The 71,306-nt window shown below is 42.7% G+C and overlaps 3 protein-coding genes and 3 non-coding genes across 6 annotated transcripts; 3 read left to right on the forward strand and 3 right to left on the reverse strand.

Moving 5' to 3' along the window:
* Positions 1-10,570: 10,570 nt before the first annotated feature.
* Positions 10,571-17,888, forward strand: LOC130039928 (mammaglobin-A-like). The gene is made up of 3 exons (XM_056131909.1): positions 10,571-10,703; positions 15,897-16,084; positions 17,748-17,888. Exons 1-3 carry the CDS (start codon positions 10,649-10,651, stop codon positions 17,784-17,786), a joined length of 282 nt encoding a protein of 93 aa, XP_055987884.1. The 5' UTR covers positions 10,571-10,648; the 3' UTR covers positions 17,787-17,888.
* Positions 17,889-22,631: 4,743 nt separating this feature from the next.
* On the reverse strand, positions 22,632-22,738 carry LOC130040070 (U6 spliceosomal RNA). The gene has a single exon (XR_008794969.1). It is a non-coding gene; the product is annotated as a U6 spliceosomal RNA (small nuclear RNA).
* A 15,058-nt stretch (positions 22,739-37,796) lies between these two features.
* On the forward strand, positions 37,797-39,581 carry LOC130039932 (secretoglobin family 1D member 2-like). Its single transcript, XM_056131913.1, has 3 exons — positions 37,797-37,931; positions 38,207-38,397; positions 39,441-39,581. Exons 1-3 carry the CDS (start codon positions 37,877-37,879, stop codon positions 39,468-39,470), a joined length of 276 nt encoding a protein of 91 aa, XP_055987888.1. The 5' UTR covers positions 37,797-37,876; the 3' UTR covers positions 39,471-39,581.
* Positions 39,582-42,555: 2,974 nt separating this feature from the next.
* LOC130040068 (U6 spliceosomal RNA) lies at positions 42,556-42,662 on the reverse strand. Its single transcript, XR_008794967.1, has one exon. It is a non-coding gene; the product is annotated as a U6 spliceosomal RNA (small nuclear RNA).
* A 12,636-nt stretch (positions 42,663-55,298) lies between these two features.
* On the forward strand, positions 55,299-62,612 carry LOC130039930 (mammaglobin-A-like). Its single transcript, XM_056131911.1, has 3 exons — positions 55,299-55,430; positions 60,622-60,809; positions 62,472-62,612. Exons 1-3 carry the CDS (start codon positions 55,376-55,378, stop codon positions 62,508-62,510), a joined length of 282 nt encoding a protein of 93 aa, XP_055987886.1. The 5' UTR covers positions 55,299-55,375; the 3' UTR covers positions 62,511-62,612.
* A 4,054-nt stretch (positions 62,613-66,666) lies between these two features.
* Positions 66,667-66,773, reverse strand: LOC130040067 (U6 spliceosomal RNA). Its single transcript, XR_008794966.1, has one exon. It is a non-coding gene; the product is annotated as a U6 spliceosomal RNA (small nuclear RNA).
* Positions 66,774-71,306: the final 4,533 nt, after the last annotated feature.

Raw genomic sequence — 71,306 nt, forward strand, 5'->3', positions numbered from 1 at the left:
GATTCCATCTAGGCTCTATTGCTTTCTCCTTTCCTCCAGCAAGTCATCCTTTTAAACAATCATAGTAAATTTACTTTTTTTTATTGAATAACCGTGAGAAGAATGGCAAGGTTTTCAGATTTAAGTCACTGTCATGCAATGACCAAATACCCAGCCTTTCACCAGTGCACATTTTTCACCACCAAGAATCCCAGTAAACACCCCATCCCACCCCTCCCCTTGCCTGTGAGGCAGATGATTTTCACTTAACTCTCTCTCTCTACTTTGATTACATTCATTATTTCTAGAAAAGACACAACATTATTATTTGGAATTTTCCTCCAACAATCAGACCTGCTGAAAAGGGATCGTTAGATAATTTGTTTTCTATTGCAGATTATGAAGAGCATATGATTTTGAATTTCTGATATTTTATTAATTAAGTCTGGAGGCGATAGCACAGCGGTAGGGTGTTTGCCTTGCACGCAGCCAACACGGCCGACCCGAGTTTGATTGCTCTGCCCCTCTCGGAGAGCCCGGCAAGCTACCGAGAGTATCTCGCGCTCACGGCAGAGCCTAGCAAGCTCCCCGTGACGTATTCGATATGCCAGACACAGTAACAACAAAGTCTCCAGTGGAGATGTTATTGGGCCCGCTCGAGCAAATCGATGATCAACGGGAGGGCCTTTTACCTTTTTACCTTTAAGTCTGGAGGGATTTCTGTCCAAAGCCCTGTCACTGCTGACTCATACATGGCTGTCCAATAGTCTCTGAGGTGGTGACAACTGTGCCGCCGGGGGAGGGGGAAGGCAGAAGGGAGAAACACCCTTTCCCACCCGGCATGGGGGGGGGGACACGGAGCCGTAGCTTAACATGTAGTCCACACACACACTTCTGCCAATAGCCGTTGGGTTCCCAGATTGGTTTGTATGCTTCTGGGATCATGGCCGTTCCAGAGCCAGAGAGCCGTTCATGGGGGGCAACTTGTGGTCTCAGTGGGGTGGGAAGGACCGGCTGGTTCTACCCCCCCCCCCATCCCATGGGGCCACTGGTGCCCCGACACCTCTGGCTCATACCTGGCTGTCCAATAGTCTCTGAGGTAGCAGCCACCATGCTGCGGGGGCGGGGGTGGGGAGGCGGAAGGGACAAACACCCTTTCTCACTCGGGGGGAGGGACAAGGGTAAATTTAATTCTTATCATATTTCGGCAACGTTATTTTGTATGAACAGAGTAAGAAATATATTAAACTTAAAGGTTGGCTCTTCTGGGGGACTTCTAACTATATTCCAGATCACAGTCCTCAGGCCAGGATAGTCTTTCTTAATTAACCCCAGAAGGGTCCTTATCAGTTACTTCTTTTTGGGTTATGACAGAGTTTGTTCCATGACCCTGCTCTTAACATTCTATTTACTGTGCTTAGCTTGTGTTCTTTCGATGCCAGGATATCTTACAGCTTTCCCCTGGGTCCATCCAGTCCCTTCACTGGGACTGTGCTTTTGAAGTGCTAGGAACTAAGGGCAACTCAGACTTACGTCAAGTGGAAAACGATGCCCAGGAGTAAGTATTATTTTGGAGTCAATTAACTCCCATGTTACAAAGCATAACATGAACTTTCTTCCTATGTCTACAGAAAAAGGACATTGGTAAATAAACCATGCAAATTGCGTAAAGCAAAGAGAAAAGCAGTATTATTAGGATTATTAGTGGTGGATGGAATTGGTGTGCCTCAGGGACATGGTTGTGGGAGAGGCTTAATAAACCTACGTTCCCTGCTGGGGGAGAGGGGGAAGCTAGGACAACCCAATGTTATCCGACAGGTTGTCTTTTCAGATTGTTTATACGTCTTGAAATAAATGTGCAGGGATTCTTTTTTTTTTCTTTTTTTATTTATATTTTTACAGTTGTAGATTTACAATTTTTTGTGCTTGGGTTTCAATTATACAATGATCAGATACCCATCCCTCCACCAGTGCCCGTTTTTCACCACCATGGATAATATCCCTCCCACCCCCATCCCCCCATCCCCCCCGTCTCTGTGTGTGCAGGGATTCTTAATCAAATCCCTTGCATATTATCAATCCCAGAATATAGCTACCACTTCACTGTTTCTGACCCTAAACTTCCCATTGCTTACCAAAATGCCTTCCTACCTACATATTAAAAGTGTGGTTGGCACACACACATGCACAAACTGTACAGCAAGAAATACTATGCAACTGAAAGAAATGATAAGAATGATGCAAATAACCACAATTTGTATGCTACTGGATGATGGAGGTTTGCTGCACAGTTTCCAAACAATTTGGGCTTCAGGGCCTATTAGAAAGCTCTGTGTTTCGAGCTCTTTGGGAGTCAGATTGACACGGTCAGATCTGGAATCCTTAAGGGATTAATGTCGAATGTTGGCTTAGCTTGAAACATGGGAAATTGACACCTATGGTATCTTTAAGACGTGCAAATTTAGATCATAGAAACTCCATACATTCTGTCCCCAGAGCCATAAATCTGACCTTCGTCTTCCCACTAGCAAAGTACTCTTGTTCTATATGTCCTGTATTGACTGAATTCATTCTGTTCCTTTATAATCGTTATTTGTCCTGGCTAAACTTATCAGAAGACCCCTAGAAATTGACCAGCATTTACTGTTTCCCATCATCCATTAGATGATGGACACATCCATGAGCCATCAATTGTAGACTGTGAAAGAATTATTTCCCTCCTCTTGATCTTCCCATGGATGCAGGATGGCTACACTGAGAATATAATATTAAGTGAATTGAGTGATAAGAAGTAGGACAAATAGTAGATGATCGCACTAGTCTGGAATATATAGAAGAAAAACAGGAAGAGGGTATGCCATGTATCAAAGGGAGAGGCCTAGAGTAGCCTTGGCCCCAGATATTAGAAATGAGGTGATTTCGAAGGGGAACGAGGCTACAATGAATATAGGCATTCAAATGCCTTTTGTAAATACAGTTTTGGGGCTATTTAGGGATTGGATCTCATTGACTAGCAATCGTTTATTTTTGCAGAAGTTTCCATGTTGTTTTCCAGAGAGTCTATAGCATAATGATGCAAATAGATCACATTTCCATCAAGAGTGGGCGAGGGTTCCTTTACACCCTCATTCCTGCCAGCATTGATTATTCTGCTCTTGATGATATGCTCTGGTCTCATTGACATGAGTTATTATCTCATTGAGGGCATTGACATTAGAATTACCAATAAGGGATGGAACAGTGAGGCAATGCCATGATTAAGCAAAGAGAAGCAAAACAACCTAACCAAATAGAACGATGTCAATTAAGAAGAGTCTGAAACCTGCACTGTTTACAATAGCTAGAGTCTGGAAAAAACCTGAGTACCCGAGAACAGATGACTGGTTAAAGAAACGTTGGTACATCTACACAATGGAGTACCATGTAGCTGTTCGAAAAGATGAAGTCATGAAATTTACATATGAGTGGTACTTCATAGAAAGTATCATTCTAGGTAAAATGAGTCAGAAAGAGAGGGCCAGACATAGAAAGATTGCATTCATCTGGGAAACATAAAGTAACAAAATAGATGAATAACACCTAAGAATAGCCGAAATAAGTACCAGGAGGATTACGCCATTGCTCTGAGGCCAGCCGCACACGCTAGGGGAAAAAGCAACTCAGATACAGAAGAGAGCACCAAACAAAGGGCGTTGGGAGGATCCTCCCAGGATGGAGACGCATGCTGAACGTAGTCTATAGACAGAACATGGTTGCCGCTCAATGCATCTTTTGCAAACAACAGCACCCAAAAGGAGAGAGAGAGAGAGAGAGAGAGAGAGAGAGAGAGAGAGAGAGAGAGAGAGAGAGAGAGAGCAAAAGGGAATGCCCAGCCACAGAGGCCGGGTGGGATGGGAAGGATGATGGAGTGAGAGGGCTTCTCGGATTAGTGGTGGTAGAGAATGGCCACTGGTGGAGGGATGGGTACTTGATTATTGTATAACTGAAACCCAAGCACAAAAATTGTAAGTCTACACTCATAGTGTTTCACTAATAAAAATTAATAAAAAAGAGAAGAGTCTGCAACCCAATGAAATGATGATTAGAATGAAAAGACAAAGATTAGGAGAAAATATACACTGTTCATAATCTGAAAAAGGTTTGACATCAAAGAAATGGAAAGCCCTTGCAAAGTTGACAGCAGTAAAAATTAACAACCTCCATTATTAATAGGGATAAGACATGAATAGACAGTCTTTCAAAGAATCAATGTGTGAAGAAGTGCTGTTCACCACTTACTCCAGGAATGGAAAGTCAAACAACAATGATTTTTTTTTTTGTTTTTTAATTTTGTAGATGGTGGATAACTTACTTTCTATTGTTTATTATGAATATCATGAGAGGCCTTGTGGTTGCAAAAGTGACAGACAGTTCTGGAATTCTAAAATTATAAATGTAAAATGTTCATATTGTTTCGCACTTCAAGGTAGGATTCAGTGAGAAAGTCACGTCATCGCCATGTGATGGGGGTTTTCTATTAACAATGTTGTGCTTTTTTTCTCTTCACTCCAAGAGAGACTGTTCCCTTGATTAGTTTAGATGCCAGTACCAACTTCTCACATGATATCTTCCTAGCTATTTTTCATCATGCTATTTGGGTATTAACACTCAGATCATGTTCTGTTTATCATGATCTCCACCCCCCTATACTTAAAGATCTTTTCATCTGTAAAAACCAAGGAACTCTTCCGCTTTTATTTATTTTAATTTTGATTTTGGGCCAAATCTGGCAACACTACTCTTACTCCTGGCTCTGCAGTCAGCGATTGCCCCTGGTCGGCTCAAGGAACTATATGAGGTGCTGGGGAATGAACCCTGTGGTGTATGTGCAAGACAAGTGCCCTACCTGCATTATGATGGCTCTTCCCCTTCTTTGATTTTTTTTTTTTTGCACTTTGGGTCACACCAGGCAATGCACAGGGGTTACTCCTGGCTCTCCACTGAGGAATTACTCCTGGTGGTGCTCAGGGGATCATATGGGATGCTGGGAATCAAACCCGGGTCGGTTGCGTTCAAGGCAAACACCCTCCCTGCTGTGCTATGGCTCCAGCCTCCTCTTTGAATTTTGAAAATACAGTTTTCTCCTTACTTATTTGAAGCGCCATGATTTACACTTCTTTTCATGAAGGAATTTCATGCACACAGTGTTTCAATACCAACTCTGTCCTCTTGAGCTTCTGTTTCCATCAACTCTTCTCTGAGGGTTGCAGTTCACCTCCCCTCACAATCTATCTCCCATTACCCATCCTTGGTAGACTCAGTTCTATAAACAAGTTTTCAGGCTCCAGTGTCATGACCTTTTGTTATTCCCTTATTGAGTTTTTTTTCATTTTAGTTATTTTTTTGTCCTTTGATTTTGGGACCATACCTGGTGGTATTCAGATCTTATAGCTGCCTCTGTACTTAGGGATTTCTTCTGCAGTCTCATTGAACCAAATGTAGCCCCAGGGATCAAACCTAGAGCAGATGTCTTCAAAGCAAACACACTACCTGCTGTACCATTGCTTTGTCATCACCTCTTTCTGTAATTAAATATCCCACATATGAGAGAAAACATATTTTCTTAGTCTCTCCCTTTCTGGAGGGCTTCACTTAGCAGATCCTTCAAGTTGTGGAAAGTTGCATGATTTCATTTCCCCCTTATTGTCAAATAGTATTTTATTGTGAATATATAGCACATTGCTACATGCAATTCAGTCATTTGTTTTAGGACAAGGGACTTTTCCCAGGACTTTGCTATTGTCAATAGTGTTGCAATGAGCATGGGAGATTAATAGTGTCTCTGGTGTAGGGTTTTGGATTCTTTGGGTACATTGACCTGTGAGAGTTTTCCGAAGTTCTGGTTTGCTTATTCTTTGAGCAATCACTTTGAGATAACTTTATTTGCATTTGGGACTGTTTTATCCCCTTGTAATTTGAGGTCATCCATAGAAGACAGTGTCCTTTTCATAGGTAGTGTCAAGAGCTGAATTCGGAACACAGTACATTAATTATAGGGTCAGATTATGGTTATTCTTGGAGAGTGTATGAATAGGTACTTGAATGAAAGGAAGGATGGAGGGTGAAATGATGAGACTTCTCATTTATGTATGATTACCTTTCTTGTTCCTGTTATGATCCTTGACATGTTTTATTTGCCTATAGTAAAAAAGAGTCATATGATCTTTTATAATGATTTCAAAATTGTTAAAAAGAAATATAAAAGCAAGCTCACTTAAACTACATTAGCAATTTTTTTCTTTTTTGTTTTTTTCTTTTTTTTTTGGGTCACACCAGGCGATGCATAGGGGACCATATGGGATGCTGAGACTCGAACCCGGGTAGGTCACCTGCTAGGCAAATGCCCTTCCCGCTGTGCTATTGCTCCAGTCCCCATCTAGCACATTTTATGATCATCTTTTCATCCATTATTCATTTCACCCATCCATGATCTCCAAGTTCATTTCTATTACATTACTTTCAGAGTCACTACTATGGTTCTACCTCTTGACACCAACCTTTATACATTCTCTCTTTTCAATGCCACCTTTAAATTAAACAGCTTGCTACTGAACAACCAGTGGCTTAGAGAGGAATTCAAAAGATTCTTGTGAATAGATGAGAATGAAGACATGAGCTACCAGAACTAGTGGGATAGATGAAAAACAGTGTTAGGGGTCCGGAACGATGGTACAGCAGGAAGGGTTTTGGCATTGCACGCAGGTGGCCCAGGTTGAATGCCTGGCATCCCTGGTCTCCAAGCACCGCCAGGAGTAATTCCTGAGTGCAGAGCTAGGAGGAACCCCTAAGCACCGCTGGGAGTGACCCCCAAAGAAGGAAAAACAAAAGAAACAAGCCAAAAACCTTTGGCGGGGACTCCTCATGTCTTCCCACGCACATACAAGCTCTCTGGGACTGGAGAGTTAGCACTGTAGGTAGGGAGTTTGCCTTGACGCGGCAGAACCGGGTTCGATTCCCACCATCCCATTTATTTTCTGGAGTACCGTCAGGAGTAATTCCTGAGTGCATGAGCCAGTAATAAGCCCTGTGTATCGCTGGGTATGGCCCTCTCCAAAAGAATAACAGTGTTCAGAGGAAAGTTTATAGCTCTGAAAGCATTAATCAGGAAAAAATGAGCCCACATAAATAACCTAACTTAATTACATAAGGTTTTGGAAAATGACCAACAGAAGGAGCCCAACTCAGGCAATATGTGTGAAATAATAAAACTTAGAGCAGAAATAAATGCATCCTAAAACGATCATAAAGACCAACGAAACCAAGAGCTGGCTTGAGAAAATAAATCACTTAATCACTTAAATCACTTAACTTCCCGTTAGTCTTCGATTTGCTCGAGCGGGCGCCAGTAACGTCTCCATTGTCCCTGTCGCGTGCTAGTGTTGCCCAATGGCATCTGTTCGCTCTGGGAACATGAAGAGCCTCAAACCGATCGTTCATGATCTTGATGAAGAAGTCTGACCATCTGGTAGGTGGGCGGCCACGCGGTCTTTTGACATCCCGTGGAATCCAGTTGGTAACAGCTCTAGTCCAGCGCTCGTTTCTAAATCTCATTACGTGACCAGCCCATCTGATTTTTGACACCTTGGCAAATGAGACAGCGTCCCTGATTCTTGATCGTTGACGGATGTCAGAACTCCGGATTCTTTCTCTCATTTGAGTGAAACGTGATATTCCAAGCATAGCTCTTTCAATTCCTCTTTGGGAGACCCGAATCGCGTTCTCATCCTGTTTGCATAGGGCCCAGGTCTCTGAGGCATATGTTAATGCAGGAAGAACAGTGGAATCAAAGAGATGTGCCCGGAGCCGGAGGTTCTTTGTCCTCTTAGCTATTTCTTCGACGTTCTTGAAGGCGTTCCAAGCTGCTCTCTTCCTCCTGCGCAGCTCGGGTGCCAGGTCATTTGTCATGTTGTCATTTACCTTGAGAAAATAAATAAGATCGATAAATCACTAGCAAGTTTTACAAAGAAAGAGAGAGAGAGAACCCTAATAAATCAAATCAGAATTGACAGGGAGGGACATCACAACAAAACCTACAAAAATTCAAAGGATCATCAGAGATTACTTTGAAAAATACACGCCATAAAAGAAGGAAGCCTTGAAGAAACAAATTCCTTGTATCACGTGAATCACTTCGTGGCTTTCAAAGAGATCCGACTTGAAGTCGTGGATAAAATTATCCATTGCCCTTCTGGATGATATGATAGATCCATCAGGACGTAGGAGGCCAGTCATGTTAGTCTTAGAGTTGGTGAAGGACAGGCGGGCATTGCGAATAGTTTTCCCCAATTCTGCTTCATCAGCTAACACTGCTGCTCTTCTCTGAGGTCTTCCTTTATTGCTTCTCTGCACTGGTTTGCGAGCTGGGACGTCAGCTTTTGATTGCCTGAGGCTCGTGCAGAACCACATTGGTGAATGAGCTGGAGAGTTTTCAAAGACAGGGGCGTCTGTTGTGGCTTTACTACCCTGGGAATTCGTTGCGCAGTCATGGAGGTGCTAAACCAGTCCATCATACTCCTTGTCGATGTTGTCAATGACAGCATCTTCCCATGTTGTCACAATAGTGCCCAAGAGCTCCCATTTGGTTGTCCTTCTAGGAGTTCTCTTCTTAAACTTTGCAGCCCTTTCCCCCTTATCCGTAAAGTAGAATTTTTCACGAAGGAGACGGCAGTCTGATCCTGTTTGGAATTTCGGGACAACAACAACATCGGCCAGGCAAAGCTGTCGATTGAATATGTGTGGTTAATTTTGTTGTGGTACTGTCCACCGGGACACTTCCATGTCCAATATTTAGATTCGGCCTTCTGGAGCTGTGAGTTACCATGGATGTTCTTGGTTGACATGATGAATTCAGACAGTCTCTCACCCAGTTTGTTCTATTCTAGGACAGTGGTCCTGATGTGGAGTTTTTCAGGACACCTTCTTTGTCCTATCTTGGCATTAAAATCAGGGACAATTATCTTGTAGAAGGTGGGATCTCCTTTATAGAAATTTTCCAGCTCCATGTAGAACTTCTCAATTTCTTCTTCATCGTAGTTGGATGTTGGTGCATAGACGATGAAGATAGAAACTGCCGGAGATGAGCCACATCTATTCAAGTCTAATCATCTGAATTATGTTGTTAGGCATTCGAATGAATCAATGCTCATGGCCAAGTTTGTGTTGACAAGGACACCAACACCACCAACACCTCTATTGTCGCATGTTCCGAGGAACAGTTCTTCTCCAGTGTCAAAAATGGCTTGATGTGATCTATGCTTTCTTGTCTTGGTCAGACCAATGATGTCATACTTGATCTTCTGCTCTTGCACCATCAGGTCCTCGATGGATGCTTCTGATGTTAATGTATGTGCGTTGGAAATATAGTCATTTCAGTCCTTCCTTTTGGCATCCTAGTTCGGCCCTTAGATTTTATCAACCTCTCCTTGTTCATCCTTCTTAACGCTGCCATATTGGGGGCTCTTTCAGGGTCAGGGGAATGAGGCCCACTGTTTTTATTGTTTTTGGCATATCAAATAGGCCACGAATAGTTTACCAGGTTCTGCCGTGAAGGCGGGATACTCTTGATAGCTTGCTGGGCTCTTCGAGAGGGATGGAGGCTTTTAGGGCGGCCTCTAATCACCCTTACAGATGTTCCCATGGTTCACCCCATATTTGAACCCCGTCAAATATGGTGAGGTGATTATGGGGAGGAAGTGTCTTATGATGTGTTGCGATACCACAAAGTGCAAAGCGGTTGCATGATATGGAAAGCAGCCTGGAGCCATGGCGGTGGTTGTGTAGTGGAGGTCAGCCGATAAGGAATTTATCTGGCACCAGCAGGGAGTGTCTTATGGATGTGATCCCTGGGTTGCTGGAGTTTGGGGGAAGCGGGCAGAGGATCTCTGATTCCGGGTCCCATAGCGCATGGAGTCCAAGGTCACAAAGTTCCACATTACCTGATTCTCTGGGACTTCACGCATGCGTGAGGCTCGGCCCAAGCATCCGGAAAGCGGCCTGGAGCATGGCAGCTTCATTCCTAGGAGGGGTTAAAGACCACTTTTTTGTTCTGTTTTTTGCATTTATTTTTATTGAATCACTAGGAGTTACAGTTACAATACTTTCAGGTTTGTGTTTCAGTCATGTAATGATCGAAAAGCATTCCCTCCACCAGTGTGCATTTTCCACCAAAAAGGTCCCCTGTATCCCTCCCCCCAAACCCGTCCCACTCCTCCCCCTGCCTCTATGGCTGACAATTTCCCTCTTACTCTCTCTTTATGGGCATTATGGTTTGCAATACAGATAAGAAAGACCATCATGTTTGATCATTTACCTACTTTCAGCAAACATCTCCCATACCGAGAGATCCATTCAACCATCATTGACTTAGTCATCCCTTCTGTACCCCAGCTGCCTTCTCCCTCAGGTCATCAGGCAGGCTTCCAACTGTGAAGCAATATTCCTGGATCACTTTCTTCTTGATTGCTCAAGTCATTCCTGATCCACAGTCAGATTGACTTTCATGTGATTGGTTTACTTATTGCTTCACTTAAGGCAGGGACCTGGAGCTTAAAAGGGGGAGACCTGTGAGCTCTCCCCAAAAGGAATCTGTTGTCTCCACTGTTGGACGAAACAAATAATTGCCACCTCCACCATGAAGCTACTGATGTTCCTTATGCTCACTGCCCTCCCCCTCTACTGCTATGCAGGTGAGTCCAGCCAGCAAAGGTAGGCTTCAAGCTCAGTTTTTTAAATATAATTTTATTAGTGAAACATCATGAGTTACAGTTGTAGACTTACAAGTATTTGTGCTTGGGTTTCAGTTATACAATGATCGATATCCATCCCTCCACCAGTGCCCATTCTCCACTAATACTGATTCCAGTATCCCTCCCACACCCCCATCCCCCACAATCCATACCCACCCCTGTGGCAGGGCATTCCCTTTTGTTCTCTCTCTCCTTTTGGGTGCTGTGGTTTGAAAAAGAGGTATCGAGTGGCAATCAAGTTCAGTCTATATTCTACTTTCTGCATGCATCTCTCATCCTGGGCTGATCTTCCCAACATCCTTTCCTTTGTGCTCCCTTCTCTATCTGAGCTGCCTTTTCCCCTAGCATGTGTGGCTAGTCTCCAAGCCATGGAGTGAACTTCCTGGTACTTAGTTCGGCTGTTTTTGGGTGCTAGTCTCCTATTTTTTACTTTATATTCCCCAGATGAATGCAATCTTTCTATGTCTATCCCTCTCTGTCTGACTCATTTCACTTAGCATGATAATTTCCATGTAGTACCATTTGTATTTAAATTTCATGACTTCATCTTTTCTAACAGCTGCATAGTACTCCATTGTGTAGAGGTACTAAAGTTTCTTTAACCAGTCATCTGTTCTCGGGTACTCAGGTTTTTAAAAAATTTTTATAGTGAATCATCATGAGGTAGAGTAGACTTACAAATTTTTTTTGGTTGTGTTTCAGTTATACAATGATCGAGTACTCATCCCTCCACCATCGGACACTCGGGTTTTTTCCAGATTCTGCCCATTGTAAACAGTGCAGTAATGAACAAACAAGATGTCACTTCAACTATATTCTTTTGCCTCTCAGGGATACATTCCCTGGAGTGGTCTTGCTGGGTCATATGGGAGCTCAGTTTCTAATTTTTTGAGAATTGTCCATACTGTTTTCCGAAAGGGCTGAACCAGTCGGCATTCCGACCAGCAGTGAGGGGAGGGTCCTTTTCTCACCACATCAGAGTCATCACCAGTTCTCTTTGTTCTTTTGAATGTGGACCGGTCTCTGTGGTGTGAGATGATATCTCATTTTGTTTTAATCTGCATCTCCCTGGGGTCAGGTTGGTGTTTGAGGTACACTTGTAGACTTACAAAGTGTAAGGAGGAGAATTTTCTAATGCCTGAACATCTGGTTAAGGAATCTTCAATACAGCATTTTGGGTATTCCAGACCTAGAATTCAATACTTTTAGAGTGTCCCCAAAGTGTTCCCATTTCGACATTGTCCCTTAGTTAGGGCTTCGTTTAAGACCTCTTGGCTTCTGTGACAGAGCAGCATATAAATTGCCTGGACAGTTGGAATAGAAAAGGGACCATAAAGTCAATGATCACCTCTCAGTATTTGTAATGCATACCATAATGCCCTAAAGTAGAGAAGGAGTAAGATGGAATGTGTCTGGTCTGCCACAGAAGCGGGGGGGAGGGGGAGTGCGGGAGTGGGAAAGCGGGTGTTTGGAGGCTTACTGCGGACATTGATGGTCGGAAATGTACACTCGTGGAGGGATGGGTGTTCAATCATTATATGACTGAAACTCAATCATGAAAGCTTTGTAACTGTATCTCCTGGTGAATCAATAATTTTTTTGAAAGAAAGATGTTTGGTAAATGGGGTGAATCCTGGGAATAAAAACTGAAATGACATTGTTCATGCGGGAAAGAGATTCAGTCAGATGTGCTTCTAGGTGTTTTTCCTAAAAGAGGGTCAAATACAGTCTCCATCTGCAGGGCTGGAAACAAGAAATCCCTAGGAGAAAGGGTTCAGGCAGCACTGGATGTCCCACTGTCCCACACTATGAAGATCTACTCTGCTTACATTGATTGTTGAAAAGTTCAAACTAGAAACCAATATAAGCAGAGCTCTCCTCTTCTTCAAAATCAGTGTCTCTTGAGGAGAAATATACATGCCACCAGGCAGTCTACTTCTAGGAATGTTTATGTGGCTTCCAGTAATTTCCCTAGAGCAACTGATGTGGTCTCCAATCACGATCCATCCTTGTGGAGTGTCTTATGCCATATCTTTTCCACATCCCATTCACTGGTTTTTGACATGGTATAAATACCTTGACATGAGATGCTCAATGCCAACTCTACAGAAAACTCTGATTTAGGAGTGAACTCTGGAGCTCTGGTCCCTAAATCACAGGGATTGTCCCTGAGCCACCAGATCACTTTATGAGCAATTTTTTTAATCATTCCTTGGTACAGCAGAAAATAAGCGATTGAGGAAACTTCTTCGTAAAATCCCGGAGTCAAAACTACAACCTTAGTAGGATATGCTGCCTGGTGTTCAAAATGGAGAGATAACATCACAAGACTCCAGACAATAAAGGAGCAGAAATTGCTTGATTGATTTCAGCACAGTTCAAGCATCTGCTTCCTGGAGAGTCTTACGTTCTGGTTACCTACTTTGGCTTCTCAAGGATGGGAGAAGGAAGGATTTTTTAAAAATTTTGTTTTATTTATTTAATTATTTATTTATTTTTATTAGTGAAACACCATGAGGTAGAGTTGTAGACTTACAAGTTGCTGTGCTTGGGTTTCAGTTATACAATGATCGAGTACCCATCCCTCCACCAGTACCCATTCTCCACCCCCACCAATCCCAGTAACCCTTGCACCCCCTCATCCCCAATCCCATCCTACCTCTGTGGCAGGGCACTCCCTTTTGTTCTATCTCTCCTTTTGGGTGCTGTGGTCTTCAGAAGAGACATTGGGTGGCAACCATGTTCGGTCCATAGACTACTTTCAGCAGGCATCTCCCATCCTGGGCAGATCTTCCCAGCACCCTTTATTTGGTGCTCCCTTCTCTATCTGAGCTGCTTTTACCCCTAGAGTGTGCGGCTGGCATCTAAGCCATGGAGCGAACAACCTGGTATTTATCACAGCTGTTCTCGGGTGTTAGTCTCTTATTTTGTTACTTTATGACCCAGATGAATGCAATCTTTCTATGTCTATTCCTCTCTGTTGGAGTACACGGAGCTTAGATTCATCAGATTGTACCCATCACAGTGCTCCCGAGTCACTCCCATTACTTTGTCAGTCTGTAACCACTTCTATGCTCTCTTCCCCAACCAATTTGTAAGGTCTCATCCTTCTTAGCCACTGAAGCTGTACTGTAAGTTAATATTGCCTTTCTCCTCTCCTTATGTCTTTTGAGCAGTTTACTTTAATGCAATGTCCTTTTGTATAGATACAGGAAGACAATTAATTAATATTATGCTTTATAGCTTAGGAATTAATTGGCTTTGGATATTATTCACTCCTGGGCATCTGCCTTCTCAACTTAAGCCTCAGTTGCCCTCACTTCCTAGCACCCCAAGGGCAGGGTCCCGACGTGGGACTGGATGGAACCAGGGCAAGCCGGTAAGTTATGTGCTACCCTGGCATCGCGATGGGCCAGGCCAAGGTGCCACGATTCTTAACTATAAGTTAAGAGGTTGGTCATAGGCAAATGATGTCATGATCCAATAGTAACGACGAGACTAGAGCCCTGCTGCTAGGAATAGGAAAGATATCTGGCCTGAGCACTGCAGTCTGAGATCGAGATGGCCCTAGGAGAACAATTCTATAAGCTCAAAGTATTTCTTACTGTGTCCATACAAAATGATTAATATTATGTATGCTTATATGTTGGTTGGACAAGGAGAGGAGAAACACGTCCTAGAAGCAGTTTTCCTGTGTGTCCTGACTAGCTTGGATGAGACTGCTTTCTCCCCTTCAAATTGTCTTCAGTAAATGATTTCAGTATATTGAGACAGTTTCCCCTTTCTCTCAGAACCCTGGCTGGTCTTAGATATGCAGATCTCAGGTGGTAGCCAGGCTGGTCTTTGGGATGCAAATCAAGGTGCTTGCAGCTTTTGAAAGTGATTGTGAGAGGTTTCAGCTTGGCTTTGTATCTTCTTTCCAAGGCCAGCAGATGTAAGGAAACAAAGTGGATGTAAGGAAACAATGTATGGTTTGCCACCTCAATGTTCTTTCTGTAACTCCTTTTGATGACATCACTATGTTGCGCCCTTTAGAGGTACTATGATCTATATAAGGGAGATTTCTGGGCTCTCTGGGGGGACACGTTCATCAGAGAGCCTGGGAAGATGGGGCTGAGGACAGAAGCTGAGAGAACAGAGGTGCACGTGCTTGAGGATTCCTGAGGCCTCCATGACATACAGCTCTTCCATGTAATAAACGGCTGCTAAAACCACCCAGCTTGGCCTCGTTTCCTTCCTTCGCCTGACCATCGCCATCGACCTCCCTGGAGTGGGGAAGCGGCCTAACCGCCGGCCTTTTATTTTTGTGTGTTTACACGCTCTCTTTCTGACTCATTTCGCTTAGCATAATATTTTCCATGTAGTACCACTTGTATGTAAATTTCATGACTTCATTTTTTCTAACTGCTACGTAGTACTCCATTGTGTAGATGTACCAGAGTTTCTTTAACCAGTCATCTGTTCTCGGCACTCAGGTCTTTTCCAAATTCTAGCTATTGTAAACAGTGCTGCAATGAACAAACAAGCGCAGATGTCCCTTCGACTATACCTTTTTGCCTCTCCGGGGTATATTCCCAGGATTAGTATTGCTGGGTCAAATGGCAGCTCAATTTCTAATTTTTTGAGAGTCGTCCATACTGTTTTCCAAAAGGATTGAACAAGTTGGCATTCCCACCAGCAGTGAAGGGGGGTCCCTTTCTAGCCACATCCGCACCAACACAGGTTGCTTTTGTTCTTTTGAATGTGGGCCAGTCTCTGTGGTGTGAAATGATATCTCATTGTTGTCTTGATCTGCATCTCCCTGATGATTAATGATGTAGAGCATTTTCTCATGTGCCTTTTAGCCATTCGGATTTCTTCTTTGAGAAAGTCTCTGTTCATGTCGTTGCCCCACCTTTTGATGGGGTTGGATGTTTTCTTCTTGTGGAGTTCAACCAGTACTTTGTATATCCTTGATATCAACCCCTTGTTGGATGTGTATTTGAATCAAGAATTCAAAACAAAGACATTTCAGTGAAATCTTTGTGTTGTGATACCTTGATTAGAATGTTCAGAGATGAAAAATATCACCCAGGGCAAAAGGTGCTGATCAGTCCTTTGGATTCACACCCAATTTCCCATGATTTTCCCTAGGTTGTGGATGCAATCTTCTGGAAGATTTACTTACCAAGGCACTGGATTCTTCTATGACCCCTGAAGAATATTTGTCGCATTTTCACGAATTCAGAGAGCATGAGGACACTCTGAGGGCTTTACATACCCTGAAGCAATGTTTAAATCATCAGAGTGAAGATGTTCTGGAGAGCAATAGAATATTCATGGTAATATCACTTTCTTCTTATGTGCTTTTACAAGTATTGGTAAGGATAAGGAGATTTACATTTGTCAAAGTTATGATAAACAAGTCAGGACCACTTGGATTTCATAGCATAGTCACGCTGACGAGTTTTACTTAAGGATGAGCAGCCAATATTTCAGCTATTACGTTCTCTTCATTTTGTAGTTTCAATAGTCAAAAATCAATAAAAAGGAAAGAAATGGAGAAAGGTTACTCATGTTTCTTATTACCAACCTCTTGCTTACCCACATGTCGAGTACTCAGTTTATGAACATAAACGTGCATATCCCCCTGCCCTCCCACACACATTGTTCCATCAAAGATAATAAGACACCGATTCTGCAAAAGTCTTAAGTTGAAAGAGTCTCAATGATGTTTATTATTGTTTTACCCCAAAAAGAAAGTAGTAATATTTTCTGAGGTCTTTTTCACTACAGTCCAGGAAAACACCAAATTGGTAAATTATATATATCTTAAACTGAATGAACACACAACATAATTTCAAGTATAATAATCTGCTTTTAATTTTTTCTGTGTATTTGTCCTTTAATTGGATATGCTACGAAAGATAAGTGCTCAGTGGAACAGACTCCAGTATGGGAGGTAGTATTGTTTTAAACATAACAAAACAAATACGATGAATCAATATTTTGGACATGATGATGAACAGGATCTGGGTGGAGGATCCTGTTCCTGGAGCATCCTCCACCCAGATCCTCCAAATTCCAGTAGGCGGGGGTCACACCCACCACCTGGCCCCCTGGCGCCGTGTAATCCCATCAATGGCCAAGACTCAGAGACTATAAAATCCAGTTCCCGGACGAGAAAAATGCAGTCTTCTGCCCCCGCGCCTGGCTGTTCCTCGCCTGGGCCCCTTGGAGGGGAGCGGGTTGAGCTTTCCTCCCTGCCCTGACATCATATCAGGACATCTTTTTATGACATCTTATTATCTCATTCCTACTTTGGACAAACTTGCAGGCTATCGAATGTAGCCTGCCCACAGGGCAGAGTCTGGCAAACTCCCCGTGGCCTACCAAATATGCCAAATACCAGTAACAATGACGGGTCTCATTCTCCTAAACAGCCTTGAATATAATCTCAGGGCTAGGATGAAAGAGACGTTACTGGGGCCTGCTCGAGGCAATCGACGAATAACAGGATGATGAAACGAAAATGAAATGAAATGATGATAAACAGAACGAAATAATCATAAAAGGACAAATATTGAATGATTTTTCATATCTGGTTTCTAGAGAACAGAAGTCAAATGAATAAGCGATAGAGCAGTCATTTTCAAGAGTCAAATGTTTGAGGCACTTGAACATTATTCAATTTACAGAAGAATTTCACACTTGCTAAGAATTTTGATAAGTTTCTCATCCAGGAATAAGTAATATCGAGAAAAAAGATTATTTGGATCCCTAGAGGCAAAAAGATTTGGAGGGTTAGCATTACTTGGGCTTCCATACATTCCTGAAACAGGAGATGAAATAAAAAGTGTTTCTGATTTGTCTTCCAATGGTAACTTTTATGGATATCAGATGTTGTAGATAAGTACAAGCATAAATTGAGAAGAAATATTTGTCAAGATCTTTCTTTAAATGTAGGATTGAATCAAAGTGCCAGCTCTATTTTTTGTTTTACAGAAAACAATATATAATTCTGCATCGTGTTCTGCTTTTTAACTTTCCACAAGATCTTCGACTCAAAGGACAGCACAAATGCCCAAGAAGCAGTCTCATTGGGACTCAGCACACCTTTCAGTCTTTCTTTGAATTTGACCTAAATTGAGTTTTGGTTGTAAAAAATTGTTGAAATCTCAAATACATTTTCATTTCAATAAACTATTTACAACCCTAAACTTGCTTTCATTATCTGACTATTATAGAGGATTTAGTGGAAATAGTTCATTTATTTATTTTTTATAAAAAAAATTTTTATTAGTGAAACTCCATGAGGTACAGTTGTAGTGTGTAAACTCACTCAGTTGTAGTGTGTAAAAGGAGTGCAGCCTCAGTGGCTCTATCTTTCCCGCCGCCCACGGTCCGCAGTCTCATGCTGGTTTTGGGCAGGCAAAGCAAGCAACGAGGGCCAGGCTGGTTGGTCTTAGTTGCAGTTTATTCCATTCCCATTTCCATTCTCCTCTAATTCTCCTCCTGCTTTTTCCTCCCCCATTCTACTTCATTATCCTTCTCGATCCCCCTTCACCCTCCTTCTGACTGTGGAATCTGGATACTGATCTCGATTCCCTTTCTCCTCTTGCACTGGAGTCTGGATTCTGATCCCCCATCCCACGTTTACAGTACAGTTAAATCCCAAAGCATGAGGGGTTGGGGTAACAATTACACATAAGTGTGGTCACAATCAATAGGGGTAGAATTCTTTCCCTCGGGGAAAGCTGGTTCTAGGACAGGTACTCTCTCAGCAGGAAGACCCACCCTAGAGTGGAATCCCAGGGGTGTGTTTCTCCTCTCCTTGTCAAACAAATATATAAGCATTCATGATATCAATAATTTTGTATGGATACAGTAAGTAATATCTTAAACTTATAGAATAGCTCTGCTAGGGCCATCTCTATGTCAGACTCTAGTGCTCAGGCCAGATAGTCGTTCCTATCCCTAGCAGGGTCCTAGTCTCGTCATTACTTTTGGATCATGACACCATTTGTCTATGATCAAGCTCTTAACTTATAGTTAAGAATTGTGGCACTTTGGCTCAGCCCATTTTGTTGCCAGGGTAGCTCACCACTTGCCCTGGGTCCATTCAGTCCTTCGTTGGGACCCTGCTTTTGGAGTGTTAGGAACCAAGGGCAACTGAGACTTAAGTCGAGAAAGCAGATGCCAGGGAGTGAATAATATTCAGAGCCAAATCAATCCTAACTTACAAAGCATAATATTAACGGTCTTCCTGTATCTATACAAAAAGGACATTACTTTATTTTTTAAAAATTTTTATTGGTGAGACACTATGAGGTACAGTTGTAGACTTACAAATTTTTGTGCTTGGGTTTCAATTACACAATGATCAAATACCCATCCCACCACCAGTTCCCATTTCCCACCAGCACGGATCCCAGTATCCCTCCCACTACCCATCCCCCCCATCCCACCCTGCCTTTGTGACAGGGCATTCCCTTTTGTTCTCTCTCTCCTTTTGGGTGTTGTGGTTTGCAAAAGGGCACTGAGTGACAATCATGTTCGTCTATAATCTATTTTCAGCATGCTTCTCCCATTCTTGGAGGATCCTCCCAACACCCTTTATTTGGTGCTCCTTCTCTATCTGAGCTCCCTTTTCCCCTAGCATGTGTGGCTGGCCTCCAAGCCATGGAGCAAAATTCCTGGTACTAATCTCAACCATTCTTGGGTGTTAGTGTCCTATTTTGTTACTTTATTTTCCCAGATGAATGCAATCTTTCTATGTCTATCCGTGTCTTTCTGAGTCATTTCGCTTAACATGATACTTTCCATGTAGTACCACTTGTACGTAAATTTCATGACTTTGTCTTTTCTAACACCTACATAGTACTCCGTTGTGTAAATTTACCAAAGTTTCTTACACCAGTCATCTGTTCTCTGGCACTCAGGTTTTTTCCAGAGTCTGTCTATTGTAAAGAGTGCTTCAATGAACAAACAAGTTCAGATGTCACTTCGACTATACTATTTTGCCTCTGTGGGATGTATTTCCAGGAGTGGTATTGCTGGATCAAATGGGAGCTCAATTTCTAATTTTTTGCGAATTGTCCAAACTGTTTTCCAAAAGGGCTGAACCCTTTTGTTGGCATTTCCACCAGCAGTGAGGGAGGGTCCCTTTCTCACCACATCTGTGCTAGCACCGGTTGCTTTTCTTCTTTTGGATGTGGGCCTGTCTCTGTGGTGTGAAATGATATCTTATTGTGGTTTTTTTGATCTGCATCTCCCTGATGATTAATGTTGTGGAGCATTTTCTCATGTGCCTTTTAGCGATTCGGATATCTTCTTTGAGCAAGTTTCTATTTATTTCATTGCCCCATTTTTTGATGAGTTTGAATTTTTCTTCTTGTGGATTTTAACCAGTACTTTGTATATCCTTGATATCAACCACTTGTCGGATGTGTATTCAGCGAATATCCTTTCCCATTCTGTGGACTGTCTTTGTATTTTGGTCACTGTTTCTTTGGAGGTGCAGAAGCTTCTTAGTTTAAGATAGTCCCATTTGTCTACCTCTGTTTTCACTTGCTTGGCCAGTGGCGTGACATCTTTGAAGATACCATTAGCTTCAATGTCATGGAGCGTTTTGCCAACTTTTTTTCAATGTACCTTATGGATTTCGGTCTGATGTTGAGGTCTTTAATCCACTTTGATCCTACTTTTGTACATGGCGTTAGGCAGAGATTTGAGCCCACTTTTTGCATGTAGCCGAAAGTCATTACTTTAAAGTAAACGATTCAAAAGACATAAGGAGAGGAGAAAGGCAACATTAACTTACAATACAACTTCAGTGTCCTAGAAAGATCTGAACTTACAAATGAACAGAGTCTGATTAGGGGAAAATGCTGATTAACTGGTGGAAGAAGAGACCATACAGAAGTGGTTACAGATAAATGAAGAAATGGGAGTGAGTGACTTGGGAGCACTGTGATAGGTGTAACCTGATAAACCTAAGCTCCTTGTGGAGAAAGGGAGAAAGGACAAAGCAATATTATTCTACATTGTAGACTTACAAACTTTTATGTTTGGGTTTCAGTTATACAATGATCGAATACTCATCCCTCCACCAGTGCCCATTCTTCACCACCACTGATCCCAGTATCCCTCCCAGCCCCCATACCCCACATTGCACCCTGCCTTCATGGCAGGGCATTCCCTTTGTTCTCTCTCTCCTCTTTGGGTGCTGTGGTTTTCAAAAGAGGCATTGAGTGGCAACGATGTTCGGTCTATAGTCTACTTTCAGCATGCATCTCCCATCCTGGGAGGATCCTCCCAACACCCTTTATTTGGTGCTCCCTTCTCTATCTGAGCTGGCTTTTTCCCTAGCGTGTGCGGCTGGCCCCCAAGCCATGGAGTAAAACTCCTGGTACCTATCTCGTTTATTCTTGGGTGTTAGTTTCCTATTTTGTTACTTTATGTTCCCTGGATGAATGCAATCTTTCTATGTCTATTCCTTTCTTTCTGACTTGTTTCGCTTAGCATGATACTTTCCATGTGGTACCACTTGTATGTAAATTTCATGACTTCTTCTTTTCTGAGAGCTACATAGTACTCCATTGTGTAGATGCACTAAACTTTTTTTTTTCCTTCAATTTCTTTTTTTTTCCCTTTATTTTATTTTATTTTTTTTAAAGTTGTAGATTTACAATTTTTTGTGCTTTGGTTTCAATTATACAATGATCAGATACCCATCCCTCCACCAGTGCCCATTTTCCACCACCATGGATAATATCCCTCCCACCCCCATCCCCCCATCTCCCCTGTCTCTGTGGCAGGGCAATCCCCTGTGTTCTCTCTCTCCTTTTGGGTGTTGTGGTCTGCAAAAGAGGCATTGAGTGGCAAACATGTTCAGTCCATAGTCTACTTTCGACATGCATCTCCCCTCCTGGGAGGATCCTCCAAACATCCTTTATTTGGTGCTCCCTTCTCTATCTGAACAGCCCTTTCCTCTAGGATACCCGGCTGGCCTCTAAGTTATGGAGTAATCCTCCTGGTGCTGATCTCAGCTATTCTTGGGTATTAATCTCATACTTTGTTACTTTATATCCCCCAGATGAATGCAATCTTTCTATGTCTATCCCTCTCTTTCTGACTCATTTCGCTTAGCATGATACTTTCCATATTGTACCACTTGTATGTAAATTTCATGACTTCATCTTTTCTAAGAGCTACATAGTACTCCATTGTGTAGATGTACCAAAGTTTCTTTAACCAGTCATCTGTTCTTGGACATTCAGGTTTCTTCCAGTTTCTGGCACTAAACTTTTTTTAACCAGTCATCGATTCTTTGGCACTCAGGTTTTTTTCCACATTCTGTCTATTGTAAAGAGTGCTGCAATGAACAAACAAGTGCAGATGTCACTTCGACTATACTTTTTTGCCTCTCTGGGATATATTCCCAGAAGTGGTATTGCTGGGTCAAATGGGAGCTCAATTTCTAATGTTTTGTGAGTCGTCCATACTGTTTTCCAAAAGGGCTGAACCATTCGGCATTCCCACCAGCAATGAAGGAGGGTCCCTTTCTCATCACATCAGCACCAACAGCGGTTGCTTTTGTTCTTTTGGATGTGGCCAGTCTCTGTGGTGTGAAATGATATCTCATTGTTGTTTTGATCTGCGTCTCCCTGATGATTAATGATGTAGAACATTTTCTCATGTGCCTTTTAGCCATTCGGATCTCTTCTTTGAGAAAGTTTCTGTTCATTTTGTTGCCCCAGTTTTTGATGGGGTTTGATGTTTTCTTCTTGTGGAGTTCAATCTGTACTTTGTATATCCTTGATATCAACCCCGTTGTCAGATGTGTATTGGGCGAATATCTTTTTCCACTCTGTAGACTGTTTTTGTAAAATTATGGAATGTTTCACAAATATGTGTGGTATCCTTGCGCAGGAGCCGTGCTTATCTTCTGTGTATCATTCAAATTTTAGTATATATGCTGCCAAAGCGAGCACTGTTATGTTGTTTTATACTCCACAAATGACTGCAGTCCTTCAATGTCTGTCCCTCTGTTTCTGAATCATTTCACTTAGCATGATACTGTCCATGTCTATCCATTTATAAGCAAATTTCATGACTTTTTCTCTCCTAACTTTTTCATAGTATTCCATTCTGCAGATGTACCAAAGTTTCTTTTTCCAGTCATCTATTCTAGAGTACTTGAGTTTTTTCCAGATATTGGCTATTGTGAACAGTGCTGTAATGAACATACATGTACAGATGTCATTTCTACTTGCTTTTTTGTATCCTCTGAACATATTCCCAGAAGTGGTATTGCGGGGTCATAGAGCAGCTCAATTTCTAGTTTTTTTTCATTTTTTCTCATTTTATTTATTGAATCACCGTGAGTGCAGTTACAAAGCTTTCGGTTCTAAGTCTCAGTCATACAATGAAACACTCATACTTTCACCAATGCCCATTTTCCACCCCCAACAACCCCAGTATACCCGATCACAAACCCTCCACCTATCTGTGGGGCAGATGATTTCCACATTATTCTCTCTTTAATTTGATCACTTTCAATATTTTGACACCAGATCCACCACTATTATTTGATATATTACCCCAACACTCAGAGCAGGTGAATAGGCAATGGTATTCCGTTTGTTTTCTATTTCTGTTTATAAATAACATGACGTCTCGTGGCTGCAGTAGTGGCCGCTCTATTTTGAAATTCTGAATTTTTTTTGTTTATTTATTTATTTATTTATTTATTGAATTGCTGTGGGAAAAATTACAGAGCTTTCAAGTTTAGGTCTCAGTCATGCAAATATCAATCACAATTCCCTTTACCAATACTTATTTTTTACCACGAAGAACCCCAATAAACCCCCACCCCCCAACCCCCCCCCAATGTCTGTGGGGTAGATGAATTCTAGTTAACACTCTGTCTACTTTGACTAGCTTCATCGTTTTGATAAAAGTTGCACCATTATTATTTAGACTTTACCGCCCCCCCCCCCCCCCAAACTCAGCCATGCTGAAAGAGCATTGTGAAATGATCTGCTTTCTACAGCTGGGTTCAAGAATTAAAAGATGTTGCGCGGCTGCTATTGCGGCCTCACGGTTTTGGATTTCTGCTATTTTATTTATTATCCCTGCAAGTATTTCTACTGAGAGTCAGATAATTAAGAGATTGGTCTATGTGCTTCTGGGGCCGTGGCCGTGCCGGAGAGCCGCTCGTGGGGGGCAACTGGTCAGGCGTGAAGGACCGGCCGGAGTACCCCCTCCCCCCGTCCCATGAGGTATCCATCGCGCCCCCACCGCCGGCTCAGACCTGCTCTCCACCAGGCTCCCATGCGACTGTCATCGTTCTTTCCAGAGAGGAGAGGGCGGAAGGGAGCAACACCCTTTTCCCTCCAGGCAGGCAAGATGGCGCGGATTAATGCATAGTCCGTTCGCTTTTCTGCTCCAAGCTGCTGGATTTCTGTATTAAGTCCTTGTGCTTCTGGGGTCGTGGCTGTGCTGGAGAGCCGCTCGTCGGGGGCAACTGGTGACCTTGGTCGGGCGTGAAGGACGGGCTGGAGCACCCCCCCATCCCATGAGGTATCCATCGCGCCCCCACTCCTGGCTCAGACCTGCTCTCCACCAGGCTCCCATGCGGCCGCCATCTTTCTTTCCAGAGAGGAGAGGGCGGAAGGGAGCCAAAATTCTGAAATTTTTACACTTAAATCTGGAGGGATTTCTGCCAAAACCTGCTGGGTTCCAAGATTTGCTCCTGAGTCTCTGGATCATGGCCATTAAGCAGCTTGATCAGGAGCCAGAGAGGCTGTTCGTGGGCGATGACATGAGGTCTTGTTGGGATAGAGAGGACAGGATCAGCTCCACCCACATCCTGTGAGCCCCAACAAGTTTCGTCAATGCTGGCCCAGTCCTGACTGTCCAATGGCCTCTGGAGAATGATGGCCACCGAGCCTCAAGTGGGAAGCAGGAGGAGGGAACACACCCTTCCCCCCCTGCTGTGGCCCAGTGACAGTAACCTACTGTGGGGTCCAGATGCATTTTGCCAAAAGCCACTGGGTTTCGAGATTTGTTTCTGAGTCTCTGGGATCATGTTCATTAAATAGCTTGATCAGTAGCCAGAGAGGCCATATGTGGGCGATGACTTGGGGTCTCATTGGGTTGGGGAGGACAGGACTGACTCCACCCCCATCCCGTGAGGCCCCAGATGTCTCGGTACTGCGGTCCAGTGGCTTCTGGAGGATGGCGGCCACGGGGCCACCAGGGGGAACATACTAAGGCACGAAACCTATTCCCACCTCGGTTGGCCCAGCACCTGTAACCTACTGCAGGGAATGGACATATTTCTGCCTAAAGCCGCTGGGTTTCGAGATTTGTTTAAGAGTCTCTGGGATCATGGCCATTAAGCAGTTCGATCAGGAAGCAGAAGATGCCATGCCTCCAATTATATAGCTGAGCCAGAGGTGGTTTGTGGGTGTGTTTCCCACATACCTATTTTTTGGCTGTTTACTTTGTTGGTAAACTTCGCCCCAAGGTTTTGGGGTCTGGTCAAAGGCACAGCAGCAATTTTGGGGTATCTGGAAGTCTGAAGGCGCCATCAGGTTGCTGATGCACTCGCCTCACAGGTACAGATTGACCTGCTGGCGTCACCATCCCCCTTCAATTTCTAGTTTTTGAAGGACTGTCCATATTGTTTTCCAGAAAGGTTGGACTGTTGGGCATTCTCACCAACAGTGAAAGAGTATCTATTTTCCCCACATCCAGGACAGTACTGGTTGTTTTTGTTCTTTTGAATGTGTGCTAGTCTCTGTGGTGTGAGATGTTATCTCATTGTTGTTTTGATTTGCATCTCCCTGATGGTTAGTGATGTGGAGCTTTTTTTCATGTGCCTTTTGGCCATTTGTATTTCTTTTTTGAGGAAACTTCTGTTCATTTCTTCTCCCCATTTCTTGAAGTGGTTGGAGGTTATTTTTCTTGTATAATTCTACTAGTGTCTTATATATTCTGGATATTAATCCCTAATCAGATATGTATTGGGTAAATATTCCTTCCCATTCTGTGGGATCTTTCTGTATTTTGGTCTCTGTTTCTTTTGAAGTGCAGAAGCTTCTTAGTTTGATGTAGTCCCATTTGTTTATGTTTTCTTCCACTTGCATGGCCAGTACCGTTTCATCCTTAAAGATGTTTTTAGCTTCAATGTCGTGGAGAGTTCTGCCTACACTTCCCCCTACGTATCTTATAGGTTTATGTCTGATATTGAGGTATTTAATCCACTTTGATCTGACTTTTGTGCCTGTCATTAGACAAAGGTCAGCATTCATTTTTTTGCAGGTACCTATCCAGTTTTCCCAGCACCCCTTGTTGAAGAGGCTTTCCTTGTTCCACTTCGCATTTCTTGTTCCTTTGTCAAAGATTAAGTGGTCATATATTTGGGGGTCTGTGACAGAATATTCGACTCTGTTCATTGGTCTGCAGGTCTGTTTCTAGCCCAGTAACATACTGTCTTAATTACTACAACTTTGTAGTACAATTTGAAGTTGGGGAGGGTGATGCCACGCATTTTCTTTTTCCCAAGGATTGTTTTAACTTTTCGTGAGGGTTTATTGTTCCATATGAATTTCAGGGTTGTTTTGTCTACTTCTTTGAAAAATGTCATGGGTGTATCCAGACTCACTTTATGTAAAAAATTAGTCAATGTTATTTTGCTAATAATAATTTATATTTTAAAATGATTGCATCTTTGAAGATAATTGAGGATCCCCAAAAATGTAAGTGTGGAATGGGTGGGATTTTGGCATGGGTGATAGCATTGCTTCAAACAAAACAAAATAAACAACATGAATCTACATTTTTTTCTTCCAATTTTTTCTTAATAAGTAATAGCTCTCTTTACAATGGTGATGCCATACTTTCCAACTACCATTTTTTATCGTGGAAATATTTTTAATATTATAATCAGTAGGATACAAACTGATGTTAATAGTAAAATTCATCTAGAGAAAGTGATACTTTGTGTTCTAAAGTTTACCTCAGTATACTTAAATTCTTCAGGCTTTATTTTGTTTTAATATGTATATTTGTAGTTTTCTGAGTAGAAAAGCAATACATTATAGAAAATATGGTAACCAAAAATGTAAGGAAAATGAAATTGTTTTAAATTTGCCTAAAACAAATATAAATTACAAAGAGCAGGGTATGTACCTTTAGATTTCAGTATATTTTTACGAGTACTTGTTACTCACATAAATGTAATGGGTACATTTTTTGTAAAATAATCAAATACCAGCTTACTTATATTAATACACCTGAAATAAAAATTTATAAAGAACAATTAATATATGATTTCTACACATTTTGCCTCTTTCCTTTGCTATTGCAAAGCCATTGTGACTATTGGATCATTTATTCTCAGCATCATTCTGTTTTAGTTATTTTCTGTTCACTAGTACTTATTTATCACCACGAAGAACCCCAATATACTCCCCCACCCATCCCTCCCAATGCCTGAGTGGCAGATGATTTCTAGTTAACTCTCCCTATACTTTGATTACATTCATTATTTTGACAAAAGATGCACCATTATTGTTTAAAATTTCCCCCCAACAATCAGAATTACTGAAAAGGCATTGTGAAATAATTTGTTTTCTATAGCTGGTTATGAGAACCATATGATTCATATTTTGAATTTATGATATTTTACTAGGTAAGTCTGTAGGGATTTTTGCCAAGAGCCAGATAATTGTGAAGTTGGTTTATGTGCATCCGGTGTTATGGCTGTGGTGGAGAGCCGCTCGTGCGGGGCAACTCGTGACCTCGGTAGGGAGTGAATAATGAGCCGGTACTGCCCCCGCTTCCCATGAGACTACAGTTGCCCCATCACCTCTGGCTCATACCTGGCTTTTCAGTAAGCTCCGAGGCTGTGGCCACCTTGCTGACGAGGGGGAAAAGGCGGAAAAGAGCGACAGCCTTTCCTTCCCAGGGCAGCATGGTGCCGTAGTTTAACGCATAGTACATTCACTTTTCTGCTGCAAGCTGCTGGGCTCTGGATTAAGTTCTTTTGCCTCTGGAGTCATGGCCATGCCAGAGAGCTGCTTGTGGGGGGCAACTCGTCGCAATGGGTATATTTTTAAGTATTTTTGATGTGCTTTAATTTTGTTGAAATAGCTTGCTCGGACCCTGCATGCAGTGATATTGAACTGGAGAACAATAATAAGCCACGTTATTTGAACTATACATTCTTATGGGAGGAGGGGATTTGTTTTCATTGTGTTATTTACTCATGAAAGATGCTACCTGTGAATAGCATGAATTGCTTTTATGTAGTTCTTTTTATTTGGAGGGAAGGTGGTGGGTTGTATTTTGCATAGAGTTAAAATCTTGCTTTTGCCATTTGGAGTCCAGCATTTTCCAATGTTTTTCTTGATGTGTTTATATAGTACTCATTTTGTAATAGCAAAAACAAAACAAAACAATAACCAAAACTATCACTTAATAGTTTGTCCTTAAATATATAGATTATTTTTACCATTTGATGCATCTGTGAAATAAAAGGCCTCAAAGTAATTGACCTATACATAGCAAAATAAGTGTGATGTTTTCATGGTTTGTAATCAGTTTTACAATTTTGCTCTTATATGCCTCTATTTGAGATAACCATGCTTATATAATTTTTCTGTCAATTATTCATTTTATTTCTGTGATCATATAAATTTTTTTTAGTATCCCGGGTTTGATTCTTCCATCCCTCTCGTAGAGCCCGGCAAGTTTCTGAGAGTATCCCACCCACACGGCTGAGCCTGGCAAGCTCCCTGTGACGTATTTGATATGCTGAAAACAGGAACAAGTTTCACAATGGAGACATTAGTGGTGCCCGCTTGAGCAAATCGATCAACAACGGGATGACAGTGCTACAGTGAATATACATTTAGGCTGTAATGATTAATGAAATAGACAATCAGAAAAGACATTGTTCCATGATTCTGTTATCTCTGACTTCTAGAGAAGCAAATGCCCTATTAGGAAGTAGAGTAGTACTTTTCATGGCTCAAATGTTGAGGCAGTCACTTAATCACTTAAATTCCCGTTCGTCGTCAATTTGCTTGAGTGGGCGCCAGTAACGTCTTCATTTGTCCCTGTCACGTGCTTGTGTAGCCCAATGGCATCTGTTCGCTCTGGGAACATGAAGAGCCTCAAACCGATCATTCATGATCTTGATGAAGAAGTCTGACCATCTGGTAGGTGGGCGGTCACGCGGTCTCTTGACATCCTGTGGAATCCAGTTGGTAACAGCTCTAGTCCAGCGGTCATCTTTAAATCTCATTACGTGACCAGCCCATCTGAGTTTTGACACCTTGGCAAATGAGACAGCGTCCCTGATTCTTGATCGTCAACGGATGTCGGAACTCCGGATTCTTTCTCTCATTTGAGTGAAACGTGATATTCCAAACATTGCTCTTTCTATTCTTCTTTGGGAGACCTGAATAGCTTTCTCATCCTGTTTGAGTAGGGCCCAGGTCTCTGAGGCATATGTTAATGCAGGAAGAACAGTGGAATCAAAGAGATGTGCCCGGAGCCGGAGGTTCTTCGTCCTCTTAGCTATTTCTTCGACGTTCTTGAAGGCATTCCAAGCCGCTCTCTTCCTCCTGCGCAGCTCGGGTGCCAGGTCATTTGTCATGTTGACTTCTCGACCTAGGTACATAAAGCTGTTGCATTCGTAGATGGTCGTTCCGTTGAGAACGAATGGGGCATTAGAAATGAGGCTGTTTCTCATAAATATTGTCTTCATAAGATTCAGCTGTAGTCCTTCCTTTCCACACTCACGGTCAAAGTCGGCCAGCATTTGTGGCGCTTGGCTGATGTTTGGTGTTATTAAAACAATGTCACCAGCAAAGCGGAGGTGGTGTAGTTGCTGACCATCTATCTTCACTCCCATTCCTTCCCATTCTAGTCGTCGCATGATGTTCTCGAGGGTGGCACTGAAGAGTTTCGGTGAAAAGGTATCACCCTGCCAAACCCCTCTCTTGACATCAAAGATCACTTCTTTGTAGAATGGTGAGATCCTGGTAGTGAATCCGCAATACAGCTCATGGAGGATCTTGATGCATTGGGCTTGAATGCCCTGATTGGCTAGGGCTTCAATGACCACTTCCGTCTCAACAGAATCAAAGGCCTTCTTTAAATCAATGAATGTTAGACAGAGCGGCATCTTGAACTCTCGAGAAACCTCAATGAGCTTGGTTATCGTGTGGATATGGTCGATGGTGCTGAATCCTTTGTGGAACCCTGCGTGCTCGCATGGTTGTCCTTCATCTAGTGTTCTGCCAATCCTATTTAGGATGACTCAAGTGAACAACTTGTAGATGACAGAAAATAGGCAGATTGGGCGATAGCTACCAATGTCATGGATGTCTCCCTTTTTGAACAGTAGTACGTCCTGCTGGTTTTCCATTGGGGCGGAACCGTGCATTCAGACAGGTAGCGTGTGAAGAGCTGAGCCAGTGTATTGATGAGTACTGATGGCAGGTTCTTCAGGTGTTCAGGTCTGACCTTGTCTGGGCCGGGTGCTGTTTGTTTCTTTACCGACGAAATGGCGTGTCAGATTTCGGAAGGGAGAATGTTGGGAACGACATATTCATCCTGTGGAATTTGGTATGTCGGCAAGTGGACATGGCTATCAAAGAGATTTTAGTAGAAGTCATGAATAATCTTCTCCATTGCCGTTCTGGAGGATGTGATGGATCCATCAGGACGTCGGAGGGCAGTCATCTTGGTCTTGTAGTTGGCGAAGGACAGGCGGGCGTTATGAATACTTTTCCCGGCTTCTGCTGCATCTAACAGTACTTCTGCTCTTCTCTCTTTGAGGTCTTCCTTGATCGCATCTCTGCACTGCTTTGCGAGCTCGGACGTTAGCTTGCGGTTGCCTGAGGCATGCGACAAACCACGCTGGCGAATTAGCTCAAGAGTTTTTGAAGACAGACTTTTTTTGTGGCTATCTCTCTCGGCGTTCCTCGCACATTCATGGAGGTGCTGAACTAGTCAATCATATTCCTCGTCAATGTTGTCAACAATAGATCTTCCCATGTTGCCACAATAGCGCCAAAGAGTTCCCAGTTGGTGGTCATTCTGGGAGTTCTCTTTTTGGACTTTGCAGCCCTTTCTCCCCGCTCTGTGAAGTAGAATTTTGCACGAAGGAGACGGTGGTCCGATCCCGTTCGAAATTTTGGGACAACAGCTACATCGGTCAGGCAAAACCGTTGATTAAATATGATGTGGTCTATTTCGTTGTGGAATCGTCCACGGGGAGACTCCCATGTCCAACGTTTAGATTCTGCCTTCTGGAATTGTGAGTTACCATGGATGGTCTTGGTCGACATGATGAACTCAGACAGTCTCTCACCCTGTCGAAACTACCTCCACTACCCAGCCGCGGCCACACTCCAGGACGCTTTCTGGACACATCATAAGACACTAAATTTCCAATTTCCAGAATTGTCATACCATATTTGATAAGGTTCAAATATGGTAACACCTACAAGGGCGATTAGAGGTCGCCCCAAAAGCCTCTATCCCTTTCGGAAAGACTCGCAAGCTACCGAGCGTATTCCACCCGCACGGAAGAGCCTGGCAAACTATCTGTTGTGTATTCGATATGCCAAAACCCAGTAACTACAACTGGTCTCATTCACCTGACCCAGAAGTCTTTACCGACATGGCAGCACTGAGAAGGATGAGAAAGGAGAGGCCGACAAAATCTCAAGGCCGAACTAGGCTGCCACAACGAAGGAAGACAAAAATGATCGTCTGTACTTTGAATGCACGTATGCTAGCATCAGATGCATCCATCTAGGACCTGATGGTACAAGCGCGAATGATCAAGTACTACATCATTGGTCTGACTGAGAAAAGAAGGCACGAATCTCATCATGCCGTTTTCGACACTGGAGAAAAGAGGTTTGGAGGTGTCGGTGTCCTTGTCAACACAAACTTGACCATGAGCATTGATTCATTCGAATGCCTAACAACCGGAACCAGACGTTTACATTTGAATAGATGTGGCTCACTGCCGGCAGTTTCTATCTTTGTTGTCTATGCATCAACATCTCATCATGATGAAAGAGAAATCGAGAAGTTCTACATGGAGCTGGAGCAGTTCTATAAAGAAGACCACACCTTCTAAAGATCATTGTGGGTGATTTTAATGCCAAGATAGGACCGACAAGATCAGCTGAAGAATTTCACATCGGGACCCATGGCCTAGAGTGGAACGAACAGGGTGAGAGACTGAGTTGAGGCAGTCAAGCATTTTTTAATATCTGCAGAGTTTCACATTTGCCCAATGATGATGGTCTAGAAACTGGTGCACTAGCATGAACATACTATTAATCAGTGATATGGTTCCTTGATTTCATTATGATTAAAAAGCACTGAAGTCTAGTACACTAGTAATTTGTCATGTTGGGAAAACAAAAAATAAAAAAGTTGGAGTATCAGCACTGACATCTCCCCTCAATCATATGATCATCTAATCTTTGATAAAGGTGCAAAAATGTGAAGTGGAGTAAGGAAAGCCTCTTTAACAAATTATGCTGGCAAAAAATGGGCTCAGAACTCTGCCTAACACCATGTACAAAAATAAGATCAAAATGGATTAAAGACCTCAACATCAGACCAGACACCATAAGGTACATTGAAGACAAAGTTGGCAAAACCCTCCATGACACTGAGGCTAATGGTACTTTCAAAGATGCCACACCACTGGCCGAGCAAGTGAAAACAGAGATAGATAAATGGGACTATCTTAAACTAAGAAACTTCTGCACCTCCAAAGAAACAGTGACCAAAATACAAAGACAGTCTACAGAATGGGAAAGGATATTCACCGAATACACATCTGACAAGGGGTTGATAACAAGGATATACAAAATACTGGTTGAACTCCACAGGAAGAAAACATCCAACCCCATCAAAAAATGGGGCAATGAAATGAACAGAAACTTTCTCAAAGAAGAAATCCAAATGGCAAAAAAGCACATGAGAAAATGCTCTACATCTTTATTCATCAGGGAGATGCAGATCAAAACCACAGTGAGATACCATCTCACACCTCAGAGACTGGCCCACATTCAAAAGAACAAAAGCAACCGATGCTGGCGCGGATGTGGCGAGAAAGGGACACTCCTTCACTGTTGGTGGGAATGCCGACTAGTTCAGCCCTTTTGGAAAACAGTATGGACGTTTCTCAAAAAATTAGAAATTGAGCTCCCATTTGAACCAGCGATACCACTCCTGGGAATATACCCCAGAGAGGCAAAAATGTGTATTCGAAATGACATCTGCACTTGTTTGTTCATTGCAGCACTCTTTACAGTAGCCAGAAACTGGAAGTAACCTGAGTGCCCAAGAACAGATGACTGGTTAAAGAAACTTTGGTACATCTACACAATGGAGTACTATGTAGCTGTTAGAAAAGATGAAGTCATGAAATTTACATACAAGTGGTACAATATGGAAAGTATCATGCTAAGCGAAGTGAGTCAGAAAGAGAGGGATAGACATAGAAAAATTGCATTCATCTGGGGGATATAAAGCAACAAAATATGAGATCAATACCTAAGAATAGCTGAGATCAACACCAGAAGGATTACTCCATAGCTTAGAGGCCAGCCCGATATTCTAGGGGAAAGGGCAGTTCAGATAGAGAAGGGAACACCAAATGAAAGGTGTTTGGAGGATCCTCCCAGTAGGGGAAATGCATGTTGAAAGTAGACTATGGACTGAACATGATTGCCACTCAATGCCTCTTTTGCAGACCACAACACCCAAAAGGAGAGAGAGAACAAAGGGGAATGCCCTGCCACAGAGGCAGGGTGGTAGGGGGAGTGGGGGGAAATGGGCACTGGTGGAGGGATGGGTATTTGATCACTGTATGACCGAAACTCAAGCACAAAGATTTGTAAATCTACAACTGTACCTCATGGTGCTTCACTAATAAAAAAAAAAAGTTGGAGTATCAGACTTTCCTATTCAGTGTCCTGTCTTAGTACTAATTTGTTTTTTTCTTTTCTTTTTTTTATGTAGGAGTACTGCTATTTATTCAGTCACTGAGTAGCTGATTGAATTGTACATGAAATCCACCTTTCTTTGTTTTCATTTTTTATAATTTTATTTATTGAATCACTATGAGAGCAGTTACAAAGCTTTTGGGTCTAAGTCTCGGTCATACAATGCAACACCCGTACCTTCACCAGTGCCCATTCTCCACCACAAAAACTCCAGTATACCCCCATTCCACACCCTACCCCTGCCTGTGTGGCAGATGATTTCCACATTACTCTCTCTCTACTTTGTTCTCATTCAATATTTCGACACCAGACCCACCATTATTATTTGAGATTTTACCCCAACACTCAGATATGCTGAAAAGGCAACAGTAGACAATTTGTGTTCTATTGCTGGTTATGAATAACATATGATGTCGCGTGGCTGCAGTAGGGCCATGTGATTTTGAAATTCCAAAATTTTAACACTTAAATCTGGAGGGATTTCTGTCAAAAGCCACTGGGTTTCAAGATTTGCTCCTGAGTCTCTGGGATCATGGCCATTGAGCAGCTTGATCATGAGCCAAAGAGGCCGTTCGTGGGCGATGACTTGGGGTTTCGTTGTGTTGGGGAGGACAGGCCCGGCTCCTCCCCCATCCCATGAGGCCCAGAATGTCTCGTCACTGCGGGCCCAGAGCTGACTGTCCAATGGCCTCTGGAGGATGACGAGCACTGAGCCGCCAAGAGGGAGCAGGTGGAGGGACAACACCTTTACCCCCTGGGGTGGCCCGGCGGCAGTAACCTACTGCAGGGTTCGGACACATTTCTGCCAAAAGCCTCTGGGATTCTAGATTTGTTTCAGAGTCTCTGGGATCATGGCCGTTAAGCGGTTTGATGAGGAGCCAGAGAGGCCGTTCATGGGCGATGACTTGGGGTCTCGTTGGGGTGGGAAGGACAGGACCCGCTCCACCCCCATCCTGTGAGGCAATGTGTGTCTCATTACTGGGGGCCTAAACCTAACTGTCCAGTGACCTCTGAAGGATGGCGCCCACTGGGCCGATGGGGGGAATAGGCCAAGGCACGAAACCTATTTCCACCTGGGTTGGCCCAGCACCAGTAACCTACTGCAGGGACCGGACGCATTTCTGCCAAAAGCCTCTGGGTTTTGAGATTTGTTTCTGAGTCTCTGGAATCATGGCCATTAAGCAGTTCAATCAGGAAACAGAGAGGCCATGCCTCCAATTATACAGCAGAGCCGGAGGTGGTTTGTGGGTGCATTTCTCACATACCTAACTTTTGGCCGTTTAATTTCTTGGCAAACTTTGCCCCAAGTTTTTGGGGTCTGGCCAAAGGTACAGGAGCAATTTTGGGGTATCTGGAAGTCTGAAGGCGCCATCAGGCTGCTGATGCACTCACCTCACAGGTACAGATTGACCTGCTGGCGGCACCATACCCCCAAGTACTAATTTGTTTTTTGATTTGTGGGAGGCGGTATCACACGCTGTAGGACTCAGGATTTATTCCCAGCTCTGTGCTCAAGGATCATTCCTTGTGGTGTTCAGGGAAACAGATGGGATTCAGGATATCAAACCAAGATCTGCCTCTTGCAAGTCAAGTGTCTTTACCTCTTAACTGCAGCTCTGTCCACCCAATTCATTTCTGCTGATATAATAGTTTTTCCAAGAGGGTAAATATTTATGTACTTAGATAATTATTGATGTATAATGTTATTGAACATCCACCACCTCCATTGTGCCAAAGATCTTCTTTCACTAACTTTAGGTCATTTCTCCCACCACCTCACATTTGCCAACAATCCACTTTCAAGCCTTCATCTTCTCCATCTTTTTAACCCTTGCTGACCTCAGTCTATATTCAGATAGGTCAGACCATAGAGGAGTGCATTTAATTCATTCCTGTACTAGAGCTTAGAGTACATAATTATATTCTGAGAATTGATACTATGCTGGACTGCTAAAGGATAAATGTATCAATGATCAAGAAATATGGAGAAAAAAATATAGTTTGGATCCCTAGTGACAAAAAGAATTGAGAAGGCTAGTAGTGCTGGCACCAAAACCACCGTGAAACAGAAGATGAAATAACAAGATGGTACTGGCTTGACTTCCCATGTTAACTTGCCTATATGTCAGATGTTTGTAGACTAACCTGAGGATAAAATTGAGAAGGTATCTTTGTCAAGATGTTTCATTCGAGGTAGAATTTAAATGTAAATACCAGCTCTATTTTTTAATTTGTCCATTTTATTTTCATGAGGTTGTTCACAATAATTGATTATGTTCAATATTTAATCGCCAATCCCACCACCATTTCACCTCTCCACCACTATTATTTTGAATTTTCCAACCACGACTAAAGCCTGCCCCACAGGCAGATGCTAGATAATTTATTTTGTATTGCTTATTATGAGTAGTATGAGATGTCATGAGTCCGTGCGCTCATGGAATTCTAAAATTTGAAGTAGCTGAGTTCTGGAGACATCTCTGCAGCATGCTACTCTCTTCTGAGATTCCTTTGTGAGTCTCTGGATCATGGCCGCTAATGTGCTCACATGGCACCTGGAGGCAGTTTGTGGGCATGACTGTCAGAACACTAGAAGGGTGGAGAGACGGGACGAGGTGACTCGTTTTGATTCTGTGAGGCCTGGAGTTTTCTTTTTTCTTTCTTTCTTTTTTAAAAATTATATATATTAAGAGTTACAAAGGTTTCATGTTTGAGCTTTGATCATACAATTATCAAACCCTCATTCCTTCACTAGTGCACATTCTCCACTACCAAATTTCCTAGTATTCCTCCCTTACCATTCCACCCCTTCCCTGACTGTGTGGAAGACAAATTGCACAATACTCTCTATTTACTTTGGTTACATTCGATATTTCAACACCAATCCCACCACCACTGAAACCTGCCGAAAAGCAAAGCTGGACAATTTGTTTTGTATTGCTTGTTATGGTTGAAATATAATGTTGCCTTGCGCCCTATGAATTCTAAAATTTTAATAATTAGGATCTGGGGAGACCTCTGCAGGGAGTTGCTCAGTTCCAAGATTCGTGTGTGTGTCTCTGGATCATGGCCGTGTGGGAACTTAAGTAGTTCGTGGCCGTTTGTGGGCCTCATCTCAGAGTCCTGTGAGAAGTAGAAATGGGGTTAAGGAGATTCCCCAAACCCCATTTTACCACCCTCACCATCACGCCTGCCTCTGGAAAGCCTGGCATTCCATGCCCACACGCAACATCTTCCAGCAGAGAAATGGTCCAGCTCCTCAACTAACCTCCAAGAGAACATAATGCCCCTGAATCTTCCCAGGTAGACCGAACCAGGGTAAAAACTCTGGGGCTGTCTCAAAATGGGGGCAGGAAGATTCTGCCTGAAGACAAAGTAACACACAGGATTCTTCTATTTTTTCAATAGATATCATTTTTGATCCTTAGAAACTGTCCATGAGTAAGAATTTACTTGTTTGGTAGGTATTTTTTCCTCTTTATATTATTTTCTCTTGGAATCATGACTGCTATTGTTTTCTTCCAACCTGTTTCTATATTCACAACCTGACCTTCTCAAGTACTCAAAGGAAAAATCAGAAAAAGGTATTATTTGACAGTGAGGGTACAATCTCCTCCTACTCCAATTGAGCATTTTCTAAATTCATGCTTGATAACATTCATGCATATATGTGTTCAAGAAATATATGCTTTTTTCTTGTTTGCCATTCTGGCAGTGTATTTCCAAAGCAGACAGTGCTTAAAATCATGAGGTAATAATCTTATCACATAAATCAAATATTTATTTAGGAAGCAATCACGGTGCTAATTGCCAAGAACCAAAACTCTTGCCTCAGCAAAATGGGAAATGAAAACTTAAGCAACACTTTGGAATCTGTAACATTGTGGTTAGGAGCAGCCCTGAATGAGGGAGAGAGGGATGGAATCGAGGTCAGCTGACCCGCATGTGTTCTTAGGGGCAGTACTAGAGAGGATCACTAGGTACAAATAGCCCTGGGCTGCTCAGGCTCCTGAATCCAGCTCCTAACTTCTTCTCATTACCCAGAAGCTGACGCTCAGGTCCAAACACAGGATGAAGCTGTCCCTGGCTTTTGTCCTGGTTGCTATAGCCCTTTGCTGCTACCAGGGTAAGTCCTCAGTGAATCAAGCGTCCTTGGGCATGCTGACCAGTAGTATGACTTTACCACAGTACCAATAGTAACTGTAATGGAAAACGTTTAATTGTTAGAGATCCGAGTTCTATTTTCTAGATTAATGGTTACCATGTTCTCTACAATTTTGCATGAGGTCATGCACAGAAAGTGGCATATGGCTTCTTGGTATTTTCTCCTTAATCTGACTTTGAGGAATATCAGGAACTACCCAACTATCAACATGCTTGTTTCTTTTTCTTTTGTCACAGCGGATGCAGGAGCTGTCTGTCCATCAGTTGCTCAAGATCTAGTTAATTTCTTCACGGCTCCAGACCATGTCTACCTCAGAGAACTTCTGAAGTACGACTTATCTCAGCAGGTTGTGGCGGATAGGATGGAATTAAAGCAATGCTCGAATAACATGAGCATGAGAAACAGACAGCTCATGAACAGACTATTGGTAATTTCTTTCTTCTTTCTTCGTATGGGTTTTGCAGAGATGCACTGCAGAAAGGAGGGTGATCTTCTTTTAGGATTCACTAATAGAGACTGGCCCTGTGTTCACTTATGATAAGTAATCTGTGTTTACGTCATCCTTTAGGACAATTATACCTACCTATCACATGGGTCAGGGCAAAGGTCAGGACAGGGACCACCATCCTAGGTCACCAGAAAGGCTCTGAACCAGACTGGCTTTCAGAGGGGGAAAACTAAGCCCAATGAGTGATGTGGAAGTGGCAAGTATCTTTTGCCACTGCCTGAGAATTTTCAGATGGAAAGTCCCCTTATCATTGGGGAATGTGTGAGAACGGAGAGACTGTGGATATCGTGTGGGCAGTGGGATACCTGAAGAAAGAAGAGACCGAGTTAATTGGGAGGGAAGCAGCACTGGTTTATTTCAGCTTCCACTGCCATTTTCTTTAGTGTCCTGAGAAGTGGACAGAGATCACTGCATAATTGCTCCTGCGCCACAGCTGCTGTTACAACATCTACACTAGGTCTTCATCAATGATGCAGATGTCTGAGGGCTCCACTATATCTCTCTCTCTAGGAGAGGAGGTGATGATTCTCAGAAAAAGCCCATAAGAGCTGGATTATTTCTGCTACGTACATGTGCCTCAGGTTCAAGTTGCACATCGTGCGGCCAGGAATCTCTGAAAGTGAACCCTCCCATCCCTGTCCTAAACTATTAGTCCTAAGTCACTTTGGGGCTATCAAAAACTATATTTGACCTGGGACATCAGAGAGAATTTGTGGATTTCATCATCCAACTCATCTTCATTAGCTCTCAATTGAATTGTGAAGTAGGTCATTGCTTGTTCACTAGAACTGTAATTGGTCAGTGTCAGTTTCTCCCACATGCTGTGCAAGCCTTGTCAGCTTTTTCTTCATTGTGTTGATGACATCCTTGAAACCCGGGTGTGACTGACAGCCTGTGTTAACTTGGTTTCTCCTGAGCAGCATCTTTGACACCCCACATCCTTTTTTCTTTTTCTATTTCAGATGAAAATTTATGCCAAGTGCCAGGAATAGAAGGGGAAATTCTTCTATACCATCATCCAGAGGTTGCAATAATTAAGTGATCTTTCTAGAAAATGAGTGCATGAGTTACAATATTTGTTCTAATAAATTTCTTTCCCTGAACATCTCTGCTTGCCTTTTTATTGCCTGTTTTGATTCAGGAATGTACGACCTTGATAGGGGAAGTATTTCCCTTGAAGTGGTCCTTGAGTGTTGAAAACAGTCAAGTACAAAATATGCGGAACCAGTTGCACATGTCAAAGTAGGTGCAGGAGTCTCACATGAAATATTTCTGTATCTCTGAGTCATTCTGCATTTCATTCCATTCTTTCCATTAGAAAGCAATGAAGAACAATTAAGACAGAACCTAGCTGACCATTTCAGGGAAATATTGCAATATTAGAGGGGAACAGTTCTTTTTAAAAAATTTTTTTTGAATCACCATGAGATAGTTAAAAGCTTTCGTGTTTGGGTTACAATCACACAATGATCAAACACCCGTCTCTCTGCCAGTGCACATTCCCCATCACCAACATCCCAGGCATGTCTCCCCTCCCGCCCCTTTCCTACCCTCCTGCCTCCATGGCAGACAATATTCCCCATACTCTCTTTCTCTACTTTTGGGCATTATGATTTGCAGTACATAAACTGAGAGGTTATCATTTTTGGTCCTTTATCTACTTTCAGCACACATCTCCCATCCCGACCTCAAGCCATCATTTTCTTAGTGATCCTTTTTCTATTCCAGCTGCCTTCTCCCCGGACTCATGTTATGTTGCTGTTTTTTTCCAGCCCCAGATAGATAGATTTTTACTTTCCTTTAGTTACACATTGACTCATTTAGGAGCCTTGCACAGTAAGAATCTAAATCACTATCACTATCACTGTCCTCCAGTTGTTCATCAATTTGCTCGAGCAGGCCCAGTAACGTCTCCATCGTGACAATTGTTACTGTGTTTGGCATATTGAATACGTCACAGGGAGCTTGCCAGGCTTTGCCGTGCGGGCGAGATACTCTCGGTAGCTTGCCGGGCTCTCTGAGAGGGGCGGAGGAATCGAACTCAGGTTGACCATGTTGGCCGCTTGCAAGGCAAAGGCCCTACCCACATTGCTATCGCTCCAGCCCAAGAATCTAAATTAATAAACAATGAAGTTATGTTGAATTCAAGGTAAAAAAATTATAGATTTTCTTTTCTCACCTGTTATTATTTAAGTGAGTTTTTTTGTGTTTAAAGTAATTTCATAATAAAAATACTATAGTAAATCAAGTATTCTGCAAAAATAAGAAGGATACATTTAAATGTATTTGTATAAAATGAAGTTGGGATGCTGGAGAGATAGCACAGCGGATAGGGCATTTGCCTTGCACGCGGCCGACCTGGGTTCGATTCCCAGCATCCCATATGGTCCCCTGAGCACCGCCAGGAGTAACTCCTGAGTGCAGAGCCAGGAGTAACCCCTGTGCATCGCCAGGTGTGACCCAAAAAGCAAAAAAAAAATAAATAAATGAAGTTGGTATAAGCAACTCTAGTAAGAGAAGAACACGTTTTCAACGTCAGGTAGAGACTCCGGAACCCAGAAATAACCAGACCTTCAAGGCCATTTTCTGTACCCACTGTTCAATTTCCCCAATATATGGCCTTCCTTTAGTTTGCTGTCCAGAATATTCCTTTGAGTGAATTATTTGGCCTCTCCATAAGTTTTTACTGAGATATTATTTCCTAGAAGTCATTTCATTTTGAAAATTATTCTTTCATGGTTTCTGATAATACTTCTCCTTAAGGTTTAAATGACTTAAAAAATTTTTTATTCTCTCCGAAAGTAGACTATGGACTGAACATGTTTGCCACTCAATGCCTATTTCGCAGACCACAACACCCAAAAGGAGAGAGAGAACACAAGGGATTGCCCTGCCACAGAGGCAGGGGGGGATCGGGAGATGGGGTGGGGGGGATATTATCCATGGTTGTGGAAAATGGGCACTGGTGGTGGGATGGGTATTTGATCATTGTATAATCGAAACCCAAGCACAAAAAATGTAAATCTACAATTGTATCTCATGGTGTTTCACTAATAAAAAAAAAAGAAAAAAATTTTTATTCTCTCTCTCTCCTTTTGGGTGCTGTGGTTTGCAAAAGAGGAATTGAGTGGCAATCATGTTTATAGTGTACATTCAGCATGCATCTCCAGTCCGGGGAGAATCCTTCCAATACCCTATTTTTGGTGCTCCCTTCTGTAGCTGAGCTGTTTTCCCCTAGCTTGTGCAACTGGCCTTCAAGTCATGGACTAAACCTCCTGGTACCTATCTCTGCTATTCTTGGGTCTTAGTGTCCTATTTTGTTACTTTATGTTCTTACTTTATGTTCTCCAGACGAATACAGTCTTTCTATGTCTGTCCCTTTCTATCTGACTCATTTCGCTTAGTATGATACTTTGCATGAAGTACCACTTTGTATGTAAATTTCATGACTTCATCTTTCCTACCAGCTACATAGTACTCCATTGCGTAGATGTACCAAAGTTTCTTCAACTAGTCGTCTGTTCTCGGGCACTCGGGTTTTTTCCAGATTCTCACTATTATAAACAGTGCTGCAATGAACAAACAAGTGCAGATATCACTTCGAATATACTTTTTTGCCTCTCTGGGATATGTTCCCAGGTGTGGGATTGTTGGGTAAATGGGAGCTCAATTTCTAATTTTTTGAGAGTCGTCCATACTGTTTTCCAAAGGGCTGAACCATTCCACATTCCCACCAGCAATGAAGGAGGGTCCCTTTCTCTCCACATCCGCACCAACTCTGGCTGTTTTTTTTTCTTTTGGATGTGGGCCAGTATCTGTGGTGTGAAATGATATCTCATAGTTGTTTTGATCTGCATCTCCCTGATGATTAATGTGTAGAGCATTTTCTCATGTGCCTTTTAGACATTCGGATTTCTTCTTTGAAAATGTTTCTGTTCATTTTGTCGTCCCTTTTTTGATGGTGTTGGATGATTTCTTCTTGTGGAGTTCAACCAGTACTTTGTATATCCTTGATATCAACTCAACTGTCAGATGTTTTGGGTGAATATCCTTGCCCACTCTGTAGACTGGATTTGTAAAAATATAGAACGCTTAACAAATTTGCGTGTTATCCTTGCATATGGGCCATGCTAATCTTCTCTTTATTCTTCCAATTTTAGTATATGTGGTGCCAAAGTGAGCACTATTATGTTGTTTTATACTCCACAAATGAGTGCAGTCCTTCAATGTCTGTCCCTCTCTTTCTGAATCATTTCACTTAGCATGATACTCTCCATGTCTATCCATTTATAAGCAAATTTTATAACTTCACCTCTTCTAACAGCTGCATAGTATTCCATTGTGTAGATGTACCAAAATTTCTTTATCCGGTCATCTGTTCAAGGGCACTTGGGTTGTTTCCCGATTTTTGCTATTGTGAACAGTGCTGTTATGAACATATAGGTACAGATGTGATTTCTCCTGTGCCTTTTTGCATCCTCTGGATATATTCCCGGAAGTGGTATTGCGGGGTCATATGGCAATTCAATTTCTAGTTTTTTTTTTTTGGTCACACCCGGCACTGCACAGGGGTTACTCCTGGCTCTGCACTCAGGAATTACCCGTAGTGGTGCTCAGGGGACCACATGGGATGTTGGGTGTTGAATCTGGATTGGCCACGTGCAAGGCAAACGCCCTACTCTCAGTGCTATCACTCCAGTTCCTCAATTTCTAGTTTTTAAAGCACTGTCCATATTGTTTTCCTCAAAGGCTGGACCAGTCAGCCTTCCCACCAACAGTGAAAGAGCGTCCCTTTTTCTCCATTTCAAAGCCAGCACTGGTTGGGGAAACAGCTCTTTAAAAAATAGTTGAGAGATGTAGGCTCTCCAGTGGAGCTTGTGGAAATATTGTAAAGATAAAGAATGAACAAATTTAAAACAATCTAGTGACTTCTCATACAGTAAGAGAAAATTTGGTATGTTTATGGGTCAAACCTGATTTTCCCAACCAGCAGCACTACTGTTCATGATCATTAGAAGAACCATAACAAATGGCGTGTTGTGGTGAGTTTCCAAAGAAAAGCATGGGCACACGCATGGCACATGAGCGTTCAGTGGCCAAGAACTGTTCCTCAGTCAAACCCATGGCAGTGTTGCTGAACAGAAGAAGGACTGGGGGAACGCAGAAAATGGGAACGGATCCCAGGCTGGTCGGTATCACTGTATCACTGTCATCCTGTTGTTTGTCGATTGCCTCGAGCAGGCCCCAGTAATGTCTCCTCCTTCATCCTAGCCCTGAGATTTTAAAAAGTGCCACATTTGAGGCTCTTACAGGGTCAGGAGAATGAGAACCACATTGTTACTGGTTTTTGGCATATTGAATACACCACGGGGAGTTTGCTAGACTCTGCCATGAGGGCAGGATACTTTCGGTAGTCTGCCAGGTTCTCCACATTTAAAACTAGATAATTCTTGGCCTAGCGATTCCAGGGTCAGAGTTTTATTGTCTCTGGGTCTTGGCTATTGATGGGATTACATGGCACCGGGGGCCGTTGGTAGGTATAATGCCTACATACTGGAAAATGTGGGGGGGTCTGGGTGGAGGAGGCCCCAGTCCCAATCCAAGCAGGCTCTGAGATCTACGCCCTGGTTCCTGCACACCTGGATTTCTCTGCAGGTCCCTTCATATGTGAGGCTCGTCTGAACGTGTGGAGAGTGATCTTAAGCATGACTGTGTCTGGAACCAGAGGTCTTCAGCTGCCAGGGCTTTGCTCGGGGTGGGGAGGGGGACTCAACCCACCATCCTCCAAGGGGCCCCGGTGAGGACAGCCAGGCATGGAGGCAGGAAACTCTGCACTGTTCTCTTCCCGGAGCAGGGTTTTATAGTCTAGGGGTCAAGGCCGTTGATGGGATTACATGTCGCGGGGGGTGGGGGGAGGGCAGTTGGTGGGTGTAACGCCTACATACTAGAAGATGGGGGGTCTAGGTGGAGGAAGTGGGTCGATAGTCAGTTTATTTCTCTCTCCTCTCCAGTGTAGTCCAATCTCTCACGTTATGGCGCAATTGTAGTCATAGTTTTGGTTGTAGTTCCAGTCATCATAGTCCCATCATCATAGTCTACTCTTAAAGTCCTCTCCTTCACTATATCCTTTCCTCATCTCGTCATATTCTCATAGTCCTCTACGTCCAGTCATTGTCGTCATCTAGTCTATGCCTCTCTCTTTTATCATAGTTTGTATACTTGTTCTCAAAGTTCCAAAGTGTCCGCTTTTCCCTTACAGCATAGTTATGCAGCAATCATGAAGGGTGGGGTACACATAGGTGTGTTTGAACATTGTCATAACAGCGAATGAAGGTAAATCCACCACTTCATGGGAAGTTCTAGGAGATTAACTCAGGGACAAAATATCATCTGAGGGTTCAGCACTCCAGAATACTAGGAGACCTGCTCAAGAGCAGGATTCCATCTAGGCTCTATTGCTTTCTCCTTTCCTCCAGCAAGTCATCCTTTTAAACAATCATAGTAAATTTACTTTTTTTTATTGAATAACCGTGAGAAGAATGACAAGGTTTTCAGGTTTAAGTCACTGTCATGCAATGATCAAATACCCATCCTTTCACCAGTGCACATTTTTCACCACCAAGAATCCCAGTATACACCCCATCCCACCCCTCCCCTTGCCTGTGAGGCAGATGATTTTCACTTAACTCTCTCTCTCTACTTTGATTACATTCATTATTTCGAGAAAAAACACAACATTATTATTTGGAATTTTCCTCCAACAATCAGACCTGCTGAAAAGGGATCGTTTGATAATTTGTTTTCTATTGCAGATTATGAAGAGCATATGATTTTGAATTTCTGATATTTTATTAATTAAGTCTGGAGGCGATAGCACAGCGGTAGGGTGTTTGCCTTGCACGCAGCCAACACGGCCGACCCGAGTTTGATTCCTCTGCCCCTCTCGGAGAGCCCGGCAAGCTACCGAGAGTATCTCGCCCTCATGGCAGAGCCTAGCAAGCTCCCCGTGACGTATTCGATATGCCAGACACAGTAACAACAAAGTCTCCAGTGGAGATGTTATTGGGCCCGCTCGAGCAAATTAATGATCAACAGGAAGGCCTTTTACCTTTTTACCTTTAAGTCTGGAGGGATTTCTGTCCAAAGCCCTGTCACTGCTGACTCATGCATGGCTGTCCAATAGTCTCTGAGGTGGTGACAACTGTGCTGCCGGGGGAGGGGGAAGGCAGAAGGGAGAAACACCCTTTCCCATCCGGCGTGGGGGGGGGGGACACGGAGCCGTAGCTTAACATGTAGTCCACACACACACTTCTGCCAATAGCCGTTGGGTTCCCAGATTGGTTTGTATGCTTCTGGGATCAGGGTCCTTCCAGAGCCAGAGAGCCGTTCATGGGGGGCAACTTGTGGTCTCAGTGGGCTGGGAAGGACCAGCTGCTTCCACCCCCCCATCCCATGGGGCCACTGGTGCCCCGACACCTCTGTCTCATACCTGGCTGTCCAATAGTCTCTGAGGTAGCAGCCACCATGCTGCGGGGGCGGGGGTGGGGAGGCGGAAGGGACAAACACCCTTTCTCACTCGGGGGGAGGGACAAGGGTAAATTTAATTCTTATCATATTTCGGCAACGTTATTTTGTATGAACAGAGTAAGAAATATATTAAACTTAAAGGTTGGCTCTTCTGGGGGACTTCTAACTATATTCCAGATCACAGTCCTCAGGCCAGGATAGTCTTTCTTAATTAACCCCAGAAGGGTCCTTATCAGTTACTTCTTTTTGGGTTATGACAGAGTTTGTTCCATGACCATGCTCTTAACATTCTATTTACTGTGCTTAGCTTGTGTTCTTTCGATGCCAGGATATCTTACAGCTGTCCCCTGGGTCCATCCAGTCCCTTCACTGGGACTGTGCTTTTGAAGTGCTAGGAACTAAGGGCAACTCAGATTTACGTCAAGTGAAAAACGATGCCCAGGAGTAAGTATTATTTTGGAGTCAATTAACTCCCATGTTACAAAGCATAGCATGAACTTTCTTCCTATGTCTACACAAAAAGGACATTGGTAAATAAACCATGCAAATTGCGTAAAGCAAAGAGAAAAGCAGTATTATTAGGATTATTAGTGGTGGATGGAATTGGTGTGCCTCAGGGACATGGTTGTGGGAGAGGCTTAATAAACCTAAGTTCCCTGCTGGGGGAGGGGGGGAAGCTAGGACAACCCAATGTTATCCGACAGGTTGTCTTTTCAGATTGTTTATACGTCTTGAAATAAATGTGCAGGGATTCTTAATCAAATCCCTTGCATATTATCAATCCCAGAATATAGCTACCACTTCACTGTTTCTGACCCTAAACTGTCCCGTTGCTTACCAAAATGCCTTCCTACCTACATATTAAAAGTGTGGTTGGCACACACACACACGCACAAACTGTACAGCAAGAAATACTATGCAACTGAAAGAAATGATAAGAATAATGCAAATAACCTCAATTTGTATGCTACTGGATGATGGAGGTTTGCTGCACAGTTTCCAAACAATTTGGGCTTCAGGGCCTATTAAAAAGCTCTGTGTTTCGAGGTCTTTGGGAGTCAGATTGACACGGTCAGATCTGGAATCCTTAAGGGATTAATTTCGAATGTTGGCTTAGCTTGAAACATGGGAAATTGACACCTATGGTATCTTTAAGACGTGCAAATTTAGATCATAGAAACTCCATACATTCTGTCCCCAAAGCCATAAATCTGACCTTCGTCTTCCCACTAGCAAAGTACTCTTGTTCTATATGTCCTCTATTGACTGAATTCATTCTGTTCCTTTATAATCATTATTTGTCCTGGCTAAACTTATCAGAAGACCCCTAGAAATTTACCAGCATTTACCGTTTCCCATCATCCATTAGATGATGGACACGTCCATGAGCCATCAATTGTAGACTGTGAAAGAATTGTTTCTCTCCTCTTGATCTTCCCATGGATGCAGGATGGCTACACTGAGAATATAATATTAAGTGAATTGAGTGATAAGAAGTAGGACAAATTGTAGATGATCGCACTAGTCTGGAATATATAGAAGAAAAACAGGAAGAGGGTATGCCATGTATCAAAGGGAGAGGCCTAGAGTAGCCTTGGCCCCAGATATTAGAAATGAGGCGATTTCGAAGGGGAACGAGGCTACAATGAATATAGGCATTCAAATGCCTTTTGTAAATACAGTTTTGGGGCTATTTAGGGATTGGATCTCATTGACTAGCAATCGTTTATTTTTGCAGAAGTTTCCATGTTGTTTTCCAGAGAGTCTATAGCATAATGATGCAAATAGATCACATTTCCATCAAGAGTGGGCGAGGGTTCCTTTACACCCACATTCCTGCCAGCATTGATTATTCTGCTCTTGTTGATATGCTCTGGTCTCATTGACATGAGTTATTATCTCATTGAGGGCATTGACATTAGAATTACCAATAAGGGATGGAACACAGTGAGGCAATGCCATGATTAAGCAAAGAGAAGCAAAACAACCTAAGCAAATAGAACGATGTCAATTAAGAAGAGTCTGAAACCTGCACTGTTTACAATAGCTAGAATCTGGAAAAAACCTGAGTGCCCGAGAACAGATGACTGGTTAAAGAAACTTTGGTACATCTACACAATGGAGTACCATGTAGCTGTTCGAAAAGATGAAGTCATGAAATTTACATATGAGTGGTACTTCATAGAAAGTATCATTCTAGGTAAAATGAGTCAGAAAGAGAGGGACAGACAGAAAGATTGCATTCATCTGGGAAACATAAAGTAACAAAATAGATGAATAACACCCAAGAATAGCCGAAATAAGTACCAGGAGGATTACGCCATTGCTCTGAGGCCAGCCGCACACGCTAGGGGAAAAAGCAACTCAGATACAGAAGAGAGCACCAAACAAAGGGCGTTGGGAGGATCCTCCCAGGATGGAGACGCATGCTGAACGTAGTCTATAGACAGAACATGGTTGCCGCTCAATGCATCTTTTGCAAACAACAGCGCCCAAAAGGAGAGAGAAGAGAGAGAGAGAGAGAGAGAGAGAGAGAGAGAGAGAGAGAGAGAGAGAGAGAGCAAAAGGGAATGCCCAGCCACAGAGGCAGGGTGGGATGGGGAGGATGATGGAGTGAGAGGGCTTCTGGGATTAGTGGTGGTAGAGAATGGCCACTGGTGGAGGGATGGGTACTTGATTATTGTATAACTGAAACCCAAGCACAAAAATTGTAAGTCTACACTCATAGTGTTTCACTAATAAAAATTAATAAAAAAGAGAAGAGTCTGCAACCCAATGAAATGATGATTAGAATGAAAAGACAAAGATTAGGAGAAAATATACACTGTTCATAATCTGAAAAAGGTTTGACATCAAAGAAATGGAAAGCCCTTGCAAAGTTGACAGCAGTAAAAATTAACAACCTCCATTATTAATAGGGATAAGACATGAATAGACAGTCTTTCAAAGAATCAATGTGTGAAGAAGTGCTGTTCATCACTTACTCCAGGAATGGAAAGTCAAACAACAATGATTTTTTTTTGTTTTTTAATTTTGTAGATGGTGGATAACTTACTTTCTATTGTTTATTATGAATATCATGAGAGGCCTTGTGGTTGCAAAAGTGACAGACAGTTCTGGAATTCTAAAATTATAAATGTAAAATGTTCATATTGTTTCGCACTTCAAGGTAGGATTCAGTGAGAAAGTCACGTCATCGCCATGTGATGGGGGTTTTCTATTAACAATGTTGTGCTTTTTTTCTCTTCACTCCAAGAGAGACTGTTCCCTTGATTAGTTTAGATGCCAGTACCAACTTCTCACATGATATCTTCCTAGCTATTTTTCATCATGCTATTTGGGTATTAACACTCAGATCATGTTCTGTTTATCATGATCTCCACCCCCCTATACTTAAAGATCTTTTCATCTGTAAAAACCAAGGAACTCTTCCGCTTTTATTTATTTTAATTTTGATTTTGGGCCAAATCTGGCAACACTACTCTTACTCCTGGCTCTGCAGTCAGCGATTGCCCCTGGTCGGCTCAAGGAACTATATGAGGTGCTGGGGAATGAACCCTGTGGTGTATGTGCAAGACAAGTGCCCTACCTGCATTATGATGGCTCTTCCCCTTCTTTGATCTTTTTTTGCACTTTGGGTCACACCAGGCAATGCACAGGGGTTACTCCTGGCTCTCCACTGAGGAATTCCTCCTGGTGGTGCTCAGGGGATCATATGGGATGCTGGGAATCAAACCCGGGTCGGTTGCGTTCAAGGCAAACACCCTCCCTGCTGTGCTATGGCTCCAGCCTCCACTTTGAATTTTGAAAATACAGTTTTCTCCTTACTTATTTGAAGCGCCATGATTTACACTTCTTTTCATGAAGGAATTTCATGCACACAGTGTTTCAATACCAACTCTGTCCTCTTGAGCTTCTGTTTCCATCAACTCTTCTCTGAGGGTTGCAGTTCACCTCCCCTCACAATCTATCTCCCATTACCCATCCTTGGTAGACTCAGTTCTATAAACAAGTTTTCAGGCTCCAGTGTCATGACCTTTTGTTATTCCCTTATTGAGTTTTTTTCATTTTAGTTATTTTTTTGTCCTTTGATTTTGGGACCATACCTGGTGGTATTCAGATCTTATAGCTGCCTCTGTACTTCGGGATTTCTTCTGCAGTCTCATTGAACCAAATGTAGCCCGGGGATCAAACCTAGAGCAGATGTCTGCAAAGCAAACACACTACCTGCTGTACCATTGCTTTGTCATCACCTCTTTCTGTAATTAAATATCCAACGTATGAGAGAAAATCTATTTTCTTAGTCTCTCCCTTTCTGGAGGGCTTCACTTAGCAGATCCTTCAAGTTGTGGAAAGTTGCATGATTTCATTTCCCCCTTATTGTCAAATAGTATTTTATTGTGAATATATAGCACATTGCTACATGCAATTCAGTCATTTGCTTTAGGACAAGGGACTTTTCCAAGGACTTTGCTATTGTCAATAGTGTTGCAATGAGCATGGGAGATTAATAGTGTCTCTGGTGTAGGGTTTTGGATTCTTTGGGTACATTGACCTGTGAGTGTTTTCGAAGTTCTGGTTTGCTTATTCTTTGAGCAATCACTTTGAGATAACTTTATTTGCATTTGGGACTGTTTTATCCCCTTGTAATTTGAGGTCATCCATAGAAGACAGTGTCCTTTTCATAGGTAGTGTCAAGAGCTGGATTCGGAACACAGCACATTAATTATAGGGTCAGATTATGGTTATTCTTGGAGAGTGTATGAATAGGTACTTGAATGAAAGGAAGGATGGAGGGTGAAATGATGAGACTTCTCATTTATGTATGATTACCTTTCTTGTTCCTGTTATGATCCTTGACATGTTTTATTTGCCTATAGTAAAAAAGAGTCATATGATCTTTTATAATGATTTCAAAATTGTTAAAAAGAAATATAAAAGCAAGCTCACTTAAACTACATTAGCAATTTTTTTTCTTTTTTTTGGGGGGTCACACCAGGCGATGCATAGGGGACCATATGGGATGCTGAGACTCGAACCCGGGTAGGTCACCTGCTAGGCAAATGCCCTACCCGCTGTGCTATTGCTCCAGTCCCCATCTAGCACATTTTATGATCATCTTTTCATCCATTATTCATTTCACCCATCCATGATCTCCAAGTTCATTTCTATTACATTACTTTCAGAGTCACTACTATGGTTCTACCTCTTGACACCAACCTTTATACATTCTCTCTTTTCAATGCCACCTTTAAATTAAACAGCTTGCTACTGAACAACCAGTGGCTTATAGAGGAATTCAAAAGATTCTTGTGAATACATGAGAATGAAGACATGAGCTACCAGAACTAGTGGGATAGATGAAAAACAGTGTTAGGGGTCCGGAACGATGGTACAGCAGGAAGGGTTTTGGCATTGCACGCAGGTGGCCCAGGTTGAATGCCTGGCATCCCTGGTCTCCAAGCACCGCCAGGAGTAATTCCTGAGTGCAGAGCTAGGAGGAACCCCTAAGCACCGCTGGGAGTGACCCCCAAAGAAGGAAAAACAAAAGAAACAAGCCAAAAACCTTTGGCGGGGACTCCTCATGTCTTCCCACGCACATACAAGCTCTCTGGGACTGGAGAGTTAGCACTGTAGGTAGGGAGTTTGCCTTGACGCGGCAGAACCGGGTTCGATTCCCACCATCCCATTTATTTTCTGGAGTACCATCAGGAGTAATTCCTGAGTGCATGAGCCAGTAATAAGCCCTGTGTATCGCTGGGTATGGCCCTCTCCAAAAGAATAACAGTGTTCAGAGGAAAGTTTATAGCTCTGAAAGCATTAATCAGGAAAAAATGAGCCCACATAAATAACCTAACTTAATTACATAAGGTTTTGGAAAATGACCAACAGAAGGAGCCCAACTCAGACAATATGTGTGAAATAATAAAACTTAGAGCAGAAATAAATGCATCCTAAAACGATCATAAAGACCAACGAAACTAAGAGCTGGCTTGAGAAAATAAATCACTTAATCACTTAAATCACTTAACTTCCCGTTAGTCTTCGATTTGCTCGAGCGGGCGCCAGTAACGTCTCCATTGTCCCTGTCGCGTGCTAGTGTTGCCCAATGGCATCTGTTTGCTCTGGGAACATGAAGAGCCTCAAACCGATCGTTCATGATCTTGATGAAGAAGTCTGACCATCTGGTAGGTGGGCGGCCACGCGGTCTTTTGACATCCCATGGAATCCAGTTGGTAACAGCTCTAGTCAAGCGGTCGTTTCTAAATCTCATTACGTGACCAGCCCATCTGATTTTTGATCCCTTAGCAAAGGAGACAGCGTCCCTGATTCTTGATCGTCGACGGATGTCGGAACTCCGGATTCTTTCTCTCATTTGGGTGAAACGTGATATTCCAAGCATAGCTCTTTCAATTCCTCTTTGGGAGACCCGAATCGCGTTCTCATCCTGTTTGCATAGGGCCCAGGTCTCTGAGGCATATGTTAATGCAGGAAGAACAGTGGAATCAAAGAGATGTGCCCAGAGCCGGAGGTTCTTCGTCCTCTTAGCTATTTCTTCGACGTTCATGAAGGCGTTCCAAGCCGCTCTCTTCCTCCTGCGCAGCTCGGGTGCCAGGTCATTTGTCATGTTGTCATTTACCTTGAGAAAATAAATAAGATCGATAAATCACTAGCAAGTTTTACAAAGAAAGAGAGAGAGAGAACCCTAATAAATCAAATCAGAATTGACAGGGAGGGACATCACAACAAAACCTACAAAAATTCAAAGGATCATCAGAGATTACTTTGAAAAATACACGCCATAAAAGAAGGAAGCCTTGAAGAAACAAATTCCTTGTATCACGTGAATCACTTCGTGGCTTTCAAAGAGATCCGACTTGAAGTCGTGGATAAAATTATCCATTGCCCTTCTGGATGATATGATAGATCCATCAGGACGTAGGAGGCCAGTCATGTTGGTCTTAGAGTTGGTGAAGGACAGGCGGGCATTGCGAATAGTTTTCCCCGATTCTGCTGCATCAGCTAACACTGCTGCTCTTCTCTGAGGTCTTCCTTTATTGCTTCTCTGCACTGTTTTGCGAGCTGGGACGTCAGCTTTTGATTGCCTGAGGCTCGTGCAGAACCACATTGGTGAATGAGCTGGAGAGTTTTCAAAGACAGGGGCGTCTGTTGGCGGCTTTACTACCCTGGGAATTTGTTGCGCAGTCATGGAGGTGCTAAACCAGTCCATCATACTCCTTGTCGATGTTGTCAATGACAGCATCTTCCCATGTTGTCACAATAGTGCCCAAGAGCTCCCATTTGGTTGTCCTTCTAGGAGTTCTCTTCTTAAACTTTGCAGCCCTTTCCCCCTTATCCGTAAAGTAGAATTTTTCACGAAGGAGACGGCGGTCTGATCCTGTTTGGAATTTCGGGACAACAACAACATCGGCCAGGCAAAGCTGTCGATTGAATATGTGTGGTTAATTTTGTCGTGGTACTGTCCACCGGGACATTCCCATGTCCAATATTTAGATTCGGCCTTCTGGAGCTCTGAGTTACCATGGATGGTCTTGGTTGACATGATGAATTCAGACAGTCTCTCACCCAGTTTGTTCTATTCTAGGACAGTGGTCCTGATGTGGAGTTTTTCAGGACACCTTCTTTGTCCTATCTTGGCATTAAAATCAGGGACAATTATCTTGTAGAAGGTGGGATCTCCTTTATAGAAATTTTCCAGCTCCATGTAGAACTTCTCAATTTCTTCTTCATCGTAGTTGGATGTTGGTGCATAGACGATGAAGATAGAAACTGCCGGAGATGAGCCACATCTATTCAAGTCTAATCATCTGAATTATGTTGTTAGGCATTCGAATGAATCAATGCTCATGGCCAAGTTTGTGTTGACAAGGACACCAACACCACCAACACCTCTATTGTCGCATGTTCCGAGGAACAGTTCTTCTCCAGTGTCAAAAATGGCTTGATGTGATCTATGCTTTCTTGTCTCTCTCGGTCAGACCAATGATGTCATACTTGATCTTCTGCTCTTGCACCATCAGGTCCTCGATGGATGCTTCTGATGTTAATGTATGTGCGTTGGAAATATAGTCATTTCAGTCCTTCCTTTTGGCATCCTAGTTCGGCCCTTAGATTTTATCAACCTCTCCTTGTTCATCCTTCTTAATGCTGCCATATTGGGGGCTCTTTCAGGGTCAGGGGAATGAGGCCCACTGTTTTTATTGTTTTTGGCATATCAAATAGGCCACGAATAGTTTACCAGGTTCTGCCGTGAAGGCGGGATACTCTTGATAGCTTGCTGGGCTCTTCGAGAGGGATGGAGGCTTTTAGGGCGGCCTCTAATCACCCTTACAGATGTTCCCATGGTTCACCCCATATTTGAACCCCATCAAATATGGTGAGGTGATTATGGGGAGGAAGTGTCTTATGATGTGTTGCGATACCACAAAGTGCAAAGCGGTTGCATGATATGGAAAGCAGCCTGGAGCCATGGCGGTGGTTGTGTAGTGGAGGTCAGCCGATAAGGAATTTATCTGGCACCAGCAGGGAGTGTCTTATGGATGTGATCCCTGGGTTGCTGGAGTTTGCGGGAAGCGGGCAGAGGATCTCTGATTCCGGGTCCCATAGCGCATGGAGTCCAAGGTCACAAAGTTCCACATTACCTGATTCTCTGGGACTTCACTCATGCGTGAGGCTCGGCCCAAGCATCCGGAAAGCGGCCTGGAGCATGGCAGCTTCATTCCTAGGAGGGGTTAAAGGCCACTTTTTTGTTCTGTTTTTTGCATTTATTTTTATTGAATCACTAGGAGTTACAGTTACAATACTTTCATGTTTGTGTTTCAGTCATGTAATGATCGAAAAGCATTCCCTCCACCAGTGTGCATTTTCCACCAAAAAGGTCCCCTGTATCCCTCCCCCCCACCCCGTCCCACTCCTCCCCCTGCCTCTATGGCTGACAATTTCCCTCTTACTCTCTCTTTATGGGCATTATGGTTTGCAATACAGATAAGAAAGACCATCATGTTTGATCATTTATCTACTTTCAGCACACATCTCCCATACCGAGAGATCCATTCAACCACCATTGACTTAGTCATCCCTTCTGTACCCCAGCTGCCTTCTCCCTCAGGTCATCAGGCAGGCTTCCAACTGTGAAGCAATATTCCTGGATCACTTTCTTCTTGATTGCTCAAGTCATTCCTGATCCACAGTCAGATTGACTTTCATGTGATTGGTTTACTTATTGCTTCACTTATGAGCAGTATTAAGGCAGGGACCTGGAGCTTAAAAGGGGGAGACCTGTGAGCTCTCCCCAAAAGGAATCTGTTGTCTCCACAGTTGGACGAAAGAAATAATTGCCACCTCCACCATGAAGCTACTGATGTTCCTTATGCTCACTGCCCTCCCCCTCTACTGCTATGCAGGTGAGTCCAGCCAGCAAAGGTAGGCTTCAAGCTCAGTTTTTTAAAAATAATTTTATTAGTGAAACATCATGAGTTACAGTTGTAGACTTACAAGTATTTGTGCTTGGGTTTCAGTTATACAATGATCGATATCCATCCCTCCACCAGTGCCCATTCTCCACTAATACTGATTCCAGTATCCCTCCCACACCCCCATCCCCCACAATCCATACCCACCCCTGTGGCAGGGCATTCCCTTTTGTTCTCTCTCTCCTTTTGGGTGCTGTGGTTTGAAAAGGAGGCATCGAGTGGCAATCAAGTTCAGTCTATATTCTACTTTCTGCATGCATCTCTCATCCTGGGCTGATCTTCCCAACATCCTTTCCTTTGTGCTCCCTTCTCTATCTGAGCTGCCTTTTCCCCTAGCATGTGTGGCTAGTCTCCAAGCCATGGAGTGAACTTCCTGGTACTTATTTCGGCTGTTCTTGGGTGCTAGTCTCCTATTTTTTACTTTATATTCCCCAGATGAATGCAATCTTTCTATGTCTATCCCTCTCTGTCTGACTCATTTCACTTAGCGTGATAATTTCCATGTAGTACCACTTGTATTTAAATTTCGTGACTTAATCTTTTCTAACAGCTGCATAGTACTCCATTGTGTAGAGGTACTAAAGTTTCTTTAACCAGTCATCTGTTCTCGGGTACTCAGGTTTTTAAAAAAATTTTATAGTGAATCATCGTGAGGTAGAGTAGACTTACACATTTTTTTGGTTGTGTTTCAGTTATACAATGATCGAGTACTCATCCCTCCACCATCGGACACTCAGGTTTTTTCCAGATTCTGCCCATTGTAAACAGTGCAGCAATGAACAAACAAGATGTCACTTCAACTATATTCTTTTGCCTCTCAGGGATACATTCCCTGGAGTGGTCTTGCTGGGTCATATGGGAGCTCAGTTTCTAATTTTTTGAGAATTGTCCATACTGTTTTCCAAAAGGGCTGAACCAGTCGGCATTCCGACCAGCAGGAAGGGGAGGGTCCTTTTCTCACCACATCAGAGTCATCACCAGTTCTCTGTGTTCTTTTGAATGTGGACCGGTCTCTGTGGTGTGAGATGATATCTCATTTTGTTTTAATCTGCATCTCCCTGGGGTCAGGTTGGTTTTTGAGGTACAGTTGTAGACTTACAAAGTGTAAGGAGGAGAATTTTCTATTGCCTGAACATCTGGTTAAGGAATCTTCAATACAGCATTTTGGGTATTCCAGACCTAGAATTCAACACTTTTAGAGTGTCCCCAAAGTGTTCCCATTTCGACATTGTCCCTTAGTTAGGGCTTCGTTTAAGACCTCTTGGCTTCTGTGACAGAGCAGCATATAAATTGCCTGGACAGTTGGAATAGAAAAGGGACCATAAAGTCAATGATCACCTCTCAGCATTTGTAATGCATACCATAATGCCCTAAAGTAGAGAAGGAGTAAGATGGAATGTGTCTGGTCTGCCACAGAAGCGGGGGGCAGGGGGAGTGCGGGAGTGGGAAAGCGGGTGTTTGGAGGCTTACTGCGGACATTGATGGTCGGAAATGTACACTGGTGGAGGGATGGGTGTTCAATCATTATATGACTGAAACTCAATCATGAAAGCTTTGTAACTGTATCTCCTGGTGAATCAATAATTTTTTTGAAAGAAAGATGTTTGGTAAATGGGGTGAATCCTGGGAATAAAAACTGAAATGACATTGTTCATGCGGGAAAGAGATTCAGTCAGATGTGCTTCTATGTGCTTCTTTTTCCTAAAAGAGGCTCAAATACAGTCTCCATCTGCAGGGTTGGAAACAAGAAATCCCTAGGAGAAAGGGTTCAGGCAGCACTGGATGTCCCACTGTCCCACACTATGAAGATCTACTCTGCGTACATTGATTGTTGAAAAGTTCAAACTAGAAACCAATATAAGCAGAGCTCTCCACTTCTTCAAAATCAGTGCCTCTTGAGGAGAAATATACATGCCACCAGACAGTCTACTTCTAGGAATGTTTATGTGGCTTCCAGTAATTTCCCTAGAGCAACTGATGTGGTCTCCAATCACGATCCATCCTTGTGGAGTGTCTTATGCCATATCTTTTCCACATCCCATTCACTGGTTTTTGACATGGTATAAATACCTTGACATGAGATGCTCAATGCCAACTCTACAGAAAACTCTGATTTAGGAGTGAACTCTGGAGCTCTGGTCCCTAAATCACAGGGATTGTCCCTGAGCCACCAGATCACTTTATGAGCAATTTTTTTAATCATTCCTTGGTACAGCAGAAAATAAGCGATTGAGGAAACTTCTTCGTAAAATCCCGGAGTCAAAACTACAACCTTAGTAGGATATGCTGCCTGGTGTTCAAAATGGAGAGATAACATCACAAGACTCCAGACAATAAAGGAGCAGAAATTGCTTGATTGATTTCAGCACAGTTCAAGCATCTGCTTCCTGGAGAGTCTTACGTTCTGGTTACCTACTTTGGCTTCTCAAGGATGGGAGAAGGAAGGATTTTTTTAAAAATTTTGTTTTTATTTATTTATTTATTTATATTAGTGAAACACCATGAGGTAGAGTTGTAGACTTACAAGTTGCTGTGCTTGGGTTTCAGTTATACAATGATCGAGTACCCATTCCACCACCAGTACCCATTCTCCACCCCCACCAATCCCAGTAACCCTCGCACCCCCTCATCCCCCATCCCATCCTGCCTCTGTGGCAGGGCACTCCCTTTTGTTCTATCTCTCCTTTTGGGTGCTGTGGTCTTCAGAAGAGACATTGGGTGGCAACCATGTTCGGTCCATAGACTACTTTAAGCAGGCATCTCCCATCCTGGGCAGATCTTCCCAGCACCCTTTATTTGGTGCTCCCTTCTCTATCTGAGCTGCTTTTACCCCTAGAGTGTGCGGCTGGCATCTAAGCCATGGAGCGAACAACCTGGTATTTATCACAGCTTTTCTCGGGTGTTAGTCTCTTATTTTGTTACTTTATGACCCAGATGAATGCAATCTTTCTATGTCTATTCCTCTCTGTTGGAGTACACGGAGCTTAGATTCATCAGATTGTACCCATCACAGTGCTCCCGAGTCACTCCCATTACTTTGTCAGTCTGTAACCACTTCTATGCTCTCTTCCCCAACCAATTTGTAAGGTCTCATCCTTCTTAGACACTGAAGCTATACTGTAAGTTAATATTGCCTTTCTCCTCTCCTTATGTCTTTTGAGCAGTTTACTTTAATGCAATGTCCTTTTGTATAGATACAGGAAGACAATTAATTAATATTATGCTTTATAACTTAGGAATTAATTGGCTTTGGATATTATTCACTCCTGGGCATCTGCCTTCTCAACTTAAGCCTCAGTTGCCCTCACTTCCTAGCACCCCAAGGGTAGGGTCCCGACGTGGGACTGGATGGAACCAGGGCAAGCCGGTAAGTTATGTGCTACCCTGGCATCGCGATGGGCCAGGCCAAGGTGCCACGATTCTTAACTATAAGTTAAGAGGTTGGTCATAGGCAAATGATGTCATGATCCAATAGTAACGACGAGACTAGAGCCCTACTGCTAGGAATAGGAAAGATATCTGGCCTGAGCACTGCAGTCTGAGATCGAGATGGCCCTAGGAGAGCAATTCTATAAGCTCAAAGTATTTCTTACTGTGTCCATACAAAATGATTAATATTATGTATGCTTATATGTTGGTTGGACAAGGAGAGGAGAAACACGTCCTAGAAGCAGTTTTCCTGTGTGTCCTGACTAGCTTGGATGAGACTGCTTTCTCCCCTTCAAATTGTCTTCAGTAAATGATTTCAGTATATTGAGACAGTTTCCCCTTTCTCTCAGAACCCTGGCTGGTCTTAGATATGCAGATCTCAGGTGGTATCCAGGCTGGTCTTTGGGATGCAAATCAAGGTGCTTGCAGCTTGTGAAAGTGATTGTGAAAGGTTTCAGCTTGGCTTTGTATCTTCTTTCCTGAGGCCAGCAGATGTAAGGAAACAAAGTGGATGTAAGGAAACAATGTATGGTTTGCTGCCTCAATGTTCTTTCTGTAACTCCTTTTGATGACATCACTATGTTGTGCCCTTTAGAGGTACTATGATCTATATAAGGGAGATTTCTGGGCTCTCTGGGGGGACACGTGCATCAGAGAGCCTGGGAAGATGGGGATGAGGACAGAAGCTGAGAGAACAAAGGTGCACGTGCTTGAGGATTCCTGAGGCCTCCATGACATACAGCTCTTCCATGTAATAAACGGCTGCTAAAACCACCCAGCTTGGCCTCGTTTCCTTCCTTCGCCTGACCATCGCCATCGACCTCCCTGGAGTGGGGAAGCGGCCTGACCGCCGGCCTTTTATTTTTGTGTGTTTACACACTCTCTTTCTGACTCATTTCGCTTAGCATAATATTTTCCATGTAGTACCACTTGTATGTAAATTTCATGACTTCATTTTTCCTAACTGCTACATAGTACTCCATTGTGTAGATGTACCAGAGTTTCTTTAACCAGTCATCTGTTCTCGGCACTCAGGTCTTTCCCAAATTCTAGCTATTGTAAACAGTGCTGCAATGAACAAACAAGCGCAGATGTCCCTTCGACTATACCTTTTTGCCTCTCCGGGGTATATTCCCAGGATTAGTATTGCTGGGTCAACTGGCAGCTCAATTTCTAATTTTTTGAGAGTCGTCCATACTGTTTTCCAAAAGGATTGAACAAGTTGGCATTCCCACCAGCAGTGAAGGGGGGTCCCTTTCTAGCCACATCCGTACCAACACAGGTTGCTTTTGTGCTTTTGAATGTGGGCCAGTCTCTGTGGTGTGAAATGATATCTCATTTTTGTCTTGATCTGCATCTCCCTGATGATTAATGATGTAGAGCATTTTCTCATGTGCCTTTTAGCCATTCGGATTTCTTCTTTGAGAAAGTCTCTGTTCATGTCGTTGCCCCACCTTTTGATGGGGTTGGATGTTTTCTTCTTGTGGAGTTCAACCAGTACTTTGTATATCCTTGATATCAACCCCTTGTTGGATGTGTATTTGAATCAAGGATTCAAAACAAAGACATTGCACTGAAATCTTTGTGTAGTGATACCTTGATTAGAATGTTCAGAGATGAAAAATATCACCCAGGGCAAAAGGTGCTGATCAGTCCTTTGGATTCACACCCAATTTCCCATGATTTTCCCTAGGTTGTGGATGCAATCTTCTGGAAGATTTACTTACCAAGGCACTGGATTCTTCTATGACCCCTGAAGAATACTTGTCACATTTTCACGAATTCAGAGAGCATGAGGACACTCTGAGGGCTTTGCATACCCTGAAGCAATGTTTAAATCATCAGAGTGAAGATGTTCTGGAGAGCAATAGAATATTCATGGTAATATCACTTTCTTCTTATGTGCTTTTACAAGTATTGGTAAGGATAAGGAGATTTACATTTGTCAAAGTTATGATAAACAAGTCAGGACCACTTGGATTTCATAGCATAGTCACGCTGACGAGTTTTACTTAAGGATGAGCAGCCAATATTTCAGCTATTAAGTTCTCTTCATTTTGTAGTTTCAATAGTCAAAAATCAATAAAAGGAAATAAATGGAGAAAGGTTACTCATGTTTCTTATTACCAACCTCTTGCTTACCCACATGTCGAGTACTCAGTTTATGAACATAAACATGCATATCCCCCTGCCCTCCCACACACATTGTTCCATCAAAGATAATAAGACACCGATTCTGCAAAAGTCTTAAGTTGAAAGAGTCTCAATGATGTTTATTATTGTTTTACCCCAAAAAGAAAGTAGTAATATTTTCTGAGGTCTTTTTCACTACAGTCCAGGAAAACACCAAATTGGTAAATTATATATATCTTAAACTGAATGAACACACAACATAATTTCAAGTATAATAATCTGCTTTTAATTTTTTCTGTGTATTTGTCCTTTAATTGGATATGCTATGAAAGATAAGTGCTCAGTGGAACAGACTCCAGTATGGGAGGTAGTATTGTTTTAAACATAACAAAACAAATACGATGAATCAATATTTTGGACATGATGATAAACAGGATCTGGGTGGAGGATCCTGTTCCTGGAGCATCCTCCACCCAGATCCTCCAAATTCCAGTAGGCGGGGGTCACACCCACCACCTGGCCCCCTGGCGCAGTGTAATCCCATCAATGGCCAAGACTCAGAGACTATAAAATCCAGTTCCCGGACGAGAAAAATGCAGTCTTCTGCCCCCGCGCCTGGCTGTTCCTCGCCTGGGCCCCTTGGAGGGGAGCGGGTTGAGCTTTCCTCCCTGCCATGACATCATATCAGGACATCTTTTTATGACATCTTATTATCTCATTCCTACTTTGGACAAACTTGCAGGCTATCGAATGTAGCCTGCCCACAGGGCAGAGTCTGGCAAACTCCCCGTGGCCTACCAAATATGCCAAATACCAGTAACAATGACGGGTCTCATTCTCCTAAAGAGCCTTGAATATAATCTCAGGGCTAGGATGAAAGAGACGTTACTGGGGCCTGCTCGAGGCAATCGACGAATAACAGGATGATGAAATGAAAATGAAATGAAATGATGATAAACAGAACGAAATAATCATAAAAGGACAAATATTGAATGATTTTTCATATCTGGTTTCTAGAGAACAGGAGTCAAATGAATAAGCGATAGAGCAGTCATTTTCAAGAGTCAAATGTTTGAGGCACTTGAACATTATTCAATTTACAGAAGAATTTCACACTTGCTAAGAATTTTGATAAGTTTCTCATCCAGGAATAAGTAATACCGAGAAAAAAGATTATTTGGATCCCTAGAGGCAAAAAGATTTGGAGGGTTAGCATTACTTGGGCTTCCATACATTCCTGAAACAGGAGATGAAATAAAAAGTGTTTCTGATTTGTCTTCCAACGGTAACTTTTATGGATATCAGATGTTGTAGATAAGTACAAGCATAAATTGAGAAGAAATATTTGTCAAGATCTTTCTTTAAATGTAGGATTGAATCAAAGTGCCAGCTCTATTTTTTGTTTTACAGAAAACAATATATAATTCTGCATCGTGTTCTGCTTTTTAACTTTCCACAAGATCTTCGACTCAAAGGACAGCACAAATGCCCAAGAAGCAGTCTCATTGGGACTCAGCACACCTTTCAGTCTTTCTTTGAATTTGACCTAAATTGAGTTTTGGTTGTAAAAAATTGTTGAAGTCTCAAATACATTTTCATTTCAATAAACTATTTACAACCCTAAACTTGCTTTCATTATCTGACTATTATAGAGGATTTAGTGGAAATAGTTCATTTATTTATTTTTTATTAAAAAAATTTTTATTAGTGAAACTCCATGAGGTACAGTTGTAGTGTGTAAACTCACTCAGTTGTAGTGTGTAAAAGGAGTGCAGCCTCAGTGGCTCTATCTTTCCCGCCGCCCACGGTCCGTAGTCTCATGCTGGTTTTGGGCAGGCAAAGCAAGCAACGAGGGCCAGGCTGGTTGGTCTTAGTTGCAGTTTATTCCATTCCCATTTCCATTCTCCTCTAATTCTCCTCCTGCTTTTTCCTCCCCCATTCTACTTCATTATCCTTCTCGATCCCCCTTCACCCTCCTTCTGACTGTGGAATCTGGATACTGATCTCGATCCCCTTTCTCCTCTTGCACTGGAGTCTGGATTCTGATCCCCCATCCCACGTTTACAGTACAGTTAAATCCCAAAGCATGAGGGGTTGGGGTAACAATTACACATAAGTGTGGTCACAGTCAATAGGGGTAGAATTCTTTCCCTCGGGGAAAGCTGTTTCTAGGACAGGTTCTCTCTCAGCAGGAAGACCCACCCTAGAGCGGAATCCCAGGGGTGTGTTTCTCCTCTCCTTGTCAAACAAATAAATAAGCATTCATGATATAAATAATTTTGTATGGATACAGTAAGTAATATCTTAAACTTATAGAATAGCTCTGCTAGGGCCATCTCTATGTCAGACTCTAGTGCTCAGGCCAGATAGTCGTTCCTATCCCTAGCAGGGTCCTAGTCTCGTCATTACTTTTGGATCATGACACCATTTGTCTATGATCAAGCTCTTAACTTATAGTTAAGAATTTTGGCACTTTGGCTCAGCCCATTTTGTTGCCAGGGTAGCTCACCACTTGCCCTGGGTCCATTCAGTCCTTCGTTGGGACCCTGCTTTTGGAGTGTTAGGAACCAAGGGCATCTGAGACTTAAGTCGAGAAAGCAGATGCCAGGGAGTGAATAATATTCAGAGCCAAATCAATCCTAACTTACAAAGCATAATATTAACGGTCTTCCTGTATCTATACAAAAAGGACATTACTTTATTTTTTAAACATTTTTATTGGTGAGACACTATGAGGTACAGTTGTAGACTTACAAATTTTTGTGCTTGGGTTTCAATTACACAATGATCAAATACCCATCCCACCACCAGTTCCCATTTCCCACCAGCACGGATCCCAGTATCCCTCCCACTACCCATCCCCCCATCCCACCCTGCCTTTGTGACAGGGCATTCCCTTTTGTTCTCTCTCTCCTTTTGGGTGTTGTGGTTTGCAAAAGGGCACTGAGTGACAATCATGTTCGTCTATAATCTATTTTCAGCATGCTTCTCCCATTCTTGGAGGATCCTCCCAACACCCTTTATTTGGTGCTCCTTCTCTATCTGAGCTCCCTTTTCCCCTAGCATGTGTGGCTGGCCTCCAAGCCATGGAGCAAAATTCCTGGTACTAATCTCAACCATTCTTGGGTGTTAGTGTCCTATTTTGTTACTTTATTTTCCCAGATGAATGCAATCTTTCTATGTCTATCCGTGTCTTTCTGAGTCATTTCGCTTAACATGATACTTTCCATGTAGTACCACTTGTACGTAAATTTCATGACTTTGTCTTTTCTAACACCTACATAGTACTCCGTTGTGTAAATTTACCAAAGTTTCTTACACCAGTCATCTGTTCTCTGGCACTCAGGTTTTTTCCAGAGTCTGTCTATTGTAAAGAGTGCTTCAATGAACAAACAAGTTCAGATGTCACTTCGACTATTCTATTTTGCCTCTCTGGGATGTATTTCCAGGAGTGGTATTGCTGGATCAAATGGGAGCTCAATTTCTAATTTTTTGAGAATTGTCCAAACTGTTTTCCAAAAGGGCTGAACCCTTTTGGTGGCATTTCCACCAGCAGTGAGGGAGGGTCCCTTTCTCACCACATCTGTGCTAGCACCGGTTTCTTTTCTTCTTTTGGATGTGGGCCTGTCTCTGTGGTGTGAAATGATATCTTATTGTGGTTTTTTTGATCTGCATCTCCCTGATGATTAATGTTGTGGAGCATTTTCTCATGTGCCTTTTCGCGATTCGGATATCTTCTTTGAGCAAGTTTCTATTTATTTCATTGCCCCATTTTTTGATGAGTTTGAATTTTTCTTCTTGTGGATTTTAACCAGTACTTTGTATATCCTTGATATCAACCACTTGTCGGATGTGTATTCAGCGAATATCCTTTCCCATTCTGTGGACTGTCTTTGTATTTTGGTCACTGTTTCTTTTGAGGTGCAGAAGCTTCTTAGTTTAAGATAGTCCCATTTGTCTACCTCTGTTTTCACTTGCTTGGCCAGTGGCGTGACATCTTTGAAGATACCATTAGCTTCAATGTCATGGAGCGTTTTGCCAACTTTTTTTCAATGTACCTTATGGATTTCGGTCTGATGTTGAGGTCTTTAATCCACTTTGATCCTACTTTTGTACATGGCGTTAGGCAGAGTTTTGAGCCCACTTTTTGCATGTAGCCGAAAGTCATTACTTTAAAGTAAACGATTCAAAAGACATAAGGAGAGGAGAAAGGCAACATTAACTTACAATACAACTTCAGTGTCCTAGAAGGATCTGAACTTACAAATGAACAGAGTCTGATTAGGGGAAAATGCTGATTAACTGGTGGAAGAAGAGACCATACAGAAGTGGTTACAGATAAATGAAGAAATGGGAGTGAGTGACTTGGGAGCACTGTGATAGGTGTAACCTGATAAACCTAAGCTCCTTGTGGAGAAAGGGAGAAAGGACAAAGCAATGTCATTCTACATTGTAGACTTACAAACTTTTATGTTTGGGTTTCAGTTATACAATGATCGAATACTCATCCCTCCACCAGTGCCCATTCTTCACCACCACTGATCCCAGTATCCCTCCCAGCCCCCATACCCCACATTGCACCCTGCCTTCATGGCAGGGCATTCCCTTTGTTCTCTCTCTCCTCTTTGGGTGCTGTGGTTTTCAAAAGAGGCATTGAGTGGCAACGATGTTCGGTCTATAGTCTACTTTCAGCATGCATCTCCCATCCTGGGAGGATCCTCCCAACACCCTTTATTTGGTGCTCCCTTCTCTATCTGAGCTGCCTTTTTCCCTAGCGTGTGCGGCTGGCCCCCAAGCCATGGAGTAAAACTCCTGGTACCTATCTCGTTTATTCTTGGGTGTTAGTTTCCTATTTTGTTACTTTATGTTCCCTGGATGAATGCAATCTTTCTATGTCTATTCCTTTCTTTCTGACTTGTATCGCTTAGCATGATACTTTCCATGTGGTACCACTTGTATGTAAATTTCATGACTTCTTCTTTTCTGAGAGCTACATAGTACTCCATTGTGTAGATGCACTAAACTTTTTTTAACCAGTCATCGATTCTTTGGCACTCAGGTTTTTTTCCAGATTCTGTCTATTGTAAAGAGTGCTGCAATGAACAAATAAGTGCAGATGTCACTTCGACTATACTTTTTTGCCTCTCTGGGATATATTCCCAGAAGTGGTATTGCTGGGTCAAATGGGAGCTCAATTTCTAATGTTTTGTGAGTCGTCCATAATGTTTTCCAAAAGGGCTGAACCATTCGGCATTCCCACCAGCAATGAAGGAGGGTCCCTTTCTCATCACATCAGCACCAACAGCCGTTGCTTTTGTTCTTTTGGATGTGGCCAGTCTCTGTGGTGTGAAATGATATCTCATTGTTGTTTTGATCTGCGTCTCCCTGATGATTAATGATGTAGAACATTTTCTCATGTGCCTTTTAGCCATTCGGATCTCTTCTTTGAGAAAGTTTCTGTTCATTTTGTTGCCCCATTTTTTGATGGGGTTTGATGTTTTCTTCTTGTGGAGTTCAACCTGTACTTTGTATATCCTTGATATCAACCCCGTTGTCAGATGTGTATTGGGCGAATATCTTTTTCCACTCTGTAGACTGTTTTTGTAAAATTATGGAATGTTTCACAAATATGTGTGGTATCCTTGTGCAGGAGCCGTGCTTATCTTCTGTGTATCATTCAAATTTTAGTATATATGCTGCCAAAGCGAGCACTGTTATGTTGTTTTATACTCCACAAATGACTGCAGTCCTTCAATGTCTGTCCCTCTGTTTCTGAATCATTTCACTTAGCATGATTCTGTCCATGTCTATCCATTTATAAGCAAATTTCATGACTTTTTCTCTCCTAACTTTTTCATAGTATTCCATTCTGCAGATGTACCAAAGTTTCTTTTTCCAGTCATCTATTCTAGAGTACTTGAGTTGTTTCCAGGTTTTGGCTATTGTGAACAGTGCTGTAATGAATATACATGTACAGATGTCATTTCTACTTGCTTTTTTGTATCCTCTGAACATATTCCCAGAAGTGGTATTGCGGGGTCATATAGCAGCTCAATTTCTACTTTTTTTTTCATTTTTTCTCATTTTATTTATTGAATCACCGTGAGTGCAGTTACAAAGCTTTCGGTTTTAAGTCTCAGTCATACAATGAAACACTCATACCTTCACCAATGCCCATTTTCCACCCCCAACAACCCCAGTATACCCGATCACAAACCCTCCACCTATCTGTGGGGCAGATAATTTCCACATTATTCTCTCTTTAATTTGATCACTTTCAATATTTTGACACCAGATCCACCATTATTATTTGATATATTACCCCAACACTCAGAGCAGGTGAATAGGCAATGATATTCCGTTTGTTTTCTATTTCTGGTTATAAATAACATGACGTCTCGTGGCTGCAGTAGTGGCCGCTCTATTTTGAAATTCTGAAATTTTTTTTGTTTTTTATTTATTTATTTATTTATTGAATCGCTGTGGGAAAAATTACAGAGCTTTCAAGTTTAGGTCTCAGTCATGCAAATATCAATCACAATTTCCTTTACCAATACTTATTTTTTACCACGAAGAACCCCAATAAAACCCCACCCCCCAAACCCCCCCCAATGTCTGTGGGATAGATGAATTCTAGTTAACACTCTGTCTACTTTGACTAGCTTCATCGTTTTGATAAAAGTTGCACCATTATTATTTAGACTTTACCGCCCCCCCCCCCCCCCAAACTCAGCCATGCTGAAAGAGCATTGTGAAATGATCTGCTTTCTACAGCTGGGTTCAAGAATTAAAAGATGTTGCGCGGCTGCTATTGCGGCCTCACGGTTTTGGATTTCTGCAATTTTATTTATTAACCCTGCAAGTATTTCTACTGAGAGTCAGATAATTAAGAGATTGGTCTCTGTGCTTCTGGGGCCGGGGCCGTGCCGGAGAGCCGCTCGTGGGGGGCAACTGGTTGGGCGTGAAGGACAGGCCGGAGCACCTCCGCCCCCCCCCCCCCCCCCCCGTCCCATGAGGTATCCATCGTGCCCCCACCCCCGGCTCAGACCTGCTCTCCACCAGGCTCCCATGCGACCGTCATCGTTCTTTCCAGAGAGGAGAGGTCGGAAGGGAGCAACACCCTTTCCCCTCCAGGCAGGCAAGATGGCACGGATTAATGCATAGTCCGTTCGCTTTTCTGCTCCAAGCTGCTGGTTTTCTGTATTAAGTCCTTGTGCCTTCTGGGGTCGTGGCTGTGCCGGAGAGCCGCTCGTCTGGGGCAACTGGTGACCTTGGTCGGGCGTGAAGGACGGGCCGGAGCACCCCCCCCATTCCATGAGGTATCCATCGCACCCCCACTCCTGGCTCAGACCTGCTCTCCACCAGGCTCCCATGCGGCCGCCATCTTTCTTTCCAGAGGAGAGGGCGGAAGGGAGCCAAAATTCTGAAATTTTAACACTTAAATCTGGAGGGATTTCTGCCAAAACCTGCTGGGTTCCAAGATTTGCTCCTGAGTCTCTGGGATCATGGCCATTAAGCAGCTTGATCAGGAGCCAGAGAGGCTGTTCGTGGGCGATGACATGAGGTCTTGTTGGGATAGAGTGGACAGGATCAGCTCCACCCACATCCTGTGAGCCCCAACAAGTTTCGTCAATGCTGGCCCAGTCCTGACTGTCCAATGGCCTCTGGAGAATGATGGCCACCGAGCCTCAAGTGGGAAGCAGGAGAAGGGAACACACCCTTCCCCCCCTGCTGTGGCCCAGTGACAGTAACCTACTGTGGGGTCCAGATGCATTTTGCCAAAAGCCACTGGGTTTCGAGATTTGTTTCTGAGTCTCTTGGATCATGTTCATTAAATAACTTGATCAGTAGCCAGAGAGGCCATATGTAGGCGATGACTTGGGGTCTCGTTGGGTTGGGGAGGACAGGACTGACTCCACCCCCATCCCGTGAGGCCCCAGATGTCTCGGTACTGCGGTCCAGTGGCTTCTGGAGGATGGCGGCCACGGGGCCACCAGGGGGAACATACTAAGGCACGAAACCTATTCCCACCTCGGTTGGCCCAGCACCTGTAACCTACTGCAGGGACTGGACATATTTCTGCCTAAAGCCGCTGGGTTTCGAGATTTGTTTATGAGTCTCTGGGATCATGGCCATTAAGCAGTTCGATCAGGAAGCAGAAGATGCCATGCCTCCAATTATATAGCTGAGCCAGAGGTGGTTTGTGGGTGTGTTTCCCACATACCTATTTTTTGGCTGTTTACTTTGTTGGTAAACTTCGCCCCAAGGTTTTGGGGTCTGGTCAAAGGCACAGCAGCAATTTTGGGGTATCTGGAAGTCTGAAGGCGCCATCAGGTTGCTGATGCACTCGCCTCACAGGTACAGATTGACCTGCTGGCGTCATCATCCCCCTTCAATTTCTAGTTTTTGAAGGACTGTCCATATTGTTTTCCAGAAAGGTTGGACTGTTGGGCATTCTCACCAACAGTGAAAGAGTATCTATTTTCCCCACATCCATGACAGTACTGGTTGTTTTTGTTCTTTTGAATGTGTGCTAGTCTCTGTGGTGTGAGATGTTATCTCATTGTTGTTTTGATTTGCATCTCCCTGATGGTTAGTGATGTGGAGCTTTTTTTAATGTGCCTTTTGGCCATTTGTATTTCTTTTTTGAGGAAACTTCTGTTCACTTCTTCTCCCCATTTCTTGAAGGGGTTGGAGGTTTTTTTCTTGTATAATTCTACTAGTGTCTTATATATTCTGGATATTAATCCCTAATCAGCTATGTATTGGGTAAATATTCCTTCCCATTCTGTGGGATCTTTCTGTATTTTGGTCTCTGTTTCTTTTGAAGTGCAGAAGCTTCTTAGTTTGATGTAGTCCCATTTGTTTGTTTCTTTCCACTTGCATGGCCAGTACTGTTTCATCCTTAAAGATGTTTTTAGCTTCAATGTTGTGGAGAGTTCTGCCTACATTTCCCCCTACGTATCTTATAGGTTTATGTCTGATATTGAGGTATTTAATCCACTTTGATCTGACTTTTGTGCCTGTCATTAGACAAAGGTCAGCATTCATTTTTTTGCAGGTAGCTATCCAGTTTTCCCAGCACCCCTTGTTGAAGAGGCTTTCCTTGTTCCACTTCACATTTCTTGTTCCTTTGTCAAAGATTAAGTGGTCATATATTTGGGGGTCTGTGACAGAATATTCGACTCTGTTCATTGGTCTGCAGGTCTGTTTCTAGCCCAGTAACATACTGTCTTAATTACTACAACTTTGTAGTACAATTTGAAGTTGGGGAGGGTGATGCCACGCATTTTCTTTTTCCCAAGGATTGTTTTAACTTTTCGTGAGGGTTTATTGTTCCATATGAATTTCAGGGTTGTTTTGTCTACTTCTTTGAAAAATGTCATGGGTGTATCCAGACTCACTTTATGTAAAAAATTAGTCAATGTTATTTTGCTAATAATAATTTATATTTTAAAATGATTGCATCTTTGAAGATAATTGAGGATCCCCAAAAATGTAAGTGTGGAATGGGTGGGATTTTGGCATGGGTGATAGCATTGCTTCAAACAAAACAAAATAAACAACATGAATCTACATTTTTTTCTTCCAATTTTTTTCTTAATAAGTAATAGCTCTCTTTACAATGGTGATGCCATACTTTCCAACTACCATTTTTTATCGTGGAAATATTTTTAATATTATAATCAGTAGGATACAAACTGATGTTAATAGTAAAATTCATCTAGAGAAAGTGATCCTTTGTGTTCTAAAGTTTACCTCACTATACTTAAGTTCTTCAGTCTTTATTTTGTTTTAATATGTACATTTGTAGTTTTCTGAGTAGAAAAGCAATACATTATAGAAAATATGGTAACCAAAAATGTAAGGAAAATGAAATTGTTTTAAATTTGCCTAAAACAAATATAAATTACAAAGAGCAGGGTATGTACCTTTATATTTCAGTATATTTTTACGAGTACTTGTTACTCACATAAATGTAATGGGTACATATTTTGTAAAATAATCAAATACCAGCTTACTTATATTAATACACCTGAAATAAAAATTTATAAAAAACAATTAATATATGATTTCTACACATTTTGCCTCTTTCCTTTGCTATTGCAAAGCCGTTGTGACTATTGGATCATTTATTCTCAGCATCATTCTGTTTTAGTTATTTTCTCTTCACTAGTACTTATTTATCACCACGAAGAACCCCAATATACTCCCCCACCCATCCCTCCCAATGCCTGTGTGGCA

Source organism: Sorex fumeus, unplaced genomic scaffold (genome assembly GCF_029834395.1).
Source record: "Sorex fumeus unplaced genomic scaffold, SorFum_2.1 ptg000093l, whole genome shotgun sequence".
Taxonomy (NCBI): domain Eukaryota; kingdom Metazoa; phylum Chordata; class Mammalia; order Eulipotyphla; family Soricidae; genus Sorex; species Sorex fumeus.

Bases quoted from the DNA above. Each gene is read 5' to 3' on its own strand.
- LOC130039932 (XM_056131913.1), top strand. From the start codon at position 37,877: ATGAAGCTGTCCCTGGCTTTTGTCCTGGTTGCTATAGCCCTTTGCTGC. The intron at 37,932-38,206 runs GTAAGTCCTCAG...CTTTTGTCACAG, and splicing joins AGCCCTTTGCTGCTACCAGG to CGGATGCAGGAGCTGTCTGT. The intron at 38,398-39,440 runs GTAATTTCTTTC...TTTCTATTTCAG, and splicing joins AGCTCATGAACAGACTATTG to ATGAAAATTTATGCCAAGTG.
- LOC130039930 (XM_056131911.1), top strand. From the start codon at position 55,376: ATGAAGCTACTGATGTTCCTTATGCTCACTGCCCTCCCCCTCTACTGC. The intron at 55,431-60,621 runs GTGAGTCCAGCC...GATTTTCCCTAG, and splicing joins CCCCCTCTACTGCTATGCAG to GTTGTGGATGCAATCTTCTG. The intron at 60,810-62,471 runs GTAATATCACTT...TTTGTTTTACAG, and splicing joins AGAGCAATAGAATATTCATG to AAAACAATATATAATTCTGC.
- LOC130039928 (XM_056131909.1), top strand. From the start codon at position 10,649: ATGAAGCTACTGATGTTCCTTATGCTCACTGCCCTCCCCCTCTACTGC. The intron at 10,704-15,896 runs GTGAGTCCAGCC...GATTTTCCCTAG, and splicing joins CCCCCTCTACTGCTATGCAG to GTTGTGGATGCAATCTTCTG. The intron at 16,085-17,747 runs GTAATATCACTT...TTTGTTTTACAG, and splicing joins AGAGCAATAGAATATTCATG to AAAACAATATATAATTCTGC.